The 60,948-nt window shown below is 42.0% G+C and overlaps 1 protein-coding gene across 2 annotated transcripts; it reads left to right on the top strand.

The window, feature by feature from the left end:
• The first annotated feature begins 16,028 nt into the window (after positions 1 to 16,028).
• CDCA7L (cell division cycle associated 7 like) lies at positions 16,029 to 28,266 on the top strand. Of its 2 annotated transcripts, XM_075705045.1 has the most exons (8): positions 16,029 to 16,166; positions 20,136 to 20,495; positions 22,408 to 22,482; positions 23,811 to 23,987; positions 25,449 to 25,580; positions 26,437 to 26,586; positions 27,752 to 27,888; positions 28,236 to 28,266. In XM_075705045.1, the coding sequence occupies exons 2-8, from the start codon at positions 20,139 to 20,141 to the stop codon at positions 28,264 to 28,266; spliced, it is 1,059 nt and encodes a 352-aa protein (XP_075561160.1). In that variant the 5' UTR covers positions 16,029 to 16,166; positions 20,136 to 20,138. The 2 variants fall into 2 exon arrangements, with proteins under 2 accessions (XP_075561160.1, XP_009478838.2); XM_009480563.2 differs by lacking the exon at positions 16,029 to 16,166 and having other exon boundaries at positions 20,139 to 20,495; positions 23,805 to 23,990.
• Positions 28,267 to 60,948: the final 32,682 nt, after the last annotated feature.

The following is a 60,948-nucleotide window of genomic DNA, read 5'->3' as shown; positions in this document are numbered from 1 at the left end:
GCACTGCTTCTTTACATTTTTTCCTATGTGTTGGTGAGAAGACTTATCTGCTCCTTTAGAAGCTGAAGGGCGGATAAAGTCCAGGAAAAGAGCTCATTCAAATAAGCTAATTCCACCAGGGCACTCTCCAGCCCTGTTTTTGCAATCTGTGCTCCAGACAGTGACAAAACATAGACAGACCCAACACAGGCAGTCCTGTCTACCAGATGCTGAACACTGGCACGAGTCTCAGTGACTCCAGTGATAAGGCACAAGACATGGTGGCAAGTGCTTTTTCAGTGCTATGGCTCCAGCTGACTCTTCCTGAGGGAGGGCATGTGGTTCCTTGCTGAGCTGGAGACGTAGGCAATACTCCTTGCTGATGGGAAGGCCCACCACACCGCAGTCACAGACTGCACTCTCAGCAAGACATGGGGTGCCTGGCAATGAGCCTAGACTTTTTGCATGAGTAGACGGTACCTCTGGAGCTGCATGAGGAGCTTGTTTTGGCCCACACGGTTCTAACAGACTCAGGTGGAAAGGGCCAGAAGTAGAAGATGCCTGGCCAGATTGTTACAGGTTCCTGGCTAATTGGTTTGGAAGTGGTGAGTCACCCACTAAACCCAGTTACGGATGCTTGCTGGGGGGACTTACTGCTTTGGTTCACTTGCAGGTGGCAAAAGAAGGGCAGTGCTCCCAAAATAATTGCAGGCTTTCACTGAGCTGCAATGGGGACAGTGAGGGCACACGGGAGCCCATTATCTGCTACCCTCTGGAGCATGCCAGCAAGAAAGGACCTCGCTCAGATGCTGTACAAGTATTGTCAGAGGGTTGAGAGAAGTCTATGGACACTTACCCATTGGCAGCTTCCAAGTGCCAAGAAATAATACCTGAGACACAGCTTCTTTGCTGGCTAGTAGTCTTCTACCATCTAACTCTTTGAAGCATGATGATCAGCTTGAATTGCAGACATCTGGCTGAAGATTTTATGATGCCCTGAGCAGATGTGTGGTGCTGGCAGAATGTCACTCAATGGTCCTGCCCAACCTATGGGAGGAAAAGACAACAGTGTTAGCGATGCTGCTTTTATAGACCAGTGCCAGCAGGCTGTGAATACACCTCAAGAATTTAGACTACATCCAGGACAACTAGGGAAACAAGGCCGTTCCCACAAGCTATGGGGAGAAGGTGGGTTAACACAAGCACCACTATTGTGCTCTGTGCAAATTAATTTAGGAGGTATATGAAAAGTTGGGTGAGGGCCAGAGTTTCTTACTACTGAATATAGTCACCTTAGTCCCAGTTGCTAGAATTAAATGTGAGCCAGTAATAAAATGATTTCTCTAAGATATTGTCTCTCACACACAGAAGCATTTATCGAGGCATAGCCCAGCTGCCAGAAAGTAAGCCACAGGCAAATGGGCAAAAGCGATGCGTTACCTAAGCCATTTGGGACCTGGGACAGTAGAGTGCCGTGGCCCATGGGGTAGAATTGCAGACTTAGTATACTGGTCACCCTTCTCTCCCGCTGGTGGGGGAAACTGGGTGTCCTTGGGAGCCTCTCGCCTTACGCTGTCCCCTCCACAATAGGGCAGCACAGCCTCTAGTGTGAGTTTCCAGCTGGCTGCCACAGCAAGGCAGAAAGGTGGTGGCATGGGCAGGGCTAGGCTTGAATCCTCTTTAGATTTCCCAAGGGATGTGTCGCTCTGGCTGCCAGACGAGAGGAGAGGCAAAGGCTGCAGGAGCTTCTGCGCTTCCATCTCCCAGTTCTCGTCACCTCCAGATCCATGCTGCTGTGGCCCGACTTTCCAGTTCCACTTTGCTCTTTGTCCATTCCGCTCTGGCATGTTGTCTTGGCTCCTTTTCCTCCTGCTGCAAAGATTTAGTAAATGGCGCACTGTTAGCAACTCCTGGTAATAAGTTAATTCCACTTTCAGTTTAGCAGCTGTACAAAGCAATAAGACACTATATAATTTGGATTTTGGGGAGAATCCAGGGGGCACAATGCTCTGTGTCACAGGAAGGCAAAACCTGACACTTCTACCTCATCGTGCTTTACACTTTGTCTCTGCCCCCTCTACCCTGTGGCTCCAGGCATCGATGATATACCTGTTTATTATATAATATTTGATGTGCAGTGCCATTCTTAATATTACATTGCAGCTTGTGTACTTTAGATATCTTTTCTGTGTGAGCTCCCAAAGGGGGTCAGGAGAAGGAAAGGGGCAGATTTCAGAATGGAGACACTGCCTCCTTCATCTGAAATTTAAACTACCTGGACAGCAAAAAAATTCTTCCTTTCTCCTTTTGCTGTATTCTCAGCACTAGGGTAAAGATGGGATATTCATAGGCGAACCCACATAGCAAGTCCCACCGTATGTGATGCTGAAACGTACTGTTAGCTGCTAATAAGTGTGTCTAATATGGGTTGAAGCTGATGGGTCCACTAGCCAGATTCTAGGCATGCTAGAAGAGCATAAAAGAAATGATTAAGCCTTTTATGGGTTAAACAAGCTAACACAATGGAGGCCACCTGCCAAAGTGTTGGCCATATGAAATGCCAGTGAAAAAATTCTCTCAGCGGAAAGAAGGGAGGCTTTCCCAGGAATTTACAAATACGAACACAGGACTGAGACGTCAAGCAGTTTCAGGAGTAGAAGCAGTGAGGACACATGGCCTGAATGGAAGCTAAAACATAGAAAGTTAACTCTAGTTTTGGGTAGACAACTGGATGGGGTGGATGGACTGGAACTGTGCAGAATAAAATAGTCTATTTTTTTTCTTTTTTCCTGTTTTATTGCTGAAAAGGGTCTTTAAGTGCATTGTAAGTAAACTGGAATGCAACGAAGAAATACCTAGTACATATCTTCATTTTCTACTTCTAAATGAAACAATCTGTGATTCCTTGTGCTTTCAACTCATTGCTTAAATCATGCAGGTGACTTCTAAGGGAGATCCAGAAGCCCAGGAGAAAACCCCATTGGGTCAAGATGTAACTGAGTTTAAGGAACTCTTATGTCAGGTGGTAGAAGTACCTGCAAAACTCAAATATTGACTAATATATTTGAAATTGAAACTGAAACTGAACTTGCCAAAAGCAATTAAAATAGCAGCCTGAAGCATCCCAAGAAGTCACGAAGGGTGACCTTCCATATAAGAGAAGAGCTCTGATAGAAAGACTTTGTTTGGTACGAGAAGTCAAAGCAGATTGCTCTCCCAGCTCCAGATGCCAAAGTGGACTGGCAATTGGTAGGGACATAGCAGATTTTTTTGAGGAGATGTATGCCAGGCAAACTTTGGTGAGCCTGGAGTTTGCTAATGATGATGATCTTCAGCAGGACTTACAGAACTGACAAATCAGCCTCAGAAAGAAATTGAAAGGATGACATAGGAGAACGAATTGGGAACTGAACCACCTATAGAATGTGAATGAAATAGGGCATTGCCATATGTTCCCAGCCTTTTTTTAATCCATGGAAAGCAGAAGGAGAAAGGTCAGATGATCCTAGCTCACGGGATACAAAACAACACTTCCTCTGAAGGGAAAATCCAAAGCTCATTTCTCTGAAACAATAAGACATTTGTCCTAGATGAATGGCTGGGAAGGTAGGGAGAGAAGGACGTTTCTCATACCCAACTGAAATGGTCCAGCTGTGCTGATGCTGCAGAATTTAGCCAAGGAGGAATTAGCTAAAACCAACACAGCCCCCTCACGGGCTGTTTGGAAGCAGCCATCCATCAAAGTGGGCTGAAATACAGCTAAGAATTAATAAAAACACATGGCACTTCCAAATACCAACAAGGAATTTTAGGATGAATTAGTAAAGGACATGGTTGTTCATCTTGACCTGAGACTTGCAGAATTAGATCAAGAAAAGAATGCCAAGGATCCTCTCATAAATTTGGAGTGTGGATTTTTTGCTGCAACCGTAGTGTACCAGAAAAGAAAATACCTCCTGTGAGGAAGCTGGTGTTCATCCACCTGGTAAGTACAGCTTGCTGTCTAATAAGTGTAATGGAAAGGGGGAGGGGACAGTAATCCGGGTTCATCTACTTTATGAAAGCCTGGAACCAAAATATTGGTTTGCAATACGAAACAAGAAAATGAAATTTTCAGCAATGAAAACTTTATTGGTACTCCCCACCCCAAGCTTTGCAGGTCTTTTAAGGGAACTACGAGGGAGCATGGGGAAGGCTCTCTTAGACAGGATTCAGGCTACTATTGCAAGAGAATAACCTGAGGCTTTGGTCTCAGATGGCAGGGTGAGATCACCCTAACTTTGCCCTTAGCCTCACCCACAAGCCAATTTGTTGCAACAACCAATGGGTGTGAGGAAAGGTTTTGAGATGCGTGAGTGGAAATCGAAGCAGTAGGAACATTTGTGCTTTTGTTGTTGTGCTGGGTACCACAGACACCACACCCTCGGAGCACAAGCCTTCACCGTCACTGGCATCTTCAGCAAGGGCTTTTGAAAATACCCTCCAAATTGACCTTAGGCAGTTTGGAAAACCACTAGTTTTTGTATGTAAGTTAAACGTATGTTTCTGGGGTTCGTTAACAGAATAAATAATATTAAAAACTGGGTTCAAGTTAAGGCAATTCAGTATCTGTAGCTCTTTGTAGATACCTTCGAGAGAAGTATTTTGTCCTGAGCACCATGCATGTAGCAATTGTGCGTGTATTCATACAGCTATTAGGAACTAAAACAGAAAATATCAAAGCACCAAAAATAGTGATGGAAGATGCCAATGAGTTAATAGTCAGGGACACAGCTCCTGGACAAGCGTGACCACAAGTAAATCTTAGATTTGTTGTTTTCTTCTATACCTTCTGAGATGGTGATTTGCCCTGCACGGCAGAACAGATCTTGGCCTTTCTTTTTCACTTACTAGAGGATTTGCAGAGCAGGAAAAGAGGATTACAATTCCTCTCAGCAGAAAGTAATCCTTTTAAGTTAGGTATGTCAGCATTCATTGAGAAGTGTGGGAAAGTGCATGCTACTTAAAATGCTTGACAGGTCTCAGAGAAACGTGGTGGCAGGAAGATGGGGGCAAAGCCCCCAGTCATGATTACAATGGCCCCAAAATTAGAGACTGTTGGAGGGAGCAGTGAAAACAGAGCTCAGGAGCGAGGATTGATTTTAATGGTTATCTACCTCAGTAAATTCACAGCATTAAAGTCCAGAATTATAATCTAGAGTGGTATTTGTTCATTCAAAACTAAAGGCAAACAAATTTTGCATTTACAAGGCCACTTCAGAGAGGTGGTGGGCCCATCCTGTAATTTTACTGTGCATCAGCATGTTAGCGTGGTGGTCCACATAAACTGGTGGATCTGCTATACCTGATACACATTCCAAGCAGCTTGTAATTCCTTCAGTACATATGTGCTCTCTTTGGAAATTTATAGTCTGATTATAATGGTCACATCAAGCCTGAAGCAGAACTTGCTGTTATGAGTGTCAATATATAGTTTAGGAGTCCAAAGACCTGGACTGAGACATTATCAGCAACGCTCTCACGGGATGATCAGCAAGGTCAGAAACTATTCTGGACCTAGTTGTTGTAAAATAATTCAGGCTTAATATATAAGGTTGAAGTTGAAGAGCACCCAGAATCCAGCTGAACCTCATCTGAGCAGCTGATGAGATCCTACTGACAAGGCAATAACACAAAAACTATTGGGGCTTAGAAAAACAAACTTTCAAGTAATATGAAAAGAGGTAAAGAAAATGGGCAGGAATTCAGCGATGGAAAATCCATACTGAGAAGTATTTGATGTACAGCTGCAGACAAACTAAGGAAATTAAAAAAAACCCCACTTCTAATAGAGCAACATAAAGAGCAATAGCTGACATGAAGGGCTTGAAAATGCTGGGAAGGAGAAGGGTTGTGAAAGTACAAAATGAAGTGGAAAGTTAACAGAAAGAAGAGAAACAAAGCAACCAATTGCATAAAATAGCACAAGATATTATCAGGCAGTTCATAATGTATTTGTAACAGCATAATAGCTGCACATCTCTGTTGTAACGGAATGCAATTTTATTCCCTCTAATTTAGCACAGGACAGCCAACACAGTCATTTCAAATCTGTTGTTCACAATCCAAGATAGCATCTTGACAGCTTTTAACAAACAAAGTGCTTCGTAACGTAGACTGTTGGGAACCAAACCCGGGGTCAGCAGTGGAATACATAAAATACATGTCTTTCAGGAACGTCTTGCACAAGACACCTTTATTCTTCTGTATTTTAAGAAGTCCACATTTCAGTTTTGCTGATATTATACATAATTCCTGCATTTTGTCTTCTAGTGAATTCCGTCCTCCCCACCGTGTCCCCAAAGCTTCTTTATTCCTGCAGTCTGAGTGACAACCGCAGGTGCCTCTATAGGGGATATTGCAATGCAAACCAGTATTTAAATGGCCTGCTTTGGCTAAACGGTTCTTTGTTTGCATGCAACTACTTTCCTCACATTCCCTTCTAACAAATAATCTCCCTATGGCTGGAATATAAAGGTTTGGAACTACTTAAATGGGTAGTTCACCATGTGTTACACTGGGGATCAGATCACATGGTACACAGAGAGGCTCTTCCACATTTTAGGGTGGCTGTTCAGAGAGGGGCAGAAGACCATTTCTCATCTGTCCTTCACTTTCCTACAAAAACTTGTACTTTTCTCTGACTTTTAAGTCAATATTTACAATACAGTATTTAAAATACCCTCCCAGGCCTGGGAACTCATCGTAGCAGGCAAACTGCACAACGCGTTTTGGAGCTCTCCCCTAAATTAAAATGTATGTACAACATTTGATTTGATGGTATCCAGAAAGCATTAAAATAGTCAAAACAATCTGAATTTATTTTTAGCGTGGCAATTCACAATTGGGTTTGAAGGCAAGCCACAGAGGAACGCAGTTGGTTCATCTGATTTGCTTTTATCAATGCAAAAACTATAAAGACAGTTATCGTGGGCTTATTTCAGCCACATTGCTTGGGCAAGTGAATTGCTTGCTGTCCTGGTCCAACTATCCAGACTATAGGGCTCACGGAAGCTCACCCGCATGCTGCTAGACAGAAACATGAGTTTGGAACGTGCCCCCAGACCTTATCCTGGCATCCCCTGATTCGTAGAATCGTAGAATCATAGAATCATAGAATTGTTTATGTTGGAAAAGACCTTTAAGATCACCAAGTCTACCCGTTAACCTGCCAAGGTGGAGGACGCTTCTCAGGCCCACCACGGCAGAAACTTTAGATGCAAGAATGGGAAAAGGGAGGGGAACCGTATAAAATGTGCCCTAATCGCAAGAGGTAACTTAATTACAACCATACTGGGAAATGCACCATTCCATTACCAAAGCTGCAGCAGGAAAATACCGTCTCAACAGGTTTCTGCTGGACCTGCTTCGCATTGCATCGGACAAGCAAAGATTCATAGTGTCAGCGGGACCAGGGGAAGCTGCGCACGGACCTTCCCCCCACTCGAGCAACCATATTTTGGAGCGTGTCTTTCCTCAAAGAGCTGCTTTTCTCACTGAATTACTGAGTAATCATAAAGTGCCTGATCTAGTACCACTCCCCTGGATTAATACAGGGACACACATAATGTTGTAAGTTTTTAATAAAAATTAAACTCCTTAATTGAGGAACACAGGTTATTCAGAAGGAGGTAAAAAAACCGTTTCCATGTCTTTGTGTTGTCTTCCTGCTAGCTGAAGAGTGGAAGAATAGAGTAACATAGGAAACTTCTTGGAGGAAAAAGTGCTTTAAACATTGATGGATTCCTATTTTTCCAAATTGCTTCCCCTAATCTGATTTCCTTTCCAGCATTTGCGATACTTTGAGGTCGTGACTTGCAGCTGAAAGCAAGCACCTCTGCCTGCTACCGCTTTCAGCTTGAGGTTTCACGGGCGCGGTTAAGGGCAGGGCACTTAATTTGGGAAGCTGGGGGACGCTCACACGAAGCATTTAAAGCTACATCATCTCCGTTCCCCCCCCCCCCCTTTTTTTTTTTTTTTTAAGAGTCTGCAAAAGGTTTACACGTCACAGCGCTACCGCAGAAGCAAACAATTTAAATTATTTGGAGGATGAGAGCGTTTCTCCTCCCCTCCGGCAAGACCGCTCTTTTTCAGCCCCGGAGCTGCCGCCGTGCGAGGGGTGGGAAGAAGCGGGGGTGCCAAGCGGGGAGCACCCCGAGCCGGCGGACCGGCAGAAGCATCCGGCCGCCTTTTACCCCATCCCAGCCAGGCCACACAGGCTGTCCCGTCCCCATCCCGCCTTTCCCGCCGCCGCCGGCCAGCTCCACCCCGCCACCGCCCCCCGCTCCTCCTTCCTCCTCCTCCTCCTCCTCCCGCCGTAGCGCGGGCGGCTCCTCCCGCCATGGTGCGGCGCGGCCGGCGGCGCCGGCGGCGGGGGGCGGCAGCGGCGGGCCCGGCGGCGACGAGGCGCGGCAAGGTGAGGCGGCCCGGAGCGGGCGGGCAGGCAGGCAAGGCCGGGCCGCGGGGGAAAGGCGGCGGCCCGCTTGCTTTCCGCCTTCCCGGGGCAGCGGCGGCCTTTGTCCGCGGGGGTGGGAAGAGCCGCCCCCCGATGTCGGCGGCGCCGGGGACCGGCGCCGCCGACATCGGGGGGCGGCTCTTCCCACCCCCCCGGTCCTCACCCCGGTCCCCACGGGCCCACCGAGCCCGGCGGCCCGCGGTCCCGCCGCCCGCCCTCCACGTGGCGCGGCGGCTCCGGGCTTGCAAAGCCCCGGGGAAGGAGGAGGAGGCCGGCGGTGTGTGTGGGGGGGTGTGTGTTTGTGGAAGCCGCCTTTGGGGCGGCCCCGAAGCGCTCGGCATCGGCGTCGGGAAACTCCGGCCCCGCTGGGTCCTGCAGTTTCCCTCGTAAAGGCCGGTGGGCTGCGCGGAGCTTGTTGGGGAGGAGCTTTGGTGGTAATTAATTAGTCTCTGTAAGCCCGGGGATGTCACTTTTGAAATAGCTAATTTTTTTCCTTTTTTAAAAATTCTGCTCTTTTTTTAAAAATTCTGCTCTTTTTTAAAAAATTCTGCTCTTTTTTTAAAAATTCTGCTCTTTTTTAAAAATTCTGCTCTTTTTAAAAAAATGCTGCTCTTTTTAAAAAAATGCTGCTCTTTTTTTTAAAATGCTGCTCTTTTTTTTAAAATGCTGCTCTTTTTTTTAAATGCTGCTCTTTTTTTTAAATGCTGCTCTTTTTTTTAAATGCTGCTTTTTTAAATTCTGCTCTTTTTTTTAAATTCTGCTTTTTTAAATTCTGCTTTTTTTAAAAATTCTTTTTTTAAAAAAAATCTGCTTTTTTTAATTCTCTTTAATTCTGCTCTTTTTTAAATTCTTTTTTTTAATTCTGCTTTTTTTAAAAAATTCTGCTTTTTTAAAAAATTCGGCTCTTTTTAAAAATTCTGCTTTTTTAAAAAATTCTGCTCTTAAATTCTGCTCTTTTTGAAATTTTTTAAAATTCTGCTCTTTTTAATTCTTTTTTAAAATTCTGCTCTTTTTTAAAATTCTGCTCTTTTTTAAAATTCTGCTCTTTTTTAATTCTTTTTTTAAAATTCTCCTTTTGAAAATTCTGCTCCTTTTGAAAATTCTGCTCCTTTTGAAAATTCTGCTCCTTTTGAAAATTCTGCTCCTTTTGAAAATTCTGCTCCTTTTGAAAATTCTCCTTTTTTTTATTCTGCTCCTTTTTTTTATTCTGCTCCTTTTTTTTTATTCTGCTCCTTTTTTTTTATTCTGCTCCTTTTTTTATTCTGCTCTTTTTTCCTCTTTTTTTTAAAAATTCTGCTCTTTTTTTTAAAATTCTGCTCTATTTTTTTTTTTTTAATTCCGCTCTTTTTTTGTTGTTGTTCTTGAAACGCCGCGATGCCACAAACACGTATTTGAGTCGCCTGAATACATGTGAGTATTTATAGAACTGGAGGCTTAGGGACAAACGCAGGCGCGCTTTGATCGGCGCGTCGGGCCGTGGCCTGGTCCCAGGCCCAGCGCGCTTGGCTGCATCAGGCTGCTTGTGCGGTCCCGGCGTTGAAAGGTGGTGCGGTGAGTCTCCCAGGGTGGCGGGAGGGGTGGCTGGGGAGTTGCGTGGGTTTCTGTGGAACAGGAGGGGCGTAGAAACACGGCGACGTTTGTTACGAGCTCTGTCCCCTCAGGGACTTGGTAAACTTGCCGCCTCTGTATGGCCTCAGGCTCTCCATCGGCGGAGTGGAGGTAAGGGCACTGTAAAACAGTTTGGGACAAACCCGATTGACGCGGTGCAGTAGAAGGAAATGGCAGCTACTTCTCAGCTCTGGTGCCATAGCAGGAGGCTCTTACTGTCTGCCGGTCACCGTCCGCCGCACAGCTAGAAGTGCGTACGTCGTGTGTCTCTTAAGGCTCAGCGAAGGGGAGAAGGACGCAGTCTTCTCAGTGCTCTCCTGTTTCTCGTGGGAGCTTGCTTTCGGCTGAGCGAGGCCTTCTGCTGGCTCTCGCTCCTCTCTGACGCGCTGGTGAGCAGCGGGTTCCGTCCTGGCTGAGGCAGAAGGACGTGGTGGCAAAGGTCTCCATGCCGTTCTCCATGAAGTCACGGGTCGTCTGCTGGCTGGTAAATCACCTTGTAAGTGAGCACGTGCCCCCGTTGGAGCAATTGCCGAGGAAGTCAGCAGCACAAAATCGTTTCGAACCGCAAGACCTGCAGTTCCATTTCCCATCCCGGGCTCTAACTTAACGGGTCCTTGCACAGCAGTTTCAGTACGCGGAGCTTGTTAAAGGGGTGCTTGGCTGACAAAGCTTTTGCACCCAAAAAGCCCGGACGCCTGCAGCCCAGACGCAAAGAGGGGACGCATTGCGTTCCTGTGGCGTTGTACAGAAGTGTTTTGGTTGGAACGCCAGGGCTCGGAAAGTCATTAGGCACCACCACAGATGAAAGGGATGCCCTTGAGTTATGCAGAATTAATTCAGAAATAGCTGTTACTACTGCTTGGATCAGCGAGAGATTAGATACTACAAAAGAAGAGATAGTAGCAGTTGACAGCATTTGCGCTGTTCGTATGCTGGCATGCTGGTATTCACATTATTATCAGCATTTTTGAAAAGTAGGGGATAGGCAACATCTACCTGGAAACTATGGAAGTTAACATTTTAAATGACTCGCCGTGTGATTATGATAGTTGGGCCGTCTTTGTTTTAGGATAAAGTAGCTTGATGGGTTTTAGCTTATTTAATTATTGGTTTAAATAAAGCAAAGTAGAAACCGTAGTCTACTCTTCTGAAAATAGCTGAATTTACTGAAATTTCATGGAGTACTTGGGTTTAGCAGTAGGTTGACTGGGGTGAAAAGTACTGTAACTTTTCCTGGGGGCAAGGGGAACCACGAAAGTCCCAGAAGTTGTTGCTGTGACAGATTTACAGGCTCAGGCATAATCCGTCTTCACCTTCGGTGGAATCAAAGTATGCCTGCGAAGATTGTAAAACTGTGTGATGATTGCTCGTTTTATCACTTGTTCCTTCTTTTCTCTGAACGCTCCTTTGCCTTTCACCCCAGTGCCGCTTGTGCCAGGAATGTATTTCACCGTCCGGAAGGTTTCAGGTTTTTGTGCTCTGGGACTTGAGAAATTGCTGAGATCATCTGGGATCATCCTTGCCTTCCTAGATTTCATTGTTGCCCTTGAGTCTCAGGCTGGTTGGATGGTATTGACGCTCCTGTTGACTGTGCATCTAGTCGCGTGAATCTTCTCCACCGTAATACATGTCTTTGCCTCACTCTGCCTTCCACGTCTTTCACATGTTTGTATGATGTTTAAAATTCAGCCTTCGTACAATGCTGTTCGCCTTCGTGATTCCAGTGGAAAGACCAGGATCTCAGCTTGTAAATAGTTTTGGGTTTTTGGTTTGGCACCTCTCCGCATTCTGGCTGGGGCCCTCTATTCTTGTAGCGCTGCCCGTAATTGTCAGCCTTGGAGTGCTTCCCTGTTCGGTTGTTATTTCGGGGCTATGAGCCAAATCCAGTGCCTGTAACCCTTGGGTGGCGTGCCGTAGGCTTGCTGTGTACTAAGCCCTGGACAAGTCAAGAGGTTTTCCGGCGTGAGTTGAAGATGTGATTTTGCACAGGTTTGGTTTGTCTGAGTACATATTTGAGATTAAACTGGGATTATTCCAGTTTGACTGAAATGAATGAGCAGCAAGTTGGAGCATTACCGAAATGATCCGTCCTCTGCTTCAAATAGGAATGTCCATACATTGTGCAAACTTGAATGAGGGGAAAACAGCCCAATGGATTTTTTTTTTTTTTTTTTTAATGGTAGGAGCAAAAATAGTTGCATCTAGCCATGCTTTCTCACCCAGTATGTTCTCCTGATACATCGTTGTCAGAGAGAAATGCGTTAGTGTGATAATTGGCAATGAAAGTGATATGTACAAATAACCTCTTAAAAAAACTTGAAATATGGTTGACAGTGGCATAAAAATAACTCTTGATACTTCCCACTGAAGCTGAGGGTGTGCACGCACGCAAGCATTCTCTCCTCGCAGCCTGCCAGGGCGCTGGCTTGCAGAAGGACAAGTTGCATCTGTTTTGATTTTGGTAACAGGAAAGTTGCTTTTTCACCCGAGACATGAGAATTCTTCCTGTTGACGTGGAAAGTAAAACATCTCACCTCAGGCTTTCCTTTTTCTCCTTGCCTAATGTGGCAGGTGGAATTCATGGAGACGGCACTTAGAAAAACCGTGTTTTGACTGGTGGGCGCCTCGGGTGCCTTACTTTTCCCATCACTTGGGTGGCGAGTGCGGGAGTGTCACCGAAACAGGCCTGACGTCCCTCCCGGCCTCATTTTCTGTCTCTGTCACCCTTGTCCCTTGGTGGCAGGTCTGCCAGCCCTCACGGGCACGCGTGAGCTGCCTGCTCCCAGTCCTGCAGGAACGGTAATTCTCCGCCGCGCAGCCCGACGAATTCGTGTGCCTTCCTGGGTGTACTGGTGGCATTTTGTCAAATTTAGAGAAGGGGAAACTGGGAGATGGGAATATCTTGAACTTTGATCTTTTGATGGAAAAAAAAACCCCATACTTAAGGTTGGCTGTTCTGGATATTGTTGGGTTGTATGCTGTTTGTAGCAGGGAATGTTTTCTGCTGCTTTTGAAAAGTACCTTGTGGGTGTTTTAAACAAGTAAGTGTATTTTATGTGCAAAAATAACTGAGCTCAATAGCTATAGAATATCTTACTAGAAATGAGACTTGGAATTTTTTGGCAGCTGTGAATTATTTCCAGCTTTTACTAGATTTTCAGTACTTAGCTTTTTGTAATTGGTATCTTTAGAAGACAGTATTTCTCACATCTCTGCAGCATTTCAGCAGACCATTGTGTCTGAACCTGTGGTTTTTTCATGTTGAAATATTTTCCCTGAGCGAGCTTGAAATGTTCATCGCCACTCTGCCTTCCTGCCTTTTTTAGGGGTTTAGTGGCAAAAAGATCCTCTTTTGAAGTGCCCGCATCTTTCAAGTGTCTAGAATAGATGAATATTTTGACATTTGTGTTTAGGCAAATATGTATTTTCTTTCTTGGTATATACTACTTTGTTGACTGAGTTAAAATGCTAGGCTCTGATGCTGATTAAAAATCGGTTTCTGAATGTATGTTAACTGAAAGTTAAAAATTGAAATGTCTGGCGTCCAGGACTACACAATAAATAACAGCGAACCAACCCATCACGGCAGAGGTGTTTGGTGCAAGCTCGTCTTTGGTGTCTGTCTGGGGGTGGCAATGGGCTTGTGCTGGGAATAAACTTGACTTGTGATTTCAGGTATAGCGATACTGGTGCTGAGCAAGCTTGGTTGTGAGGTTGCTCTTTTTAAACTCCTGGAGTATGCCCACCTTGTATGTGTCAGGTGTTCTCTGTTATTAACCGAAGCCCTTTCGGTGAAACGGGGACTTGTCAATGACTGAATGGGATTCTTCATAGTCAGGCTATGGGGAGCAAGTCGCAAACTAAAAATCTTTGAATTTCTGCAGTAAGTTACTTAAATCAGTACCTTAGTGTTTGGGAATGCATAAAGATCAAAAAAGGTCTTCTGCTGGGAAAGTTCCCCCCGCTTGTTCGAAATCAGTATTTACGCCCCCATAACGGCTCCTCTGCTGCGGATGCAGAAGTAATAGACAATGATGAAGAAATTAATTAGGCAGACAGTAATCACAGCAGTGGCTAACTCAGCTGTACAGTAGCACAAGAACTAATGCAGCAGCTCCTGGAAGCAATTTATTCATAGCAATGAGCCTCACAGCTCCTTGTATGTTTTTCCATTAAAATGCATAATGCTTCATTTTTAATGCTGCTCTGTACTGAGTGAATTCCATCACAGCAACGGAGCTGGATTCTGGCTGTTCGTTTTAAGAGGTGGGGGTGAGGGAATATCCAAAGGCGTTCAGATGTGCAGACAGTGCGACTTCTGCAGCAGTGCATTGGGTCGTGCGGTGGTACGCCTGTGAGGGTCCATTGCTCAGAGGTGAATTCTGCTCTTGCTCAAGCAACAGTAAATCAGTTTTGCATCAGTCTACATCAGCTTTATAAAAGCAGAGCAAAATAAAATTAAACCCATGTATGCCCATTACTGTAACTTATTTCAGAGGTTGAGGTGCTGCTTGCTCTTCCAATGGAAGTGGAATTTTGTCAGCAACATTATTTTTGAGAATGAGCCTCCTTTGGGCTATTTGCCTTGGCACAGATAAATTTAAAAAAAAAAGACAAAATAAAAAAAAAAAATCATTATATGGGGCCCTGCATGAGCAACCTTGGTTGTCTCTGACAGCAGACAAGGGCAGGCTGCTCTTGGTTCTGGAGTTCATCTCAGGGATGTTCTCTTGAATATTCAGGGCTGGAGATCTCCTTCGGCTGAGGAACTGGGCCCTCTCACCAGGCAGCTGTTGATCTCATGTTCCTCAGAGTTAGCAAGAAGAGTGGGAAATCCAGATGTGGCTTTAGCACACAGCAAACAGCAGAGAGGCTTGCTTGGAGTAAGAGTAGCGTGCGTGACGTGTACATGCGGTCCTGGGGACGTGGAAGATAAATGCCTGGGTGCTGGTGAGCGATGCAGACGCTTTTCTCCCCGAGCATTTCTGTGAACAGCAGAATGGTTTTGCAAATGATACTGGGATGTGTAAAACCATGTTCTGAAACTTGGCAAAATGCCTTCCGCCTCGGTTTTTAAAGCTGGGTCCATTCATCCCGTCCTTCCACACACCAAATCTTAAAGCAGCCAAGGTGGGAGCTGCCTGAAGGCTTCTTTACTGTCCCGTTACATGGAAAGGCTTGTCCGAAGTGCTTGGTGAAGTACGTGGGCAGGGGAATGGTTATCTCTGGTGGTGCAAGTCTCCTTCCGTGCCGGGGCTGGACTTCTTGAACTTTGAAGTTGTGACCTTGGTGCCACTGCCTGCCCGTGGCAGCGCTTCCTCCTGGCGGACTACATCGTGAGCAAACGAGAAATGTTCTTGGTTAAAATGGGTTTTCACTTTCTTACCAAGCGTGGTGGAAAAAGCTCTGCGGTAGTACTGACGAAAGAGAATGAGTTGCATTGGTTTTATTTTTGGAGTTAGGTAGGTGTCTGATAAAATGTGTTACAGTACTCGTGTCGAATCTAATGGTAGGGTTTCTTTGTGCTTGTTTAGCATTGCATTATATTTGAAGGTGTGTTCCTCACCTCTGAGCCATCGAGGAGGAGCGGTGGTGGGTTTCACTATGGATAAAGGGTGCTCTGAGCATGTGCTTGCAAAGGTGAGGCACACACATATTTTTACATCTGAGAAGCACTGTTGTATGGAGTTAAACATCCTGCATATTGCATCCGCTCCCTCGCCCCAAATCTGGAGTCTGTGTTTAGGGATTAAAACCACCCGTACAGAATTTCCTGGAGTTTACTTAAATGAGGTACAGTTTTGCTACGCATAGTGTATTTTGTGATACAAATTTGTACTTGCATAGGAGTATAAAAATAAGTTGTACTGTTGCCAATTTGAGTTTTCCTGTTAAGTTGGCGTGTCTGACTCGCATCTTCTGTCTCATTTTGAATCAGAAACAGATACCCAAGGAAGTGGCTGACATTTTTAATGCCCCCAGTGACAGTGAAGATTTTCTGGGGTTCCAAGATGATGCTTCCAGACAGAGGTTGTTGTCAGAGGACAGCCATGCTAGTTTTGATTCCCTGGAGTCAGGAAAAAAGGTAGGAATGGGTAGCTGCGGCCCAGTTACGCTCTTTTGGTGCAGTAGTACTCTGAGCTTGTGTCAAGGCTGCACGAGCCATAACTCGCAGCAAAACCCATAATCTTCAGTCCTTGTATTAAAAATAAATTTAAACAAACTTGTTATCCTTTTTAGGTTCTGATGATTGCTTTTAAAAACTCTTTCATAGTATAAGGAAAATGGGTTTCATTAGATGGCGAGTTTAAGTGAAGAAGGTAAGTGAAGCAAACGGGAGAGAATTACCATCCTGGGCTGGTGTGCTCTTGGATACATAAGACAGTGGAAATGCATGGTAATAGATGGGTTTTGTGAGTATGCAGACTTCAAGGTATTTCTTCCAGAGATTTATATCAGTGCTGTTTCTGCACTAATTTGTATTAGTGCTTTTTCTGCACTAACATTGCTGTTTTAATGGTGGTGACCCACAGAAGTCATCAGCTCCTGCTTTGATTGTGAGATTTGCTGGTTCTCTGCTCTCCTAATGGTGAAGTAGCTTGCATCAGCATAACGATTTGATGTTTTTCATTTTCTGACTTGGTACCAGTCGAATTCACAAGAAAGGAAGAGAACTGGTGTGCTGTCTTGGCTGCCAGAAAATGTAGTTCTTAGTCTTATAGAAGCTTGTAATTATATACTTGATAGATATGGGCTAATGTGTTAAAAGATACCCTTGTCAGATGTGTTCTCAAAAGGGTCCCTCTGTTCCATTAATAAAAAAATTGAAAATGTCCCTTCTTTTCCTTGGTGGTTTTTTTCCTTGGTGGTTTTTTTTTCTTTTTGTTTTTTTTTCCTTTTTTCCATAGCTGGTTAAGAGTTGCTGAAGACAAGGAATATGACTGGTGTTAGCAAAGGGAACAGACAGAATGAGGCTTGTATGAGTATGTGCTATTTCTAAGCCTTCGTAGGCATATGGCCTCAGAGAGGCTTGTACAAAATGCAGAAGCTGTTTGGGAGTAGAGCCTCAAGTCTGTGCTGTGGAGAAAGACGGCACCTTAAAAGCGACGAAATATACTTGGCTCTAAATTGCTTCATCATCTTGTTGCTAGACAGCGGTACTGGTAACTTCAGAAAACCAGGAGGTAGCTTGCTCTTGTATCTGTGGCTTTGTGTGGAGCGTGAAGAAGGATCAACGAGGAGAGGTGGTGGTGGTGGAGAGGGGGCCATGTGCGGGAGCCTGAGCTGCTGCTTCTGCTGCCTGCATGGGGACTGCAGGCACCTTACTTTACTTCTCTCTGCCTTGGTTTTCCAATTTGTGAGATGGAGATTATGATAATGATCTTGGCTGCAAAGCATTTTAAAATCCTCTGATGAAAAATGGTGTGGAAGAGCTAGGTACTGTTAATTTAACATGCGTTACTGGGAATCCCAGTGAGACTTGTTCCAAATTTACAGCTGGCACTGCAGCCTTCCTCACCATCCTTTGTTTCCCTTGGGCTGAGAATTATTTTACATCTCCATCAGTATTGAATTTAACTCCTTTACCACTAAATGGTACAATAAAAGCATGATTTTTTTTTTACCCTGAGTTCCATCCATTTATCATGCCAAACACCATTGTCACTGAGAAAGACCATAGGTACTTGTTGTGCAGAAAATGAGAAGGTTTGGTGGGAAAAGCAAAACAATGGGAAGTTCAGGAAAATGCAGAAGTTGTTGGGAGAGGAGGCAAGGCAGCTGCCCTGCCGGGGTGGTGAATGGGATATTAGTGCATCCGATGTTCCCTTGGATGCTGATGCGGAAACGCATTAACAAGTATTGACCTTGGTGTGTCTGCTTTTCCTCAGGGCTTTCTGCAGTTCTACTCCCATAATCCCTGCACTTCTGCTGAGTTTCAGCTGTTTCTCCTATAGGTATCCCTGATGCTATTTTACCTTGCGTAGACCATTCTTCATAGGGGTAACAGCGTAGCTCTAGATATGTTATTTTTAGTCATTTTAGCTAACAAACAGCTTATTTTTTCCCCCTTAACCTTCACTGTGGAATTTCATGAAAACACAGAATGCATAAAAACTTCAGTTTCCCTCCAGGAAAGGCAATTTAACTTTAAAGTAACTTCCCTATTGTGTTTGTTCCTTTCTCAGGCAGCTGCACTGCAGCTACCAACAAAAGAATAAAGTAATTTTGCTTAGAGAAAACTCATTCCAATTACCCATAATAATTTATAGGAGATGTTTAAGTGTAAAGAAACAGCATATGCAGTAGCTCCCCCCTCCTATTCCCCTGTAAGTTTTTCCACTCATCTATTGTATCTGTTTTGCACCAGATATTATCTTAACGTAAAGAAGTGTGTAATTAATGTCGGGGAAGGAGGGAATTGAAAGGAAGAATAAAGATACTTAGCAGGCGCATTGTATGAAAGGTCATTTTTGTATCTCGCATGGAAGGAAGAAATAGCAGAGGAAAATTGGGGAAACAAACTTCAGTGAGTGTTGCTGACTTTAAAGAGGCAGGTGTGGTGTGAACGTGGGTTATGGTCCACCATGAACGAGTCTTTCAGGAGATTAACAGGGACATGTTGACACATGGTCTTCTACTAATTCTGATTGGAAGTATGTCCAATTTAGTAAATGCATTGTGTTTAATTAGCATGTAATGTGCATATCGTGAAGAGTGTTTTAATGAGATCTTAGTTTATTTTTCATGGGCTGACTTTTTACTTCCTAGTCTGTAGGCAGAAATTTAGGATCCGTCTGCCCTAGAACATGTTTGAATGATCAACTGCACCATTAAAACGGAGCGAGTTGAGCAGTTGGAAGGTGGAGGGATGTTAGTCAGGCTGTTCAAAGCTCTGTGGTTTTGTGTTGGTATCTGTCACTTCAGTGGTGGCGTAACAGCATGAGAAGGAGCAGACTCCGTCTCCAGGAGCCTTGGGTACTGCCGCAGCAAGCCCAGAGGAGAGTGTTGTTTCTACTGCTAAGTGAAAAAAAGGAGGGCTCTTTCTTACTGTGGTTGTGGTTTGTATTTTCTTCCATTCAATGCCTGTTTGTTTACATCCAGAAGAAAACATACAAAATGGCATGATAACTTACACATCAGGAAACTGATAGTTTATTTTTATCGGGCAGTAGTGAAGATGAGGAAGAGGCGAGGAAGACAGTTTCCTGCACAAGAAGCAGCTCAGTTAAAGCCCTGTGCTCAAAATGAGGAAAAAAAAAATCCTGTTAAGTTAAAATAACTTGGTGCTGAAACTCTGAATGTCTTCTCCTTTTTTCTTTTGACAGGCTTTGCCTGCAAAGTGCTTTCACAGTATATACCGTCTAGTCAGTACCTGCTTGAACCTCAGAACCTGTTTATTGTGACTGTGTGACTACTCTGTATCTGACTGTCTCTCACAATTACTGGCTGGTATTTTTACAGGGGGTTCGATTTCAGTCCAGATACCTCACTGAAGAACTGCGGAGGATTTTCACTGAAGACACTGACTCTGAAACGGAAGCGTTTGAAGGCTTCGCTTCAAGCGACATGGATGTGAACGAGAAAGGAGTTCTGGTAAAGGCAGTCACCTACACGTGAATGTATACGTTCACTTCTTTTTTTCTGTGTAAACCTCATGTTCTAGTAGGAGTGTTTCTGATACTGATGTTCGTTCTTCATGCTGAAGCAAAATATGTGTTATCCTAAAAAAGAAAAAAAGCTTTATTTAATGTAAACATCACATTAGAAATGAGAACTTTTTCCCCTGCTTGGAGACTGACTGTGCTGGGCAAGATTGTTCCTCTGAAGACAGCCATGTCTGTATCCCAGACGATATTAATATGTAGATTTTTTTTTTTTTTGGTCTCTGCACAGGGAGAAGTCGTGTACTGTGAACTTCTAAAAATTTGCTGATTTAGATGAATTTATGACAGTGCCTTTGGGTGGTGAGACTGCTGCCTAGAATTAGTGATTTAAAAATGACCTTTTTTGTGTCTCAGCCAATAATGTAACATGGGATTCTTCCTGCCTCTAGGCGATGGAGTCAGACTTGAGTGTTGAAGAACGCGATAATTTATTGGGTAGTGAGGAAGAAGAGGAGGAAGAGGCAAAGAAGAAAGTCTCCTCCAAGAGAAGAAGCTTTGGCCTTCGTGTTGCCTTGCAGTTTCCCACCAGAAAGTCATCTGAGAAAAAAGTGCCTGAACAGGATTTGTCTAACTTACCTCTAAAGGACAGTGAATCCATCACACCTCTTTCAAAAGAAATAAACTGCAAGCGGTGGGACAAACTAGAGGCTTCTGCTTCAGAGTCTGAAGAAGACATTAAAGAAACACAGGAGGAAAATTGCAGTGCTCTGCTTAAGAGAGCCATGAATATTAAAGAAAATAAAGCCATGGTAAGACTTACGAGCAGTGCTTTGTTCTCTGACATTTACATCTGAGTACTTAGCTTCAGCACACTTGAATTTCGGGGTCCCCTGCTGGTGCTGTGCTGGGACTTTGGGAAAATCTCATGGTGGTTTGTGTTTGAATTTTTCTACCTGGGAGAACCCCAGAGGACCATCAGCACTCAAGACATTTACCCCTAAAATAGCCTCAAGTAGGACTAGCCCGCTCAAGTTTAAGACCAGAGTTGAACCAAGCATTTTGTATGTGACTGTGAGCAAATTTACAGATGCCCAAGTTGCAGTCTTGTATTCAGAACATGTCAGAAAACCAGCTGGTCCCTTCAGGTAGTTTGTGGTGTCATGTGCACAATGGAGTTTCTACTTTTCATTTGTGTCTGACAGATCTGCTGCAGTTTCTGATTGGAAAGCCAGCTAAAAACTGCTAAGGATGATAAATGCAATTTTTCTGTTGTGTGGGATGTGATGTTTACAGTTATGCTTTGCTATATAACTACTGAAAGTGTGTGTATGTGTGCGTGTGGGTGCGGAAAAGAGAGACACTGATCGTTCTCTAATGCTTTTTCCTTTGTTGTCCAAAATGCCACCAGCTCTCTTGAATTACCATGCTGCTGTGCAAATCCGAGTTGATGTTGGGTCCTCAGTGACTCCTTCAGTTTTACTGTATTCCAGGAAAAGTTGCAGCTTCCAGGCAGTCTTGGGGCTCAAATACACCTCTTGGGTGTGTGGGCCTGCAGCTCCCACGTAAAAACTTGCTTTAGTTTTGTACCTGTGTTTCTAATCTGTCTTGTATCCTCACTGCTGTTGTGTTGGTCTTGCTGCTCTTCCACCCTTCTTACCTTCTGCTCTTCCCTCTAGTTCAACCATTGCAAAATTCATTGGCATCCTAGTTGCGGTACTGTAATGACATTAAATAGCTCTTAATAAATGCCACACTGAAGTATTTACTGAGAAATGCTGTATCCAGCTTTTAATCTCATGATTGCTATGGCGGTCTCAGAGACAGCTAGCAGCCTGGCTCATCCCCACTGTTGCTGGCTTTTCAGAAGATAGCCTCGTCCTGGCCTTCCAGAACAGGTCAGTATTTTTCTTGGAGCTGTTAGCCACTGTTTCTGTTGAAATGTACCTCCTAGACATCGCCTACATGGTGCAACAGATTGTCTTTCTGAAGTGCTTCTGATACTGCATACGCCATGGCTGGGGGAACCAGCAGTGGGGCTTAGTTGTTTTATGACTTTGCAAATGAACGTGTACCCATGTTGCGGTGTGCATCCGCACAAAGCGATGGGTATGCAGCATTACTGGCTGTGGTTTGCAGCATTTGTGAAATCAGCACTAGCTGTCATGATTGAAAAAGGGATATTCCTAGTCATTGCTGCTAAGGACCACTGAAAAACAATGAGCAAAGTTTCCATGCTGCAGTGTCACTGCTTAGGGGGATGCTCTGAGTTCCCTGGCAAAAAGCACAGGTCTATTAGTAGTCATTCAGTAAAATAGCCCATGGACAACATCTTACAGTCTTCTGGCCAAGGGCACCCTGTCTTCCTTTTCCCCCTCCTGTCATATGAACTGTGAAGTTCTTGTTATCGGTTGTAACCATGTTGTAATGCGCTCCTTCAGTGCTGTTTCAACAAGATTGGATGTAACTCTAGCTAATTCTAATTCTCAGGAAGAATTAATGGGAGCTGTGAAGTTAGTACTGCCTGTGGAGGTTTGCTCATTGAGGGGTAAATTAACCACTTTTATGAGCCCCACTTAAATAAAGTGCCTCCAGAAAGGTTTCATGCACTGAGACTTCATGTGTTTAGATATAATTTGGAGCGTGTGTGAAGAGTGGATGATAGGTGTTGCTTATTTGCAAGTTTGCAGTGAGTTTTCAACGCCGCATCGCTATTGATTTCAGCTTGACCAGCTGCTGGCAGAACTGAATTCCATACCTGACCTGTTCCCAGTGAAAACGCCCACCTCGACTCCTTCGGTAAGTCTCAGGTACTGGCTAGAGGTGACAGTTGTTATTGCTAGATTTAGGATTAGTGTGTTTCCTGATGAAACACTTTCACCAAATTTGTTCTGTTTTTTCTTTGGTTTTGGTTGCTTTATTTGTATAGATTTGCTGTTGGTTAGTATTTAAGTACCAGAGGTTATGTGAGGAAATGTTAATTTCCCTCTTGCAGGCTTTTCTTTTAAAATCCACGCTTCTCACTAGAGCAATGCTGATGAAATTCAACCACTTCAACATGAACCCAGAATGATACTGTAGTTATTTCAACTGACTTTCCTTGGCTAGAAGCAGAGAACTGTCAACCCCTCTAGGTTCTTCATAGAGTAATGGTTTTCCACGTGTATTATAAACTGAACAGATTTGAGGACAAATTGAAGGGCTGTGTCTTTGGGAAGCCCATGTAGAAATGCTGGTGTGGTGGTTGTCAGGTGAAAAGGTGAAGCCAAGTTCTAGTCTTTGAAAGGCTGGAGCCTTGCTAGCTCTAGTTAAATGCTATAGAAACTTAAACATTCTTTGAATACATACATAAGCCTGCTATTTTTATTTAGTATCTTTAACTGAGGAGGGGGAGGGCATCAGGAGTATTCTAGTTATCTCTTCTGCTTGGTTTTTGACTTCCAGCCTGTCTCCTTGTGATGTGTCTTTTGCTTCTTTTGAAGGAAATAACTAAAGAGTACAGTAGCAAGTAGACTTGATTCCTACATCTTGTTTATCCTGTCAGATTGAGTAGATGGCTTTATGGTAGGTGTCTCTGCAGAACTTTGGTTGCATGAATTCAATCATGCAATAATTAGCAGGTGTGACAATATGAAAAGGGTATCTTGTGCCTCCTAGTAATTTCCAGATCTAGGACTCTGGAAGTAGAAGAAACTTACTAACGCCCTTTCAATTTAAAAAATAGAAAAGAAAATAAACTAGAATTCAGATTATTGCTTGAAGATGTCTTTGATTTGTAGCAAAATCTGAACCTTTAGCTGCTGAAGAACAGTGAGAACTAGCTTCTACCTTAATAAGCTATACAAAAAATTTTGGTATAGTTCTGTGATGTTGATTGGAATAGAATTTGACTGTGAAAGTGTGGTGTTTTGAAAGGATCAAAAAGGTGTAGCATGTAGGGGGAACACTTTTAAGTATGCTAGAAATTGGTGAGGTTTGGCTTAACAAAAAAGGAGTGGGAGAAGAACAGATTCATTCATGATAGTACAAGTGTGGTGCAGACATTTTGAGATAATTTCTGGTGTTTAACACTACAAACATAACTGAAAGGACAGTTACTGGAATCGTCTTCTCTTTTCCAGAAACAGAAGAAAATTCCAAGGAGGACATTTTCTGAAGGCCAGATAGCACGTCGCATGAACCCAACCAGAAATGCTCGTCCACCAGAGAAATTTGCCTTGGAAAAATATACTGTGTCGACTGTTAAATTTGCAGAACACTTCCGTAGCTATAGACAACAAAACCTCTTGAAGAAGAGACTCAGTGTGGTATTTGCCAGACTTTGATATCTCCAGTAGTCGGGGATTAGGAAACATTCATTTAAATTGTTGGCCGACACTTAGAGCAGACATGATGTCCTACAGAAAGTCAATGAGAACCTTTGGTTTGGGATTAGCTACAGAAGGAGTTGTCCTCAGGCCTTCCTGCCTCATCTTTCACCTGTTAACTGGGCTCTATTTGTGACCTGTGTTGTCCAAAACATAACAAGGCAGTTTACTGAAGGTCTATTATTTATGTATTACCTGAAAATTATTAGAGCCCACAATGTAGAAGGCCTGCGAGTGACAAGGCAGTGGGTGTGGTGGAGGTGACAAAGCAGATCTTTCAGGCTCAGGAAAAGTTAGCAAAAACACCTCTCTGGAAATAGCAGAGGGAAGATAGAGGCGTTACATAGCTGAACTGAGAATGAATAAAGGGAATCTGCACCAACAAACTGCTGATGTACTTGGCTAGCCATTCAAAAGTTGCAGATTTTATTCTTCCCCATTTTTTTTTTTAAATCTCCTGGTTTTCCCTCCCTTGGCTTACGGTGGTCATTTGTCTTAGTTAGATTTACTGTATAGCCTTTATGAAGAAGACTCTTAAGTTTGTACATGGTAGAGGCTGGATCCAGGTCCTGCTTATAGGAATGAGTGCTGTGCGCAGTTGAAGCATTGTAGAGGTAACTCAAGTATTAAATAAGGTGGAGTAGCACTGAATGAGAACCTGGGCTGGTAAACAACTATTTTGGAGAGAATAGAGCTGATCTAGGGCGAAGGACAAATTAGGTGGGGTAGGCGGAAGGCTAAGGATCAGTTGAGACTTGTACCTGAAATCTCCTGAGCGGCATAATGATGGTCCATGGATTGGGGTCAAAGAGATTGATATTTGGAAGGGAAAAAAGAATGCTTAATAGTGAGTAGAGGACTCTTGTCCAACTAGCAAACAGGGTAACAACAGAGGGCTGGGTATGGGAGGACTAACCTAAAACTTCAGTAGAGGTTTTTTGGCAGGACGAGATTGTCATTGGAGAAGGAAATTAGAGCATGCTAGGAGATTGAAGGAACAAAGCATGGGAAGGCAGATGGTTATAGTTCCTTATTTTGAGAGCAAAGAAATGGAGTATGAAGAGTTACAGCAGAGGTGTGCAGGGACTGCAAAGAAAAGGACAAAGCAGAAAAACACATTGGGAATTTGTGGAAATAGAAGTAGCAATGATGGGAAGGAAAAACATATAAACAGAATAAATAATTAACGAAGTAGAAAAAAGATTAGGGAGGAGAGGGAGAGAAAGAGGTGGTGATGATTTGGAAACTTTATTCCCTGTTCTTCCAGTGGTCCATGGGCCTGTAGTCCATCCCCTCTAGACTGCATATGCATTATACATGAAAGAATTTGTCATCAAATGTGGTGACAGAGTCTTCATGACACCAGACAAAAGGTGTTGAGATGAGTTTGTTTAGCAGGGGGATTGTGGAGTGCGTAAAAGAAGGAGATCATCAAAGTATTCAGCTCACCGTCCAGTAGAAGATATTACTGAGGAGGACTTGGACAACATTGCAATCACTGTTAAAGACAAAATCTATGACAAAGTTCTAGTAAGTGGCTGCTGATTTCTTTAGTGTGTCCATTTGCTTGAAATTGAAAGTCTCCTAGCAGTTCATCTGGTGCTTGCTAAAAAGGTATGCTTTCCTTAGGTTCTGGAGAGTGCAGCTTTGCATTATTAGATTACACAAGCACAACTTGGAAGCTTTGCCAGGCTTCCATGGGCTTGCCCATGCTGGTTGATACGCCCCACCAACTTTTTGCTTCTGCAAAGTGCTTCCTTGCCACAGAGCTATTAAGTGGAATTTGCTATAGCTATGACTCATCACTGATAAGAGTTGACATCCCTTTTATCTCTCATTCTCACCTAATATAAATCTGGTGGTTGTACCATTAAATAATAGTAATCCCTGCTGCTCCTTGTACCCCCTAGAAACAACACTTCTCTGTGGGTTGGATAGGTTCCAAAGCTCTTGATGGAACTCCTCCTTTCCTTCACTGGATTTGGCTATTATTAATTGTCATAAAGATCTAGGTGATTGCTTACTATATATTTCATGCTTCATTGTATTTGCAGAGATAAGTCAGAAGGTCATTTTCTGAATAGGTTTAGCTTTTTTCCTAGATACAGGAAAGGATCAGAACCACAACATGAAGTTCACATAGTTTGAGACTCCCAATGCTACTGGGGCTGGGTACCATCTCTGTAAAATCCCTAGCATTTCTCCAGATAACTATATGATTTATCATAATAACAGAACTTACGGTTGTTACTAAGATTTTCATTCCTGAATTTTACTTTGGTTTGACGTTTGTGCTTTGCTATCAGCAGATATATTAGGAAAGTTCAGCCACAGGCATTTAAGATACCCTTCATTCATACATATTTCTCCTCCTTTGCAACTTTAGGGTAGTACTTGCCACCAGTGTCGACAAAAGACAATTGATACAAAGACAATCTGTCGGAACCAGGGCTGTGGAGGCGTGAGGGGGCAGTTTTGTGGACCATGTCTTCGAAATCGATACGGGGAAGATGTGAAATCAGCACTGCTTGATCCAGTAAGTATCATTTCTTGGGCTTGAAAAGAAGGTGTAATGAATACCATTTTGTTAGTAAGCTGTGATGAGTATATGATCACGATAACGTGGTGTTCAAAGCTTTTTGTGATGAGAAGACCTGTAGCACTGTTATGACTGACACTGAGCTTGTTGGAACTCAAGTGGAAGATGCTGGATCTGGGTTACCATCCATCCAGCTTCGTGCTTTGAAGCGCCACTTGCTTACCAGATAGTGGAGGAAACACGTGAGACCTTTTAAAAGGAATCTGTCCCCTTTCAGAAAAATGCCAAAATGTACCCTGTTTTTTTAATGCTCTCAGTAACATGGCATGCACAGCAGGTTCCTTGTTTTAGATTGTAATTTTTAAATATGAGAAAAAAGGAGAAGGATACCGGAAAGTCTTAGGGTTGGTTCCCTTTTCTCTGTCGTCCCCTGAGGCACTGAGCAAGGAGAGAGCACAGGGTGCTGCCAGAGACTGAGGCACGTGGCTATGCAAAGACCTTTTGGCAGAATAGCGCGCTCTCTGCTCAGCTTGTTCTGGGACCTCCTCTCCCCCACCTCTGCTTTAGAGATGGGCTTCTGGGCTCTTCTGAAGGACAATAAAGAACTATCGGCTCCAGTGTGCTGGCCCAGTGTGGCAATGGCTCCTATAGTGTAATGCAGGCTGTTAGCACCTGCACCTCTACGTTCAGTTGCTGAGCAGCTGGGAGATGCCTGGCTTCGTGTACATGCTGGGTAATTCAGTCTCAGGAATCGGGATATGCCAGCAGGCACAGCCAAGGAAACTTGACACAGTGGGTACTCATCTTTTTGTGGGGAGTTCACTATGGTCAACCTAACATAGGATTCCTGAGTTATCATTAGGCATTACAGATGCCTTTAGTATATTTTTAAAGTAATACTGAAAACATCAGAGAGCCTGAGTCTTCGGAGTAAGAAGTATTCAAGCAAATGGGGTAAATACTTAATAATTTCTTTAATCCTGCAGAATTTGGAAAGTGTTAACAGGGTTGGTTGGCTGACTGATTCAGGCTTTTAAAACCTTGCCCTGAATGATCACACAGTAAGGAAGCCATACTCTTGTCTGCCTGAGCAATAGGAAGGCAAATGTAACCTTACTCATGGCTTGCCCTTAACTCCCCTCCCACATTCATCCCCTTGCAGGCCTGGATCTGTCCTCCCTGTCGCGGGGTGTGCAACTGCAGCTACTGCCGCCGGCGGGATGGGCGCTGTGCCACGGGCATGCTTATCCACTTGGCCAAGTTCTATGGCTACGACAATGTCAAGGAGTACCTGGAAAGGTGAGGGCTGTGCCCTGCAGTCATTCCTTTTCAAACTGTTGTAGCCCTTTAAATAATACTTGACTTTTGTGGCCTGGGGCAGATCCTGGACCTATGCAAAAGAAGTCTCTTGGACTTGAGATTTCTCCTAGGCTGATATCAGCTGCATTAAAGTGAGTCATATTGTCTGTGTAAACAGCTCATGAGCTTAAGAAATTGAAATGCTTTTCCCTATTTTGAAATCAGTATTGATTGCTTCAGGCATATAGAAATGCTGTTTTGGAAGTTGTCATCTTCAGCAATGGAAATTGTTTGTGGGGAACCTGATTTTCTTAAGCACTAACACTGTTTTCTCACATGTCTTCTAGTTTACAAAAACAACTGGCGGATGACAATTGAGAACACTGAACTCAAGCTGGGCCTGCAACTGGTTACTATGTTGACAAATTTTGACTTCAAAAGGTTTTTACTATGTTTTATATAAGATAGAATTGTAGAGTATAGTACATGCATTTCTGTGTTGGGAACTTTTTGATTGATGTGGTCTTATGCAAAACATCTCTCAGGAAAATTATGGTAGAGATATCTACATGCACAGACCTATATGTTAAGTGAAATGGCACTCGTGAACCTTGAGTGGTTAATTTTTAAGAGAGCTACACAACCACATGATGGAGAACTTGGTCAATTTGAGCAATATTTTTATTTATAGAGTTGTGCAAGTTTGCAGAAAGGGTGTTCAACAACTATCTGTAAAGCATACCCTGCCTTTAAAGAAGCAAAAAAACCCTTGTGTTCCAACTTGACATTAAAGATTCAGTTTTCAAACCCTTGCTTTCTGAACCTATTCCTCCACCTCTAGCTTATGCAACTTCGTCCCTGCAAAGAAGGAAAAGTTACTTTCATCTGAATGCCATTAAATTCCAGCCAAAGCCGATGCAACCTACCAGTGGGAGGAGGACTTTTTTTTTTATTCCAAAGTGCAATTAATCACTGAAGCATGAAAGTGGAAGAATGTTTTGTAAAAAAAAAAAAAAAAAAAAAAAAAATTAAAACATATTAAGCATCATCCCAATAAAGAAAAAGAATTGCTTACAAGCAGTTTTTGTGTGATGCACCTGCTGCCTGGACAGACTACCTTACAGCAGTCATAACTGGTTAACTGGTTTAAATCACAAAGTTCAGGATTACTTTTTTTTACATACGGTTCATATTTAGGTGTTTTTTCATATGTACAACCAAGCTTTCAAACAACTTTGTTTAAATGCAACATGTTTGTATTGCAGTATGATTATGTTAAAAGTTGTGTAAGATACACATTTCATTTTATCTAGAGAGAATAAAGAATAATCAAGAGGAGTATTTTGTGAGTCAAACTACACTCAGATGCTGATGTTTCCTATTTACTTTCCCAAACTGGTGTAATGAAAGAATGCTTGCAGATCAATAATCGTTATGTGGAGAAACACATGAACACAACACTGATAGATGAGGAAATCACAACGTAGAGCACAGAAGTGCTACACTAAGGATTGTGTTTTTTGTAAGGCAAATCTCCTGCTCCAGCTGACTGAAAAATATTTATCTCCTTTTGCTTTAACTGCAAGGCAGATTGAGAAAGCAGCATGTACTGTTGAAAGCTTAGTACTAAACTGCCAGGAGTAAAGCTGCTCCTGCCAGAACCCATTTAGCTGGCTTCTCCTGGCTTTTCAGACAGAAAGTCCAAACGTAAGTTGGGCCTCTGCTTTTGGTTTTATAAACTGGACATTCATAAACATTCTTAGTTTCCCTTCAATCCACTGGCATAGCCCTTACAAAAATGACTGGCATTGCTGGAGTCAGTTCCTTGAGCCGGGCTTCAGCTATGGTCCCGAGCTGGATGGCCCACCTGGCACCTGCAGTAAGCGTAAGCACGAGGTTTACATGGTGCTCTGTAGTGCAAGACCAGAATAATTTGGGTTTAAGCAGTTGCTTATTGCTAAACACTTAAAGCTACATTTGAACATACAGATTTAGTGTAGACTTTTGGTGGCCTGTTGTGCATCATCTCCTTGTATGAATGTGGAGATGAGTATGTAGCATCTGCCTGCACTGGACTTCTGATTTCATCTGCGTATCCTTTTATTGAAAGCAGGGACTGGCAACTACTTACACTTGGGACTTTGAGTATGCCTGTGACTGAGTGTGCCTGTCAAAGTAAGTCAAGTGCTCAGATTTTCTCCTAATTCTCCACTAGTTTATGGTCAAGTATTCCAAACGCTGGAGAACTACACTGGAGTATTTAGCATATGTTTGTATAGTGAGATATCAAACAGCTACTTCAGTGTAGTTAAGACAGACGAGTTCTGTGCTGCTGAAGGGCCGTGCACTTTCACTTTCTGAAAGCTGCTGGATTTGTTAAGTTTGTTGTGTGTTCTTCTAACATAAACCAGCATATAAAATATTACAGATGCTTGTGGATTTTGGGAGTGTTTATGTAGCAACAGGAAAGTTTATATTTGCAAATACCAACACAAACACAGAAGCATAGCAACTGCAGCTGACAACGTTCCTTGATACCTTCCTCATATCCAGAGAAGGAATGAACAAACAGTATTGCCCTTTGAATGACAGGTGTTTTTAAAAAAATCCTCTGAAAAATTCAGGCTACCTTTTCAAAAAGCAACAGTCAAATGGCATGCTCATCATTGCTCCAGTCCCTCACCCTGACTTTCCCCTTTGGGCTTACCTGCTGTAGTAGCAACTCCCTTCCAAAAGAGTTGCTTTCCTTTTATTATATTCAGGTCTAGTGAAGAGTACGAGTAATGATGATGTTTCTCTAATTGCCTGTTGGAGTCATTCACCTTTCCTCTAATTAGCTGTAACTTAGTTGACAGCCTAAGTTAAAACTAAAATCTCATTTTGACTGCAGGCCTTAGTTGTCATTCCTAAACTATATGCTTCAGTCTCAGGAAAATACAGTTCCAGAAGAGCAAGGTACAATGTTTATCCTCTGAAAGCTGTTAAAAGAGGGGTTGCAGCTCAACAGATGAACACAATTTCTATTCAGGGACAGCCTACAACCATGTTACAGCTACTGCAATAATTGACTGCTTGGGAACCCAGATGAAAAATCTACTCGTGTCAAACTTGTATCACCTACTTTGCGTCGTTATATTTCATGCTAATACAGGGGTTCTTAAGTATTTCCTTGCTTCTTGGTATGTCTCCCCTACAGCCTGTAAGTATTATGGCCCAGGAAATGAAAAATTCAGGGTTCTTTAGATGTGTTTATTTAGAACTGACAACCTTCTACCAAAGAAAAAGCAGGAGAAAGTGATTTTGAAAATAGCTTTTTTCATGGGGTTTTTGTGTGTTTGTTTTGGGGGGGTGGGTTTTGGCTTTTTTTTTTTTTTTAAACTGCAGCTGTGTAGATGACTTGATCCAGGTTACCAACATCTGGTAACTACTAACCCTATCCGTCACCTCTAAGAGCTGCAGAACATTTCTAGGTGATCAGTATTGGGGTGAAATTTAAAGTTTGGAATAGTTTTAAGCTTCTGAACCTCAACTAGATTAGAGCTGCTGCTTTACTACAATGCAGACCTTGTTCAGACTCAGTTAACAGTTACTTAAATGCATGAAGTATAATTAGGACACCAAGCTGGTATGAAATTTAAAGTCACAGTGGACCAACACCAACACTCCACCACCATTCCTCAACGTCCTTGGTGCTTTTCATAGGATCACAACACTTTAGTCCAACTCCTGATGGAACTTACCTGCCTAATGAAGGAAGCTAGACTCCCTGAACTAGGTTACTGAGATCAAGCAGTCTGAGTTTATTTCTTACCTTCCATGAAAAGCCCACAGATACAGGCTCCTTCCCTTGGTGGGTGGCCATAATCTTCTTTGGTCTTTTTGGTAACATCTACAGTCAAGCACACCTTATCCAAAGGCCAGTTGTTCTTGCGTGCTGTGCTCTGCATTACAGCTTTAAAAAATAATATTTCTAATAATCAATATCCAGACAGTAATTTCAGTGTCAGAACTGGTACTGTGCCCTTCTTGGGCCTGCTGTGCATAAGCCTGAAACTGACTGGGGTTTTTTTCTTTTTTTTTTTCTTTCTTTTTTTTTTTTCCTTTGGCCATTAGTTGAAGTAAGGCAAAAAAGCTGCATGAATGCAATTGTTTGGAAACAAAACATTCTGCACAGTACAGAACAAACCAACCCCCACCTCAGCAGGGGAGCAAGACTGCATTGCTGTCCGCGCTCTGAGACACCACCTCAACAACAAGCCCATGCTAACATCTGTTCTAGCCTGCATAGTCCTTGCGTCCCCCCAGCCCTTGACAGGAACAAGTGCCCAGAAGAGAAAGCTTGGAGAGAGGCACTAAAAGGAGTGAAAAATACAGTTGGGTTTCTCTATGCCTGTGGCACAAAGTGAGCACTGTTTGGGGACCTTGACATGAGCAGCAGAGAGAAGAGGAGCTGCCTGCCAGCCCTCATGCTGCCATCCCCTTCTGCTTCCAAGTACAGGGAGAAGCGCTTCATTGTCTGGGCTGCAAACACTCCCTGGGCCCCCATTGCCCATCTTCTCCAGGGAACGATGGCAGTCCGGCCAAACTGTTCCATGAGGAGCTCCTGGCTGCCTTTCTGCTAGGCTAGCAAAGGATACTGAGTGCCATTGGTGGCCATGCAGAGTTTGAGATACCCCGTTATCGGTCTCTCATGTGGCTCCACTGTGGTCTTCAGAATAAATACATGCACATGTGCTGTGATCATGGCAAGAAGTGAGCCATTAATACACTGCTGAAGATTTTTCATCCCCTACTGTGGCAACAACTACACAAAGAAGACTGGCTGACATTTCTTTTTCTCTACTTAGCCTGGTAACTGCATTAATTCTAAGGAATCATAGAATGCTTTGGGTTGGAAGGGACCTTTAGAGGTCATCTAGCCCAACCCCCTGCAGTGAGCAGGGACAGCTTTAACCAGACCAGGGTGCTCAGAGCCCCGTCCAACCTGACCTTGAATGTTGCCAGGGATGGGGCCTCCACCACCTCTCTGGGCAACCTGTGCCAGTGCTTCACCACCCTCATTGTAAAAAATTTCTTTCTTATGTCTAGTCTAAATCTATTCTTCTTTAGTTTAAATCCGTTATTCCTTGTCCTGTCACAACAGGCCTTATTAAAAAGATTCTCCCCATCTTTCCTGTAGGCCCCCTTTAAGTACTGGAAGGCCGCAATAAGGTCTCCTCGCAGCCTTCTCTTCTCCAGGCTGAACAACCCCAACTCCCTCAGCCTGGTCTCATAGGAGAGGTGCTCCAGCCCTCGGAACATTTTGGTGGCCCTCTTCTGGACCCGCTCCAGCAGGTCCATGTCCTCCTTGTGCTGAGTGCCCCAGAGCTGGACGCAGTGCTCCAGGTGAGGCCTCACCAGAGCAGAGCAGAGGGGCAGAATCACCTCCCTCGACCTGCTGGCCACGCTTCTTTTGATGCAGCCCAAAATAAACCAGAATGGTACCATGACATGTGCACTGAATTGGTTAAATAATGACAAGAAAACTTGCACTCTTAACTTTTTTTAAACTATGAAATTCGGCTTTTATTTCCTTAGCTGCTTTGTGTTCACACTTGTGAGTAGACTGAAGACGTGTTTGGGTTGTTTCCCCTGCTTCCAGGAGATGGTTATTCTGATACCAGTGAGTCTACCAACAGGAAAAGAACTTGGATCAGAGGATTTTAAAAATGGGACAACTCACAGCTAGGAGTCCCTATTACAGAGCAAGGTTGTTGTCAAATAGATTTTAAAGAGAGCACATGATTAAACCCAACACATTTCAGTCTTCATTTTCCTGCCGTTTTTGTCATTTCTATTCAGCTTAGATCATAGAATCATAGAATCATTTAGGTTGGAAAAGACCTTTAAGATCATCCAGTCCAACCATTAACGTACACTACCAAGTCTACTCTAAGCCAATCAAGGGTAGACTAGACTAAACCATGTCCCGAAGTGCCACATCTACCCGTTTTTTGAACACTTCCAGGGATGGGGACTCCACCACCTCTCTGGGCAGCCTGTTCCAATTCTTGACCACCCTTTCCGTAAAGAAATTTTTCCTAATTTCCAACCTAAACCTCCCCTGGCGCAGCTTAAGCCCATTTCCTCTCGTCCTATCACTAACTTGGCTGATTTTTATCTTTTTATTTAAACTGTGCTTAACTCTCCAAATAGCATCACAAACATAGCTAACACCAATGGCAGAAAATAAATGTCTGGCAGTGAAAGGATATGCCTGGTTCTTTACAACCATCACTGCTTACCTGTCAGAAAGGACTGAGGATTGAACAAGCCAGAAAGCCACACCACTGCTGGCACCACAAGGTCCTCTGTCCAGATCTCAAGTTCTCCATATCACATGAGAAGATCGGTAATCCTAAAAGAGAAGCAGCAATAACTTCTGCCTTAATCTATTTGTACTACTTTTTTAGACAAAATAAATTGCAGACTTCAAGTGTAAGAGTCCTTTTGCCTACAGAGAAGGTACACGGCTGAAGTAACCAGGAAGTATGTGCTTATGTAAACATAAGGTCATGGTTTAAGTGGAATTTGTTCTTTCCCTGATGTAGGTATGTCCGAAATCAATTGTAGAAGGGGATCAGCATAAGACAGGTTGCTGGCAACAGGGAATGTGAGTATGCTTACTCCTGTAAAACTTGTCTTGGGGAGAAACCTGAACACCACCATTAGTCATGTTAACATAACACCAGAAACTGCCCAAAATTGGTAACAACAGTTAATGGCTTCTTCAATGCAAATTGTCTGATACCATCTTCAGTGGTGCATTTAAATTTCCAATAGGCCAGAGCAAAGTACAGATCAGGAGCATGAGAGAGTCTGACAGAGACTCTGAATAACGGCATACCGCAGCACACATTGCCAGGAGATAGCAGAGGAATTTCCAAAACCACTGCCTATGTTTTCCAAATCTAACAGCTTGCAAGTTCTTATTGCCAGTGGCAGGATAGGGGAAAAGGAATCCTGAAAGATGCTGAACACCCCTGGCACTTGTGAGAAAGGAGGTGACAAAGCCTTGCTTTAGCAAAGCACTTAGCATTTCTGCAAAACTCACTTCAAAGTAAAACTGACTTGCATTAAGACAAAATTTGGACAAAAAAATGGAACAAAGCTGCTGGGTTTAGATCCCTGGAATAGCTGTGCATAGTAGCTAAACCCTGTTGCTGTGGTGTACTTACCAGGGGGCAAGGCTGTATGTGGATGGATATACTAGTTTAGTCCATGTGTCTGGCACAGCATCATAGAAGAGTGCGGACTGCAGCGCTTCCATGTGAGGAGAAAACATCAACTCCCCCTTTGTTTGGAGAACAATAAAAAGCATACTGGCATCATAAAGAATAGCTATTCTTTCCTTTCCAAAAAAGCAACAGAAAGCCCCCAAATACATAGAAGAGCAACAGTACCATTAATAAAAAAGTCACTTGCCTTCAGACCGAGGTCCAGCTGTTTAAGAGACCTATGGATCTCTGAAAGGAGGAGGTTCATCCGCTCACACTCTTGAAGGCAAACAAGGGCATAAGGGTTCCAGGCAGTAGTTCTCTGCATGATTTCTGCCATATTAAATGCCTCAGGAAGCATCTCCAGAGTACTATCCAGGACATTCTTAACCTTTCCAGGCCAATACAAACAGAGCCATTAGAAATCACTGCAATTAATTCTTACTGACTCTTCTACTTTCAAGTCTGATTTCTTCTCCAGGAGAGTGCAAACATCACATTTTCTTAGGCAGATAAAAAACAGAGATGCTCCCCCATCTTTGCTCTCTCTTTGGCAACAGCATTGAGAGAAACAACTGCAAACCAGTTAACACTTGGCAGCTTCTATTTAGCTTTACATTTTCAAGTAACACTGACCCCAAAGCCCACCACACATCGTCCCTGGGCTTAGGATGACCGCTATTACAAGGATGTACCCTGAGATTGCCTTGTTTTTCAGTCTAGCGTGATTAGTAGTTTGTATTTCTATAGTGCCTAATAGCTTCTCTCCCCCTCCACTGCCCACAGTCCTTACTGTCTTGGGCATCAGGCAAAATACAGCACAGGCACACGCACGCACACATCTCAGCCCCAAAACCAGCCTCTCTCCTTCCCTGCAGGCCTGCTCTGAAACTGAGACAGAACACAACTGAAAATTCGTAACAGTACTAATGAGCAGGAACTGAAATCACAACACTGATGCAGCTCAGTTCCCCTTTCAGCCCTAGCTTTGGCAGAATTCATGATGAATGCCATATATAACTGTCCACACTCACTAAAGTGGATGGGAACCAAACGTGAAAAGCACAAGCTGCCCCTGGGAAACAGTTTGGCTACTTGCATGCAGAGCTGTCATATTCCCTTCTGCAAAACCCCCATGATCTGATGGTTATAAGGGGGGGGGGTGGAAGAGTGCCCAGAGGAGGAGGAGGGAGTAAAGAAAGGGATGGAGAGTTGCAGAACAAGAGTGGCAGTCATGGGGGAATTTAATTAACTCTGGTAAGGATGAGCAGCTGAAGGCTCAGTCTCATGGTATTTACAGTTTTTGGGGCATCTGGACATAGTTTCTCAGGTCTGCAGTCAGAAGGGAAGGTGCAGAAGACAGCAGGGTCTGATAACAAGAACTAGTTGAGATTTCTGATTAGATTTTCCTTTCCTGCTCATACTTTATTCATTTATTGTATCAAGCACAGCACCAGGGCTGTTCCATGCTTAAAACCCAGTCTTTTACATTTTTCTGGAATCAGTTTGGCTGTATTAAGATACCTGGGTATCTGAGATACTCTGACTGTGAACAGAACTACAGTACCCCAGTTAACTCCTTATTAAGTGACAAAGCTTATCTTTGTATTAGGACTGGTCCCTTCAACCCAGCATCTGATAGCTTACAGGTATTAATGTTACTGTTCTGCTAAACTCCAGATCTGGTACAAGAGAGGTGCTGAGGCTAAGAGATGGTCAGACAGCCTCCTTGCCCAGACTTCACGTCCTCAGACTACCAAAAAACTAGAAATCCCTGAAAACTTCCTCCTTGGTGGCTGCTTGCAAGGGAAGTCTCTTGGAGCAGCCACATGGCTCCTGCTCAGATCAAGGGCCCAGGAAGGGGAGTGGTGGGAGAGCACTGTGCTGCCGCTGATCTTCCTGGCGTGGAGTCCCTACACATCACTGCTAGGCTGTGCTGTGAACGTGGCAGAAAGAAGCCAGGACCATGGGCTGGGAGGGACTTCCCATGCTCGACACAAGTGGGAAGGAACAGGGAAGCTACAGAAAGGGGACTTTGCCATGCAGGAGATGGGAACAAAGCACAGAGGTGAAGACTACGCTCACCAACTCGGCCAACGGTAACTTTTTTTAGTAAGTTAGTGTTGCTGTACTTGTTTATAAAAGCACACCAAAAAAGCAAGATAGATTCATCCCTTGTTTCCCACCCCAAATTAAATTACAAGTGAAAAAGAAACAGTCTACATAACACATTAGATGTTCTCTGGTCCAAATTCCTCCCTAGTGCAGTCCGTTGCACAGGCTGGTGCATTATCATCACTACTGTTAACACTCAGCTATCTTTGCTAATTTGATGCACATTTTTTTTCCTAGAAACAAAGTCTCTTGCTGAAATAACACAGTAAGATGTGTGCCTCGCATGTCATTAACAGCACCGAAACGCACCAGATGAAGAACTTTACCTCGTCCTCTGCAGACTGGCCTGATCCTTCTCCTACAAATTAATTCATGGGTTGCATTTCCAGAAAAGTTTTGAAGACATTATCTGACATTGCTGTCAAGTGTCCCATCTCAGCATTGGCGTGCAGTCCATATAGTACAGGGCTTTCAGAAGGAAGGGTTTCACCTATGTATTTATGGTATCCAGCATAATCCACATTTGGTGGGGCCAAGAAACCTGGTGCCAGAGTCAGTTCCCCTTCAAGCTTCAGTAAAAGAATCATAGAATCATAGAATCATTTAGGTTGGAAAAGACCTTTAAGATGATCCAGTCCAACCATTAACCTAACGTTACCAAGTCCACCACTAAACCAATTAAGGGTAGAGTGTTATTGATAATGCTGTCAGCAGTTCTCAAAACATACTTCTGCATCTACAAAGTTTCAGAAATTTGTCTGGAGTCTATGAAAATGACACCTATATGTTCTGATATAGTGGAACAGGGTTACCAAACTTTTTTTAGTACAGTTACTATTTGCACACTTTTCCAAAGTTCCCATTTTCTGCAGTATGGAGATACTGTTGCTGCTTCCTTTTTCTGCATGAGGATGCTCTGAGTTTATTTAAAGGACTGCCACTACTGAGGCGAGTGTATTTTAAGTACTGAATTTCTGCAACTCCTCAGTAGACAAGCAAGGATCATTATGCCGTTTTGCAGATGAGAGTCTGAGGCACACTGATAGTGTGTCACACAGGACACCTGTGGGAGAGGCAGGGCTAGAGCCTCAACTCACCTGAACCCCCATCCCAATAGTACATGAACCACAATATTAATTCTGCTTGGTGTGTTGTTAATTAGGGGCTTTGCACAAACACACTGTGCTCATAATAACCTTAAAGAGGTTGCAGGGACCGACAGGTCAATGAGACAAGTAAGCGGAGTGTGGAAGTGGAACAATACATGTCAGTATTTGTGCAATTCTTAGCTTGTCACAAACAGCGATCCCAATCCACTTTCCACAGAAATGGTTGCCAGTTAGGACATTTCTTCATGTGTTGATGTCCCTTCCTTTCTCTTCTGCCTTGCTGTTAACACCCGGGAGCTGAAACACAAAGGAAGAACATGTTATTCCATTCCATCTCTCCAAATGTAGGAGTCTTGCACTGAGTTTTGTATTGCTACTTAGGCCTCAGTGAGATAGACTGTGGCAATAATTTTAGCAGCAGAAAAAATTAAGGTCTCAATCAGCTCAATACTGAACCAAATACTATTAACTGCACCATTCCTGTAGAACAGGCAGGCCCTACCCTTGTCAGGATGTTAAAGATAAGACTCAGGACTTGGGAGCAAGTCAAGAATTAAGTAGATAGGCAGACAACTTCGGTGAGGTGGGCTGCCCTCCTATAGATGACAGGACAAAATAAAAACTCTAGCAATCCCATTTATTTTCCAGGTTCCCCCAGCTCCTGCACTGTAGGGACTTCACTGGATTCAAAGAGTTTCTCTGAACTTATTGTCATAGAGCTGTCTGTGATTTAAACCAGACTTGCAAGTTGTTTTTGCTGAAAAATATTTCTGGCTCTAAGTGGTACTTTTCACAGGAGCTATTTCTTCCTAATGCAGGGTCCACTCCACAAAATCACAATAAAGTTTAACGGCTTTTGGCATTTAGAACAGTCAACAACAAGCTGCTGCTCACAATAACACCAGTAAGCACTTATTTCTGAAGTCATTTTGGTTCTGCAACCAGCCATTTACCTGCGCCTGAACCTGCACCACTAACCTCACCCACAATAAGCTGTGTCTTAAGACGCCACTTTGAAGTAGTGCCGAGGTTTTGAAAAAAGCACTGTTATTCACCTCGAGTGGAAGATCAATTCTGTCAGACAATCTGTACTTACCACTTAAAACAGGTTTTACTGTATTCCTGGGAGTCATGTACACAGAGGGAGGCTGCAGGTTATGGGGGTTCATAGCAGGAACTCACCGCCCTTCTGTCCTTACAACAGATTCCAGATGAGGTATAGCAAAGCTGACGTATACTGGATTATTCTAACACACCTCGTGGAATGAATTTATAGCTAAAAACTCATCAGCAATGCGAATAGGTAAAAGAGAAGGTAATCTCCCCAGCGAACACAAAGCACCAGTGCTGATGAAAGGCGTTGCCATCCTGTTTGCATTCATTTGGCTGCCAGTCAATGGATGATTTTCTGTTTTTGCTGGTAATTCAGGGCTTTAACATTTTCCAATTATGACAAAAAGCTTGGTAAGATACCTCACTGTTTAAAATACCAGCGGATCCACACTCAGGGTTGGGTTCCTAAACTTTCCAAAGGCCATACAAATAGCAGTGATTCTCCTCAGGTTTCACCACCTATACTTATTTTACAATTATTTGAATGAAAGTTCAGGCTTGTGAAGGTTAATGGACTGCCTAAACTGGAAGCAGTAATTCTTTACTTATCCATAGGCTAGAGGCAGAGCCGGAGCTGGCAGGATGAGCTTCCCACCATGCCCCCGCGACCTCAGCTGTCATTTGGAGAAATCAGCCTCTGCCGAGGTCAGGAGTACAGTGGTGTTTAGCCTTTCCATCTCCATGGCAACTTACTCTTGGGCATCTTCTTCCGAGTAGTTACTTCCAATTGCCTTCATCTGAGTGTGGCTCTTTGACATATGAAAACCCACTCGTTAGGGACTCAGGAGACACCAGCAAGCTCATCTCTCTCATGACCAAAAGGCAGGCTTCAGCCTCATTGCCAAGGGGGAAAAGTGCACTTTCCCCAAGTTAGCCAGGCTCTGCAAATGGCCTGCTCACATGTAACATGCTAATTTTCATTTATTTTTCTCCCAAATAAGCTTTTTACCTTTGGACAATGAAAAAGAACAAGTCTAGAAAGGGCACTTCAAAAATCTCTCGGTTGTTTTTAGCAAATTGTCTACAATCAGTTCTCTAAAGTGACTAGTTCAGCAACTTAGGAGAAGTCAGGTTGTTTTTTTTTTTTTTTATCCATACACCCCCATACCCCTACATATACATACACAATTTATATAAATAGATGTATATGAAAATAGATTAAAGTAGTTTCCATGCAAGATGTTTTAGAACTAAAGTTAAAGCAACATTTTCTTTTTGTATCCTCAAAAATTCTAACATTTGTTTCTGATTAGAAACAACTTTGGCAATCTTGCACCTTGGACTCATGGATGCTCCACACACACTGCTGGCCAGGACCCAAACTTAATAGTGACATTTGAATAATTCAGTATATATCAGCTGGTGATAATCTGAGAAAGCTACAGAAACAAATGTGTGAAAGGGTGGTGGAAAATAAGACACAGTCTTACAAACTGTTTTCCCTATTTTGGAAACAGGAAAACACAAGGAAATGTATAATATTTCCATTCTATTATTTTTCCAGAGAAGAAAACATATAGACAGCAAATGTAAGTTTTGAGGATAGTGCCATTCTGGACTGCTGTAACTGGTGAGTCTATCAGTTACACTGGTTAAAGTGCAGTTCCATAAAATATACTTTCCTATGCCCACCCAGACCTTTCTAAACAGCAGCACCTTAAAAGAGAATAATTTTATTAGGAAAATGGAAACCTAAATGTACTATCCCCTAATGTCATTAAGCTGGCTATACAAGCACTGTTACGAAACGCTGAATGCAAGTTGCCAAGTAAGGCTGCTTGCAAAAGTATTTGAAAAAGCCATATGCCAAGTCACAAACCCTTGCAGACAAAATCTGCTCATGATGAATCATTGTACTCATTACAAGGTGGAGAATTTATTCCCCCACAGCCAGACAACACCTTGCTACAGGTGAGGCTCCATAGATGAGAAAGCTTGTGGTCTTCTCCACAAGGCTCCAGTTCTGAAAGATGACTTTCTCTTAGGTTGAACACACTATATACATGTTCAAGAGCTTTAGGCATGTATGAAAGCTCTTACCACAGGTAGGCTGATGAATTCTTGCAGATATATACAGCAGAGCCTGCGGTCCCAGGCATCGGTGATGTGGCCACCATACCTGATCTCACCAAAGAGGTAATGCAAGTCTTCCCATGGAACCTGCCCATGGGAATAGAATGCATCACTGAATAAAACAAGTCAGCTTTCTGAAGGACAAACCAAAGCTGCTCAGAATAAATGCTGTTAAGAGAAACAACAGAAATTCAAATACTTCCTTTCAGAAAGCTTCATGGTTATATATTCACATTGCTGGGTTTTGTTTGTTTAGCAAGTAACTACATTGAGACACAGATTTCTTTTATTTCAATCCAGTGAGAGGTATCTATAAATATCTGAGTAAAAATACCAAGTTTGTGACTAAAATTCAGTAGCGGTGTAAAGTGTATCATCTGAGCCTTATGTCATGTTTTCTACCTTATCCCTTATAAAAAGCTTTTAAGAGAAAAGTGCATTTTCAAAACACCGCATGATATAAGAGAACATAACTCATTAACAAGCGCATGCATTTTCCCATACAGGTCTTTAAAAACATAATCCTCATGACTGACAGGAAGGTAACCTACTGTGCCTTTCTTAGCGGAGAAATAAAAAACTTGTATCTGATTGCAGTCTTTTATATCTCCTCACTAGGAAACACTCAGTAACTGAAATTCTACATTATTTGATTTTGGGATGTATTCAAGAACTTCAGTAAAAATTGAATTAATATTAATCCCATTACTACCGCATCACGTAAGCATTATGTTTATTGTACAACTCTAGTCATAATGCCACTGTTATAGCATCTGATTAACAGTGGTAACACATTTTATTCAAGGAACTACTGTCTTTTTTATTTGGCTTCACAGAGTTTGAAGCTTCTTTTTGTTACCCTTTGGTTTGCAAAATATGCCAGTTTGTGATGAAGCCTTTCCAGACAGGAACCTTTACACCCTTGGGGGCAGTATTTGCCTCCCAACAGTTCAAGTAAAAACTTAATTATAGGCTTTAAATATTGCATGATGTGACAGAACAGAACAAGTAAAATAGCTGCAGCTATTCCAGCCTGCTTGCTACAAGTTTATTTCAATTTGAATATGTGAAACTCTAATCCATCTTTCTTTTAAAATGGTTTGAAGAGAATGAAAAAAGAAGAAAAAAAAGGGCTACTTGAATATAACATGTAGTGCTGCATGCTGGTGATGAGAAGCCTGAACAGACAATCCCTGTGAAAAATGCCAACAACTTGGATTTCGAATGAGACATTCTTGCAGTTAGAATCAACCTGCTTTTCTCTTTGTTGGCAACAGAAATACATTTAATGGTTTTCTAATTTCATATATATTTATCTCAAGAAATGGCTTTTTCCTTTGTCTTTTGGACGAGTGTATCAATATTCTAACCCAGTACAAGCTCGTTCAGCTGCACACTTCTGGGGACATTGATTACATGGGGATAATCAAAGCTTGTGATATAAAAGGGACATTTTTGCTAGTGTGAGAAAACCGAGGGGTTTGCATTAGAAATATTTTGGGCTGTCAGGTTTGCATAGTTGCCATTGTACTCTATAGAAAACTGGTCTGTTGTACTCAAAAAACCACTGAGCCGTTGCTCAGTGGATGGATATGGTGAGGCTGGAGTCCACATCCCCCTCACAACATTGAACGACACCGCCATGAACATGCATATGGGGATCAGAAGGCGGAGGGGAAGAGCGGGACAATGAGGCAGGATCAGGCATCCTGCACTTCACCCGAGGAGACCTTAACCACCAGAGGCTAGTGTGGTGGAGTTTTTGTCTTAGCAGCAGAAAAAAGGGTTAAGTCAAACTGATATGCAGGAAGATTAAATATTCACAGGGAAGCACCATAAACTGGTACAAGTGATGATGGAGTTAGGGCAATTTCCACTAGCTGATGGGCTACCTCAAGTTTCCCAGTTTATGCTTTCAGGTCTATCCCTAATTGCCTTAAACAAAGTTGTCCCCAAAGGATGCTCAATTGGGAGATTTTTTTTTTTTTTTTGTATATATATACACACACACATATATGCAAAGTCATATACATGTATATATACATACAAAGTCACATTTTAAAAAACTATTATTTCTTTTCTCTCTCCAATATCTATGTTTAAAATATCCTTATAAAGCCACAGGGTAATGAGTCACTAACCAATACAATGAGAAGAGCCAATAAGCAATATTACCAGGAGGAGAGAAGAAATAATTCTCACTCTTACAGACCTTTCCAGTCCTCCCTGCCATCAGAATCCTCCCTCTCATTAATTAGGAAAATTAATTACCCAGCTTATGAATTGTGGTTTGAAAAGAACGGAGTTTAAAGCAGCAAGATTTATTAGCAAAGAAAACTAAGGATTGGAATAAGCTGATTTTATAGACTTGTTTTCTAAATGGGAAGCATTATTAAATCATCACTATAAAATTAAGCAATTATTTCACTATGACACCAAGTACCACAGAAAGGAAAACCAGTTTCATGTCCTATTAGCTAAATAAAGGTCAGTAGGGGTTAAAAGAAAAAAGAAAAATTAATTTCCAAGAGTAAATACAAGTTGGGAGCTATGGAGAAAACCGTATCATCAAGGGGTGACATTTCCCTCTCTTTTTTTCTTTATAAATATCTCTTAAATGTCTTTAAATTACTAAAATGGGAGGACCTATTCAGTACTATCCTGTATCATTCAGTAATAAATAATTATTGCTTTTATTTAGGCATTTCATATACAGAACTTACACAAATTACCTCAACTGAGTATTTAAACTATACAAGTGTGAAATATGCTGTAGCTCAGAAATAAAATCACTCATCTACCCTTAACTTTGACTCAAGGGGAACATTACTGAGAAAGTCACAACAAGGTGGCATCCTTAATACATAATAATGACACAGGCAGGAAATGCACCATTATTTATACATGTGACGTGCTGTAAATTGCTTCCATCATCAGAACTAATTGTAGTGATTATTAATGCAGTGTTATGAACTGTCAGAATTGCTGTATGTAATTACATTTGTGCAAATGCTTCATTACCTGCCTAATGAATTTGGCATATATGCACATGTAAACCACTGTTTTTGTTAACATAATGAAGGGCATTTTTTTCCCCCTTAGCTACTGATGTGGAACTGGTTTGACCTATATTACAAAGTTCAGGCATCCACTGCCAGAAATCCAACCCCCCCCCCCCTCCTTTTGATCTAGTTTATTTTCATACTTGGCAACAGCATCATATAATGCCAGCTACTTAACAGCTTCAGAGGAAGAATTGTGATCCCCTTATTCAGTATACACAGCTGATGGAGTTGAAATGACCTTGGTGTGTGGTTACCTGACCACTACTTCTTACCTTCGTGTGGGTCTCTAGATAGTTGCAGAGGAGAGCGATGCAGACGGCGAGATCTCTAGCACTGAATGGGTACCTTCCATTCCAGCCCTGAGGGCCAAACTTCAGTCTCCCAGCAACGCAAGTGTGAAAAAAGCACAGAGGAAAAAGGATGCTTTTAAATTCCGCTTCTCTGGTCCACAGTTCAAGGGTATCCTGTCAAAGAAAAAAGGAATACATTACTCCAGTTAACAACCGGCAGTGTTATCGATAGCTGTGCCTGCCTCAGCTGCCGAAAGGGAGCACTCACAAGCCTGAAGTTTGAAGGAGAGTGAGAAACAGGTTTCTTAGTGATGACTGACTGTTAGGCAGTATTTTTTGCAGTAATTCCCAGAAGCAAAAGTGTTGATGGTTACCTTTCTATTTCCAAATGTCTCTTAGGAAAGAGAACTGTTGTGCTACTGAAACCAATAAAAATAGAGACTTTAACTACAACTCTATAAATATTACTTGGATAACTGCTATAGTTTCTTAGCATAAATCATCCATAGACTTTATCCCAAGTAGAAAACTTGCCAGTTTAACATTTATTAAAAAGTGTACTATTCCTTCAAATTTTACACTGTTTCCCAAAGAGCCATGTTTGAAATTGAAGTTTAATCTTTTTTTAATTTTTTTCTTCCCTCCTTTGTTTATAGCATTAGTAGAGAATCTCAGCAAGATGAGATTCTGCATGGGGCTTCAGCTGGATTTTAAATTCCTGAGACAAACTATATAGCATTTTCCTATAAAACCTGCAGAACTGCATTCTTAGTTGTCTGACAGTCTTCTATATTCTATCTTTTAGTTAAAGAAGTAATTGACATAACAAAATGACTTTTGGTACCCATAAAAACATAGATGTGTGGAAGGAACTTCAGAGAAATAAACTCTTGGCTATCAAAAGGAAATAGGTTATCCTTAACTGAACAACAGGTAATGAAGTCTGAGCAAAGCTGAAGGATTTAATGTCTGACAAAAACCCCTTCTTAGTCAGAATCCTGAGTTTAACCATGAAAAATACAACACAAGCTTCTATCCTGAGGAAAACCACAAAACATGAAATTTATTCCACCCAGGTTAGGCATAGTTTGATTTTTTTATTACAATCCTTTTTTTTTTTTCCCCAAAAACAAATTAAAATACCTTAACCAGAAACGTATTAAAGACAGTGTCTACACAGGAATTTGTAGTAAGCTGCAAACACCCATGGCTCAAAATAATGGGGGAGAAAAGAGAGTTTTCTAAAGCATCAAGCTTAGAAATTAGCTAATTAAAATACATGCATACCTATACATATGTTTCTTGAACTGAACACAGCCTGAAGTGGGACAACAAAGTGTATGAATTGCCTTTATTAAAAACTTGGTGTAGCTTTTTGAGCTTGCCATTAAAAAATTATAAGTTATTAAAAAAAGAATAATATTGCCACATTAATAGCTGTCGGTTTAGCTACAAAACCACAGCCATTCTTTCTCTCTCAAAAGTATCTTTTCAAATCACCTTATACCATCAAAATCAATCCATATGTAGCCAAGGTAGCTTTGACACAGCTTTTTTAGTACGAGGCTACTTTTTTCTAGGCATTGGTTAGCAGAGTTCCCTTCAAAAGAAACTCTTACCCTTTTCACGTCCAAGCTCTGCCTTTGTGTGTCCTGTGCTCAAATAAATACATGCTAATACATTGCTGGAAGGCTAAAGTGTACAGTTACAGGTGCCTTTATCATGGTGTGCTTTGCTGACACAAACTTGCTGCTCCAGAGCTTTCACAGCTGCAGGGAAGTTGACTTGCACTGAGCCCCACGATCTGTCTACAAGTTCCTCAGGGTAACAGCCTGGGATAACCAGGGATCCAGAGGGAAGAAGGCTATGCACGTGCAAGTGACGCCCCTGTCCTCCACATTGTCATGTCTTCTTTCTCCTACTTCTTCTTCCCACCCACCAAGCAGCTCCGCAGAACCTCAAGCAGGGAAAGAGTGAAAGACAAAGCAACAAATGGCAAATAACCCTCGCTCATGAATTCCTTTCTTTATGCCTAACAACAGGAATTCACACACAAGGTTCTGAGCCAATGCCTGAATATCTGGGTATGTTAATCCACTCTGTAGGAGAATGGACATGGCAAAAGCAAATTTAGAGCTGAGCAAAGTTAGTGAGTACCATCAAATGAAAGAGCTCTGACTTTAGAGCACGGACAGTTTTTTTCATCAGACTGCATGGATGGGTAAAGCTGGCGAGATAAATGCACTTCTTTCTATCTTTGTAAGCACACCTATGCAAGTTGATATCTAGATATTTAATAATACAAGTGTACATATTATTGTCACGTGTTTCCTCCTGCACAACATTGATGGGAAACATGGAGACAGTACATGGCATGGAGGGCTGGCACTCTGCAGCTGTCAGGTTAGTTTGGAAGCGCAAAGATCCCAAAGTTCTGCTCTCCTACAAAGAGGTCATCAGTGTTATCACTTCTCCCCACAGGGGAAAGAGTAATTAAAACAAATTAGTGAAAAAAAAGTACATCTTGCTTTTACCTGGTCAAAACTGTAGAGTGCAGCATGTAAATTAGCCAGCATCCCTGCAGGAGGTTCACTGGTAATTTTAATTGAGTTTTCCAGTATTCCTTGAGGAATGATGTGCTCTTCTGGGGTTGAAGCTGGTTCAGCACTAACAAAGACATGGAAATCAGGATGACTTTCTTCACTGTATTGCACAAGGAGTTTTTCCAAGGTTCCTAGCCACTTGGCTGCTAGATGAATATTCTGTTGAAAAACAGCCAACATGTTTATTATAAGAAAACAAACAAATTTGTTGTCCTTAAGACATCGTTATTGTGGCTTTATAATAAAAAATAGCAAAGTTACTTAATTCAAAGCATCACTTTATTATTAAATAAACTGATAATACAAAGAATAATCTTGAAGATTCTTAGCTACTGTGCCATTTCTTGGTATCTGTTACAATAACAGAGGTTTTACCATTAGCCTCTAAAGTTTCAGGCTTTGATTCTGAAGCTAACAAAAATATTGTAAACTCAGGGTTAAGTGATCTGTGGGTGTGGGTGGGGGTGTTATCCTGTGTAAAAATAAGCATAAGTCAGCAGAGCACTTGGACTCTACTTACATTCCCTGTAGAACTGGGACCTAAGACGAACCATGTCCAATGCATACCAGGAGCAAGACTGAAGAAGTGCTAGACAAAGAATAATATTTACAGCTGTCCTACTACTTAAAAAAATGTTTCATACACTTCAGAGCCTAATTGTCTTTAAGATTCTTACTATATGAAGACAGTGGAAAGTCGTTGAGAAACCAGAGAAATCAGTTATAATGGAACAGTATCTGCCTCCAAAACACCTACTGGTGAAATAAGGGAATATGAAGAGAAAGGTTTACAACATGGCTGGGCTACAGCTGCTTTCACCCCTCCATTAGTCCACACTCCACTTTTTTGTTACAGAACTAGCATTTCAACTCAAATTGCAGCTAGCCTTCTCTCTGGCTCTTCACTGCTGTGCCAGAAACTGCTGATTGGACTGGCTTCCACCTCCATGCAGTGCAAGAGGAATTACAACTCCATGCACCAGCCAAGGAATATGATGTCAGTCATGCTCCGGCTGCTGCATCACTTTATTGTGACACCTGCTGGGGGGATATTCCCAAATTGTCCCTTGACATGTGGAAAAAGGAATAGGAAGGTGGAAAGAGAGGGACACTTTCATATGACATTACCTCATAGCAGCTTGGTATTTTCATATAAGCTACATCCACCCACTGCAAAGTGGAAGTGATTCAAGCCTTAACATAATAACAAAATAATCTTTCAATATATCAGATGTCTGAGTTTGTGACACTAACATAAGAGTGACACAAGAGTTAAACCTGTTACCACAAAATTTCAAGTAATTCTTTCTTCTGCCAGTTTACCAAACACTGGGCAAATTGCTTTTGCTACTGTTTTTGAGACCTTGCATTGTTTACTCCGCAACATACTTGTCCTACCTCTTGCTCTGTCACCTTCTGGACTTCCCACAGCTACACCTCCAGCAGGTGTTTTGCACTAAGAGCTTGACCTATCTCTTGCTGACGTCAGTAGAAGATTTCCTCCCTGCTTCAAGGGCACAGGTCTGAAGCCAAGGCAATTTCTTAAGTATTTCCCAGGTTAGTCAGAATAGCAGGGTTTTTAAAATATCCAATTATACACTCCCTAGCCTCCAACAAAATGCATACTAAAATACTTCATCTTTTTGCTCCAGGATTTTTCTTTTAAACATAAATGTATAGTTATTTGGGCCAAACCCCAGAACACTGAAACTTGAGAAGCACTGAGTACATACAAATCCCACTAGCTCTAGCTGGCTTAGCATCATTTCAGATTTGGTCCAAAATCTTTATTTAGTCTCCTTTCAGACTTTCTCCAACCCTTAATTATCAAAAAATCTTCACAGCAAAATTGTCACCTCCCTCAGAAGCCAGGTGTAACAGGCTGGAAGATGGAGCAGGTCTGTAACACCAGAAGCCTCTCACATGTTCCCCATTTATCCCTGTGGCTTCATACACACAACACTGCTGATTTAGAGCCTCTGCCATCTCCCATTTTTCTCGCCCTGTCCTCAGAGCAGCTCAGAACACCAAAATTCCCCTGAAAACCAAACCAGCTCTGCTCCTTCCTTCACGACAACATTTCTATACTCACCAGCAGAAAAGCACGTTTTTCAGACTAGTACGACTAGCTCACTCGTGCAAAACCTGGTTAAAGACTTCTTCCAGTTTCAGTGTCGATGAAGGGGTCAGTTTGTGTGTGTTTGCACAGTGCCTAGCACACCAAGGCCCCTCACTAGTCCCACGGTGATTTTATTTCAGCCAGCAGGCAGCACCACATCTAGCCCATCCCTTCATTTGTTACAGGCAACCTGGTTGACAGCCAAATGCGAATGTTGCCAAGGTTAAAACCAGAAGAGGAGGGAATCGTCTGGTCCTCATGGCCTCCTTAGTATCAAGGCCTGGAACATACATTTCTTGTTTGGCTGTTACAAATATCCATTGGCTATTTAGCATAAAACGGTGGGAGGGAAGCACCTTCTCTCAGTAGCGTTACCAACTGCAGTGCTCCTGTCCACTCCCGTCATTGCACCAGGAACCGCAGCTCGCCAGGGTATTGCACAGAGCTTTTTGTCTGCTGCAGAGTGGGTTCTCAGTCCATACAACGCCAGCCAAACCTGCAGCTGCTATCTTGGAAGAGCAGCACTCCAGGGCTAATTATACAGCTTCCCGAGGGGCAGTCAGACCTGTTTTATTGAAGTTTCCATTATGGCCCACTAAACAGAGTAGGAGCTCTTAATTACATGGGAGAAGTGTATGCCTGAGGGCAGTCCTACCTACCCACCAGAGGCTTTCTGTTTTATCTCTCCTGTTCCTCCTGGGGGGATGAGGACAGCATTCATAAAAATACGACATACACTCTATTAATATGATGTTTATCCTGTTACAATCAAAAGCAAAAAGGAACGAGATTATTAGCTGTTTAAAACTTTTGCTGTAATCTACCACATATTTTGTTTGTATTCTGGGAATATACCTCCAACTGAGGAGACAGTCCCCACCAGAGGGGCTGCTTGACACTCACTTGGAGAAGAACCCAATGGTCATGTCTGGCAGCCTTCTTGAGTGCCTCCTCTGCAACCATCTCCTGCCCTTGTCCTAAAGAGATGTTATGAAATCTTCCAGAGTCTATAGTGAACCCAAGCTTTTTGCCTGTAAAAGAAATAAATGTGGAAGTGTGAGTGACGGGGGGGAGGATATAGGAAAATTAGCAGAGCAGAAAGGAAAAAGAATGATAATGCCCCCATTAATTTCACTATCACTTGTGCAATGCATATTACTTCTTCTGAAGCACTTCACTAAACCCTTACAATTTCAACAAGCAAAATTGCGAGCTCTCAACAGCGGCCTTATTGCTGGTATTAGAAAAAGCCTGCAGAAATCTGTTCCCTTGGTTTTAAGATAATGAACCTTTTGACATTTTGATAGATGCTCGGCATTGTTACTGAGCTTTAGAAACTCTTACAGGGGGTACAGAGCAATTCCCTTATGAAAAAGGGAGCAACATGTGGTAGATATCACATCAGTTTTTTAACTGATTGGTTCAGTGGGTAAATGCACAAGCCTCTCACCTTGTGAGGCCTGAGTTTAAATTGAGCACAGTGAGGTCACAGCTGTATTAACCTGGTATTCTCACTATTGTCTGTGGGGAATAGTAATCCTAAGTATAAAGCCACAGAGCCCTATACAATTGAATATAGTTTGTATAATGACCATTATTTAGTCACAGGGGGCACAAGATTACATGAGCATGGAGAAAATTGCCCTCTGGCCCTCATCTAGTCAAAAGGTAGAAAACAGTACAAAGGAAACCTGCATTATGCCAAGCAGAGGAATGCTCAGTCTAAAAATTTCTTCATACTGTAGCGCTTATGGCCTTACACTTTTCATCCACCCCATTTACCATGAATACGGTGGGGGTGGAAGAAACTTTAGAACTTGAATCTTCTGCTGAAAATAAACCTTGCCCAACTTCCCTGTAGTAATGTATACTCCATTGTAGTGACAGATGATTCCAGAATGCTTTGTTCTGTGTCATGAAAATACACCCATACACGTACGTGTGTACAAGCACATACACACAACCATATAAACATCTATCAATTTATCTACATTTATAGCCCTGCATGCTCCAGTTCACTTTTGAGCTCAGTTTTTCTTTCTTTAGTGGGAGCACAGTTGAGTGGTCCTTGCACCAGAAGAAAATGAGGCTTACTTAACATCTCAATATCTTCAAGTGGGTCTACTCCTGGAGACAGAATGAGAAACACAGAGTGGCTGTACTGCTCTCTTCATAGGATTTTGCTACGTCCACCCTTGTGCTTTCCACATATCTTGAGTCAAGCTTTTCCTCCACAAAGTTCCTATACATACGAAAAAACATGCACTAAACACCAAAAATGTTCCCTGATACAGGCTTCAAGCCTGCACCATTCTCAGACTTGAGCGGCTGACAGCAATGGTCTAACAGTTACTTCATCAAAGAAACTGTCAGGGAAATGAACTGAAGACAAGAAGGGGAGGCAGGTGGTGAAGCAAGACAGAAGACAATCATTCCCATTTCTCTGTGGGATAGGGGCCACGTGACAGAAAACAGCAACTTTTGAATGAAAAGGACCTCTTCAATAGCTGAATCCAAGAGGTTATTATATGCAGGCAATACTGTCATGTAAAACCAGGGCAGCTGGGCAGAATAAACACCCAGGACAAAAATTGCATTCTCAGAAGGCATGTAAATAGGTAAAAGCTGTGATGGTGGGGTGTGGAGGATCAGGTCTACAAGACCATCGCTCGGGATCAAAAGATTAAAAGAGTACAACCAGAAAACAGCGGGGAGAAGATCGGTAAGTATCCACAACTGAATCTTTCTTGGTATCACAGAGTTTTAAAGAAGGGAGACCTGAAAAATTGTCATCCTGTGGGGTTAGCTACCAGCCCTAATACCATAATGAGAACTAACACCGAGAAATACACTTTTAGCTCTTAACAGCATACTATATTTCTTAACAGCTTACTATATTTCCATTTGTTAATGAGCACTCTCCTCAGGGTACCTATAGGCACTCTAAAAGAAATCACAAACATATCTCTCCAGATATGCTGTTACTCACGTCTTGCCACACTACCTCTTCATAAACTCTTCACCAGCAGAAGAGGCTGGGAAGGGCCGCAGTCATTGATTTCAAATTCTGGTTGATTACCTAGTTTATAAGTTATTTGCCTGCCTCTTAAGATCTGAGTTTTCTCCACGCTGACACATACAAGCCACCCTGACACACACAAGCCACCCTGACACACACTTGCCCCGAAGGACATACCCTCAGACTTCATACCTAAGAGCGTACGTCATTCTGTCCGGATGGAGCGCCCTCAGCACGATCAGTTTCTGAAGAGAGCTTTTGTTTGTCCATTCCTGGTGGTTCTTTTCCTTTTCTGGACATTCTGAGTCCACCCACTTCTTCCACACCTTGGTGGATCCTTCAATATCTTTATCTAACCCCCTGAACACATCCATCACTGACATAGCCTGGAAACACACCAAAGACGTAAATATAGATGAGGTACCTTCCTCGTGAAGACTGAAATGGGAAGGCAAACATTGATACTTTTGGGGTATGTAAAAAAACATAGCTTAACCAATTATAAGGGACTCAAGACTTACCTTAAAATACTAAATTACATATATATATATATATGGATAATATTATTTATAAGAGTTTACTTTGGTCAGTATTGCCATACTGTTTCCTTACTGTTAAATATCAAGATATAACAAACTGGAAACCTTGTATGGGATGTTTACTACAGTAAAGAGTGGTATGAAGATCAAAATTATATTTCTAGGGGACTGGACAAATTATGGTAAAATAATTTCCTCACAAACCACAGTACGTGATGTCTAAGGAAAAATACACTCAAAAAGCAAAGACAATTCCTCTTTGAAAGCGTCACTGGTTCTACTAAAAATTATGGTGGAATGTATGACTTTATCTGAAATTGTCTAGTTGTAGCATGCCTCCAGAAATAACATCAGAAAAGATTTAGAACTGAAAAGCAATTTTCCCAACCTACCCTAATGGCACTCCATGACTGAGTAGTCAAGAAGTCAACAGGACTCTTGTAAGCGTGTTCAACTCTGAATTGAAGAAGGAAATCCAATCCAAGGAGTTCTATCTCTTTACTACTTAGAAGAATCTTGACAGCATACAAAATTGAAAAAGGTCATCAGACTTGCTTCAGAGCCACTTCTACCTTAAAGTATGCACCGCTCAAAGTATTACTGAGTAGGGAGCTCAAAGCAACAAAACCTCCTACATCTGCATTTTCTAAAACTGATATAAGAATTTACATCTTGTTTTAATAGCATTTTAAAACATTGATTTGAAATCTATTGCAAATGGAGTGACTCGTAGATATTTGTCACTAAAGGGTGTGACAAATTTTTTCAAAACCATTCCTACACACAGAGAGCTGAACTTTCCTTTACGTGTTAAAAAAAGGCACCATGAAAACCAAACACAACCTGTCAGTCAAAACTTTTTTTCAGAAAATATAACTGCTGTTCGTTTATGTGCTGAAAGACAAATTCACTCAAATTTTAAGATGAGCTAAACAACAACAGCAGTTATTTTTCTTTAGCTTGTGGGAACATAAACAAACATAAAAATGTAAGTCTTGCACACTGAAGTGAACCAAATTGTTGGTTTCTAGTTTAATTCCTACCTCTGTTACTGATCAGCTCTGTGATACAACCTGGAGCAAGCTCTTCAGGGCAAAATCTGCCACCCAGTACAACTGAGCCCTGATTTTTTTCCAGGGTTTACAGATAACTATAATTAAAAGGAAAAATAACAGCCTGAATGTGATATGGTTATATATTACTTAGTGAATTCTTACTTTACGTACCACATCAATTTCAACCTTAATGATCCAACCACAAGCAGCTAAGTCATGTTATTTATCCTCAGCGTAGCTTCATAAAGTCATTGCAGCATTTTAAATGAAAAGAATTACACAAAAGCATCTTTGGAATTTTTGCAATTATTATTGACATTGAAGCAGCAGTCACACTGTGAGAAACTGCACAGCCACAAGGTAACAAAATAACTTGTTTGGGCAGAGGCATCACCTTCTAGTGAAGAAAGACCAAACTCAGTAAATATCACATCACCGATCTGAAAATTTTTCCTCACCTGAAAGGCTGTTTGGGCCAAGGAAATGAGCTTATCCTTTTCAAAAAGTCCTTGGCTTGTGTAAAGAAAGGTTGAGTATGTGACAGCTTCAGTCAGGTTAGAGATACGACACTGAATATCCCCTGATTTTTCAGCCTGCTTAATTGCTTTGTGCAAGACTGCATTGAAGGCCTGAAAAATAAGTACAATTATTTTCATTTATTTAATTTCAGAATTCTGGTTTTTTTTGCTTTTCTACACACAAGATAATCGGTTTCTGACTGTAGGCTTCCAAGAAAAGCTGGCCTAAGCAGTCTAAAATGCAAGGCACTTCTGCCAAGAGGCTTTTGAGGAAACTTTCAGCAAACCAGGGGTGAAGGCTGCAAATGGCAATACTCTTCTGCTTCCTTACTTAACTCAGCAGGCAAAACCTCCCACTTAAGCAAGCTGGTAATTTTGCAGTGGGTGATCTCCCTTCCTTGTAACATTAGATCTTTTGGTAGAATTGTTTATACAGAATCCATCAAAACTCTTCCTACCTGACCCTGTGGGATGGCTTAACACAAGGAAGGTAAACTGTACAAGCACAGTCAGAAAACACTGTCAAAATGGAGACAGCTGACAAAGAGACCCGTGGGAATGTACCGTGTTATGGACCAGCAGGAGATCACATCGTGTTCTCCTTTCTCAGGCACACAGCCCTGCAAATGTAAACATCTGGTACAAGTAATAACTAATACATCAAGTGTCACTGCTGGAGGCAGAATTCTGTTTCTTGCAGTTTGCAACCAAATCAGCAAGATAAATTTTTACCTTCAGTGAAAACTGGTAGATGGGGTTGATGTTGGCCAGACTACTGCTAACGAAGTAAAGAATGGATGCTCTTATGGCTGTTGGTGTGTAACGCTCTCTTGTCACATTAATCTGAGCTTCATTTTCTTTGGCTTCAGCTATCTATAGGATAACAGTTGTCTCATTTATTTTTTAATGTGCCATGATTATCCCACATAATTACCAAAACATTCCTATCCGTACAAAAACGAATATGGATATACCCTAGAAAACTGATTTTATTTCAGACAGTAGCAAATATTTAAGGTAAGCAAGCTTCTTACCTTAGACAAACATTAAGGAATGACTGTTCTCTGCAGCAATATGCCTGTTCACTTGTGAAAACATGGCAATCATATATGAATACATTTGTTCACATTTCATGCTGATACTTATTTTATGAGTACTAAACTCAAGCACCTCAATCAAAAGGGAAAAAATGATTACGTGACAACTACATACATATGAAACTGTGAATACGTGGGTGGACAGCACTTGCTGGACAGACAGGAATTGGACTATTCCTAGCTCATAGAAATATTTCACTAATAATAACTAATAATACACATTTTACAGGTGACTTTAAGCTGTTAAAAATAGTTTAACTGTTACTACCTTGCACTGTATTTCTGCTGCAGTTGACTTTGTTGATTCGAGTTTCTCTACAAGTTCACTGTCTAAGAAACTGCCCCAGGCAGCTGACAGGCTGAGCAGCATGTCATCCTCCAGCTGCCTGAGCTCAGTCTTGAAACAGTTCTGCTGCTTGGCCAGGATTGACTAGCAGAGAGAATGAAAATGCTATATTTAAACAACTGCAGTAGGAAATACTGTTTTATAGCATTTGTGAGCTATATTTTCTATTTAATTACAGTTGATTTAATTTAAATTTCTGAGAAAGACAGTTTATCTTCTGTCCTTGTACACTAGAACTAAGGTTCTGGGGCACTCAAAGCAAGAAGGTCAAGGTCACCATGGTCCAGAACTTTCTCTCTCTCCTAGCCTCCTTCCTCCTCAGACTACATAAAAGGATCAGGATCTCACCAGAGATGGCAAGTGGTAATCCATGTGGTAGCTGAGAAAACCAACAGTAGCAGCTGGAGAAAACCACTTCGGCAACAAGAAGTGGGGGAAATCACGGTTGCAGTCCGCTCTGCTGGACTGACCTTCTGACAGTGAAAGAGCTTGACTAGTCTTATGGGGAGCTCTCCATCAGAATCTGACCCTTACACCAAAAAACACCTAGGTGATACAGGCGTTGTAAGCGTACAGCCCCATGTGGAACAATGTGCAGATGCAGAGGAAAATGGCCAGCTGTTTTCAGATCATGTTCCCAAGTATATGGCTTTCATTCTTTAAGGGGTAATTAAACCCTCTGACCCAGTTTGCCCTTGCATTACCCAGTTTGCCCTTGCATGAAGTACCTCAAAGAGGTGTAGCAAATCTTTGTGGATGAAGTTAGTAAATTACATGAGATAACTGGAAAGACACACTAGAGAAATAGGAAGTATTCTTATTATTCATTTCACACCCCTAAGTATTTTTTCATTTTTTAGCTCATAGATCACAGTCTGCTCAAAGTCCTTTCTATAACCAGCTATAAAAGTGTTTCTCTTCATAAGTTACTATACACTGGTATGACTGCAGCAGCCACAGAACCGCATCTTTGCAGGAATAAATTATGATTTATTAACCAAATGCCCCAGGTCCTAACAGTGCCATCATATCCTCTTATGGACTGGCATGAAATTTTATTCACACTTATTGGCTCAAGATCACTGAAGCATAAAGCACTGCTGAGGGCTTTAATCCTGCACTGTAAATTAAATGCAACGCACAGAGCAAAACAAGCAGTAGAGACAAGTGTGGGAATAAGATCACAATAAATTTAATTTCTAGCAAAGCTTTAGGTCAAGCCCATCCCTCTGGGAGCACAGATTTGAGCAAATCAGTAGAAGTACTTTCTACACTTTGCAAAAGGTGACCCTTAGAATCTTTTTAATATATGGGTTAGTAACAATTACGGTACAGCAGATTCAAACAGGCATATTAATGCTAGCCTTAAAATCTCAGAAGGGACAACAGACAGATCACAAGATAGTCTTTACCTTACGTTTTTCTAAGTCCGGCCTTGCAGCACTAACAACCTCAGCCAACTGCTGGTCTTCCAGCCCATCCCTGGTGACAGTGAAATTAATGAGGGTGGTCTGAGCCTGCAGTTCTGGCTTGTAGTGAGGGTTAGCCAGTTTAGTGTGAAGGATGAGACAGAAATTCTTGTTGAATTCACATTCCTTGTCTTCAATCTTGGTATATCTGGGAAGGAATAAAATGCACAAGAATGGGGACCTCACTGAATTAAAAAACCCATAAATATCTTAGATTGCAAAAGATGGGTACTGTGTGATCTTGGCAGCATAGGAAAAGGATACAAACCAAATTTCAGGTGCCTGCAGCTTAAGAAACAAAATAAGGATGATTGAACACACCAAAATTATATGAAGAATACACAGAGCATTTCTTAATTGGCATAGTTTCATTTGCATATACAGCAGACACCGGTAGATTATTCACTGCTCTACTGAAAAGTCTGTAAGGGGTAAATGTCTATCTTCCTTAAGTACAGCTCACTTTTCCATCTGTCGAAATAGCTTACCAGTAAATCCTAAAAAACTAAGCAGATGCATATATTTATAACAAACTGATAGTGACCAGAGGAGAGAGAAGAGCTGGTGACTGAAATAATAAAAATCATTTTTTAAGGCAACCTACTAAATGTTTTGTTCCAAAGCAGTTATTTGCCAGGTAAAAGAATGACTTATACTAGGTTCACCTTTTATTCACTGAATAAAATCCCTTACTGAGGAGATGTCATTTTCTGACCCCTTGTCTTCAACGAGAAGTGCCAGCCTGTTCCATACAGCAGCACCACTACTGCTGAAGCACCATTTTGGAGCCCAGCAGTGAGGCAACATAAAGTTCACCTTCCTACTTCTATGACACAGCACCAAAAAAAAAAAAAAAAAAGGAAAGACTGCTTATAGATTACAGTGTGTGCTGTGCGTCTGGTCTGACATGAACAGGTGCCAGAACTTTGTGTCATCTGCTTGCACAGTGAGCAGTATGCTGATTGTCAGCCATCACCTGCCACACACGAGCACAAGTACAGTATTTTCTGTACAGCAATGGTTTTGAATGTTCTCTGCCAAGAAAGGAGAGCCAAACATTAGTAACAAAATTCTGTTTTAAAAAAGTCAGAAGAACGTTTATACAATGGAACATAGGTAGACACAAACTCTTTTCACAAAATTCAAATTGACATTTGTTAAGTCAAATCAATCTTCAAAGTGATTGCAATAGTACACATACTAAAAACTTAAAACGCACTTCACGAAAGTCACATTAGCACATGAATAAAACAAGTCTTTTCTGTACAAATTTTAACATCACTTTCTTTCTTGGATATTGCGGTGCACTGCCAGAGTCACAGACACATATTTCAGCTCTTAACATCCTTGCTGCTTCTGACATGTCCTTAGCCGGAAAACATAGGCTAAATGAAACGGTGTGCTGAAAGCGCTTCTGCATTTCACCAAGGATCAGGAAGAAAAGACAGTCACTTAAGATATTCTGCAAGTGAATTCCTAAAAATAACCTACTATGTCTAGTGCTAGGAAACCCATGACTCCACAAAACTCAACATCAGACATGTATGTTGTACACTACTGCCATGCAAACTACTGGAGATGACTTTTCCTGGCTTATGCTTGTATAATAGTGAAATAATTTAGCCATGCAGTCATGTCCTTCAGATAACGCAACCTTTCTCAGGTGGACATGAATTCACCTTCCAGTTCTGCAACAGGGATTTCAATTCTGATACTGTGGTCTCTCCTCAACCTTCAAAACTGGCTACAACTGGAGGGAACAAAACAGTAGAGCTTGAGACAGAGAGAATAACTTTGCTTTGCTTGTGGTACACACACACAGAGGCAAAAGACAGAAGCAGAGACCTGACAAAAGGCAACTTTTTCAGTTTGCTTTGTCAGTGGAAAAAACTTTGCTAAGGGAGTCATACTATATTTGAGGTCTATGTGGCAATATAATAAGCTTTAGAGTTCTGGATTCAAGTACTCAGTTTATGGGTTCTCAATTCACAGGAGCAATAAATTACCAATTTCTGTGATTATCATCTATGAAAGGCAAAAACTACATAATGACTCAGTGGGTTTTATTACTGCAGCTATTCTAGGTTTTCCGTTAATTACAGATCTGGGAAAAATAAACATTTTGTTACTGCTCTCACACAGTTCAAGGAGTATAAGCAGCAACAGTAAACACAGAGGTGGGGAAACCCAGTAGAATTGTTTCACTTTTTTCAATGAAATGTATCTGTTTAGAGGTTAATTCTGGATTCTGAAGAAATGTAGCAGATATAAGCACTATTTATGGAAGTCCATTAATGAAGGCACAGCAAAAAAATGATCGCCAAAGAAATTACTAAAGACAAGTTCTACTTTTGGTAATTTTTTTCTTCATAATCTCCTGTTCAACCCGCAGAGGCAGATAGAATGGACTGAATTAATGCACCGTTCTACCCAGGAATAGACAGAGCATCTTTCATGTGAGATCCAGCTCCCTGTTATTTAAGAACATACAAAGTAAATTAAAAAGAGATTGTTCTCCACTAGTTCTTTCCTGTTGAAATTCTCATAGATTTTGAAATACAAGTTAAGGGATTCAAAAGAGGTTCGCAAAGCACTTTTAACATCCTCTATAAACTTTGAGGAATAATTGAGTTTTAGCAAAAGCAAATGTAAAAATAAATATATCTCTGAAGCTAACATGAATGCTAAACTCTCAGCTATTAGAAGTCTAGGAATAGTGCAACGTCTGGTCTGATCTGTCAAAATCTGAGTTACTGGCACAAAGAGCTGTTGCTCTCTTGTTTATGTGCTGCCCAAGGAAACAATGCCTAGGACTGTCAAAGACAGGACCTGAAAGACAAAAAAATCTTGAGTATAGGAACATGACTTCATATGGTGAAATGGCTCAAGAGTTTATGCAAAAACTTTTATTAACAGATACTTTCATGCAACTCAAAATTAAGAGAGTACCTTTCAGGTCAGATGTTCTCCAAAACATGCCATGACTCTAAATAGCAGAAAATAGGATAGTTTCCTGTAGCTAAATGTTTTGGATCAGCTCAGCAAGAATGAAAAGAAGTGATAAATTCTTGGACAGGAAAGAAAAGGGAAACAATATTTTTCAGTGTAGAGAAAGAGGGATAAACACATTTTCCAAAGGAGCCTTCTTTCAGTTCCTGCTGCTTAAAATTAAAAGCTTCTGGAACTGACTTGCAAACTCCAACAAGTAATGTAGAGAAGGAGGTTGAATAAATCAGGTGAAAACAAGTGCAGAATGGAGCTGTTACTAGGCAAT

Source organism: Pelecanus crispus, chromosome 2 (assembly GCF_030463565.1).
Source record: "Pelecanus crispus isolate bPelCri1 chromosome 2, bPelCri1.pri, whole genome shotgun sequence".
NCBI classification, from domain to species: Eukaryota; Metazoa; Chordata; class Aves; order Pelecaniformes; family Pelecanidae; genus Pelecanus; species Pelecanus crispus.
The sequence above is the reverse complement of the archived record's forward strand: the minus strand, read 5'-3'. Positions and strand labels throughout refer to the sequence as shown.

What these genes read in the sequence shown, in the direction of transcription:
- CDCA7L (XM_009480563.2), top strand. Translation starts at nt 20,139, where the DNA reads ATGGAGTCAGACTTGAGTGTTGAAGAACGCGATAATTTATTGGGTAGT. An exon ending in TGAAGAAGAGACTCAGTGTG is followed by an intron (nt 23,991 to 25,448) that starts GTATTTGCCAGA and finishes TTTGTTTAGCAG; the next exon opens with GGGGATTGTGGAGTGCGTAA. An exon ending in AAATCTATGACAAAGTTCTA is followed by an intron (nt 25,581 to 26,436) that starts GTAAGTGGCTGC and finishes TTGCAACTTTAG; the next exon opens with GGTAGTACTTGCCACCAGTG.